Consider the following 72,089-nt stretch of genomic DNA (forward strand, 5'->3'; position numbering starts at 1 on the left):
CTTGTTTTACCTACTCATGTAGCCCCGGCACTTAGAACGCTGCCTAGCATACAACAGGCACTCAATAAATACCATGCCTGTGAAGACTGGCAGAGCTGGACACACACGCAAAAGCTAGTTGTTGAATTGATTAAAAAAAAAAAGCAAAATGTTAGTTGCTGAAACTAAGCAAAAGACATGCAGGTATTTCACTGTAATATACTTTCAATCTTTATGAACGAACATTTTTAAAATAAGTTGTTGTTCAGTCCCTAAGTTGTGTCCAGCTCTTTGCAACCCCATGGACTGCAGCTAGGCTTCCCTGTCCTTCACTATCTCCCAGAGTTTGCTCAAAGTCATGTTCACTGAGTCAGTGATGTCATGCAAACATCTCATCCTGCCACCTCCTTCTCCTCTTGCCCTCAGTCTTTCCCAGCATTAGGGTCTTTTCCAATGAGTTGGATCCTCGCATCAGGTGGCCAAAGTATTAGAGTTTCAATATCAGTCCTTCCAATGAATATTCAGGATTGATTTCCTGTAAGATGACAGGTTTAACCTCCTCGCTGTCCAAGGGGCTCTCAAGAGTTCCCCAGCACCACAGCTCAAAAGCATCAATTTTCCAGCCCTCAGCCTTCTTTATGGTCCAAATCTCACATCTGTACACGACTACTGGAAAAGTAGCAGCTTTGACTATACAAACCTTTGTCGGCAAAGTGATGTCGCTGCTTTTTAATACGTGATATAGGTTTGTCTTAGCTTCCCCCCTCCCCTCCAAGGAGCAAGCATCTTTTAATTTCATGGCTGCAGCCACTGTTCAGTGATTTTGGACCCTAACATAACTCAGCAGTGGAAAAACCACAGCTTTGATTATATGGACCTTGAAATAGTTGGGAAGAGAAAAAGAAAGCAGGGTGTGCTGAGATCTTAGAAGCATCAGTTCTCTGCCGGGACCAAAGTTGCCGAGCTCAAGCTCCTCACTGTTAAAAGGTAAACTGAGGCATGTTAGAATTTGTTTAGAGCTTATGTGAGCAAATAGAGGATGGAATAGTGGTTAGGAGTGCTCTGCCAGCAGGAGCTATATTAGTTTTTATAGACGGAAAAGCAAAGCAAGGGCTTTGACAGGCCACGACTTAAGCCGTCAACTTAATTGGAAAGCCTAGCTGGGGGCTACCAAGGCAGCAGAGCCACCCCCAGCCTAATGCCCTCCTCGTTTAATTACGTTAACACTGGCAACTGGCCCAAACCATCTAGGATGGTCCAAAAATAGGGCCAAATCGGACAACCTGGGTCCTGAGCTTCAGTCTCTTGGCAGAGAGGACCCTACCTCACCGGGATGTGTGGGGCAGATGAGTTCCCTGTGGGAAGCTGACCTCACCTTTCCCGAGTAGAAACCCTGCCCCTGACGCCGGGGCCAGCTATCCACAGAATTACTGCCACATCCTCTCCCACTTCCAGCCTCGGGTCTTTCCCAGACCACCTTTCCTGCCCAAAAGTCGGGGCACCAGCTTGGTCCGGTCGGTCCTCCCAGCCAACGAGCCACCTGGAAGTACTCCTTGGGGGTGACAGCGGGTGCGGAAGGCAGCAGTGACGGCCACCTCTTCCTCCCGCCCCCGCTGGTCCTGCCCTGCCGAAGTGCGCAAACCCCAGCGTAGGGGGACGGGGAGGAGGTCGCCGCCACATACGACGACCACCGCCAGCCAACGCCAGGCCCCGCCTCGGCAGGCGTGACATCTGGAGGCAACACGGCGAGGATTCACCCGACTCGGGGTCGAGCTGTGCCCGCAGGGCCGGAGGTACGAGTTACCCGCAGGAGCTTCCGCGAGGCCGCCGGATGTGCAGCCTGTAGGAGACCCGGACGCGGCGTGGCCTATCTAGGCGCGGTGGAGGCTGCGTCTCTCGGTGGCTCTGGCGCGTGCGTCAGTCAGGAGAAAGGCGCAGGGCGGGGAGGGCGGGGCCCAAGGCGAACTGGGAAGTGTCGCGTCCTAGGAGTGGCGGCCTGGGAGGCGTGGGCGGGGCCCTTGGGGGCGAGGCGCCCTGCGATTGGCGGATGCGCAGACAGGGCGGGGCGCCCCCTTTGTCTGAGTGCTGTGCGGGCGGCCACCCCTGCGGGTGAGGCAACTGCGGGGACGGTGAGTCGGGGTGCGGGCTGCATTCCGCACCCTTTACCCGCGCGCCGGGGTGTGGGGGCCAGGACCCTCCACGCGATCGGGCGCTGCCCGCGAGCGCCCCTTGCCTTTCCCTGCCCACTCCGAGCCCCTACCCCGCTCTCGCCTTCCCCGGGCCCTCCCCACTCCCGCGAACGGCGAGCCCTACGCCGCCGTTAGTCCGCGGCGCCCAGAGCTCCGGCCTCGCGCGGGCCCGGGTGCGGGCCGGGGGCGCGAACACTTATTCCACCGGGATCGCCGTCGGCATCTCCCCGGGGAGAGTGCTTCTTCCCGAGTCCACTCCCGCCTCCATTTTTATCGAGGCTCGTCTCTCGGTTGTTTGTGAAAGCCCGTTTCGTGAGCGCGAGCAGCCATTCCCGGGGTCCGCGGGCGCCTGCCCAGCGCGACGCTTCGGGGCCGGGAAGCCGGACCCTCAGTGTGCGCTGCCTGGCGTTTCGGTCCTGATCAGCTTGGTTCTTTAACGGGTGTATCGAAGACTTTCTTCTCAGACTATCATCTGACTCCGGTTGTGATGTTTTGTTCTAAGATGGAAGATTTCGAGTGTTCAGTGGTCAAATATTTAGCCTCGAGGCTTTTGGCTTTGTGCTGTATCTTAAAGGGCTTTCCCTACTCTAAGTTTAGTTCTAAAATAAACTCGTTTTCTCTGGTACTTGTGAAACGTTGGCTCCATCTGGAATCATTTTGATGTGGGGAAAGTTGGAAGTCCAGCTTCAGTGTTTTCCCTAAACCCTGGTATTTCTGACACTACTGAATAACTCATTTCGCCGTTGATTTGGAAAACCACCTTTGTTCAGTGTTAAATTCTCCCAAATCTTGGGCCCATTTCTGGCATTTGTGTTTTGATGTGAAAAGGTTTTGATTTTCATCCAAATCTGTGGGTCTCTGCTCCCCAGAGTTTATTCAGGTTCTTTTTATCATATAATTTTAAAATTTAGCTCTTTTTCATTCATTAGCTGTGTGCTTTCAGTATATGATATGAAATGATCTCATTTAATTTCTGTTATTTTTTAAAGCTCAGTTACAGCTCAGTTTTATTCAGCAAATAAAGGATAGTACACCCTCGAGGCGTGAGGACAGGCTACTGGGACCCCAGAGGAGAGGCTAATTTCTGCTTTTGCTTAGCTTTCTGGGAGATTGGTTGAGCTTTGTGCAAAGGACTAATTTTAGACCTGTTGTCTGAGTGAGGTTACTGGAACATCTTCCCCAGGATTTTAATGCCTGGCCTATCTTGTTTGTTTATAGATATGGCCCTACTCTGCCCTTTCTAGTCCAGGACTGCTTGGCTGTCTGCACTACGACTTTGTGGATACAGGGGGCAGCATTAACATATTTCTAAGGTTTACTTTAACCTTGTTTCTTGCCGTCTGTGACTAGAACTGTTTTCCCTGAATATTTTCTGACTCCATGTTGCTGCTGTGTAGAAAAGCTACCTGTGCGGATACACGTCTGTGATCATTTTCCTCTGAAGCATGCAGGGTTGTGGTTTGGGCTTACAGGTGGATCAGAACTGCTTCTTTGGAAGGTGCTTCCAGCCCGGCAGGCCAGGCTTTGAGCAGATGAAGAAAGAGGAGCAGGTCTTCCAGCGGGAAAACCTGGGGGTGAGGATGGTGAGGAAGAGTGGGGAGACCCTGGAACTGTCCACCCCAGACCAGGGACTGCGAGTGTGCCTGTCATGCCTGTCACTGTTGGTGGGGTCTTTGGGAGGAAGATCTTCAGCAGTTCCAGCAAGAGCTGCTGCTGCTAAGTCACTTCAGTCGTGTTCGACTCTGTGCGACCCCAGAGACAGCATCCCACCAGGCTCCCCCGTCCCTGAGATTCTCCAGGCAAGAACACTGGAGTGGGTTGCCATTTCCTTCTCCAGTGCATGAAAGTGAAAGTGAAGTCGCTCAGTCATGTCCGACTCTTAGCGACCCCATGGACTGCAGCCCACCAGGCTCCTCTGTCCATGGGACTCTCCAGGCAAGAGTGCTGGAGTAGGGTGCCATTGCCTTCTCCGCCAGCTAGAGTTTACAGAACAAAATAACAATAACGTTGAATCCTAAGCTCTCTCGTCTCTGCGGCCCCGTTTTCAGTTCCTGTCCTGTGGTCACCACCGAGCCAGAACTCACTTGGAAGAGTGTCTCACTGCAGTGTGATCACTGCTGCAGAGAACATTGGCCTGCTCTGCTTTGGTTTGGGTTATTCTCTGGGGCGTGGGTGGATGGGTTGCTGTTGTGGGCACCCCTTGGGCAGGTGCTTTTTGTACTTGTTTCTGTGTTGGGGGTGGCATGGCTTCCCTGGGCAGCTCCTCAGAGCCAGTTTGACCCTCCATGGTGTTAATTCCGACTTCAGGGATCATCTAAACAGGACTTGACCTGCTCACCTGTTCTCCCTTCCTCCCTGAACTCCTGTTGCCTTGAGCTATGGGCCCTGAGTAACAGCCAGCTTCAGTGCCTGGGTGGCTCTGTTGTCATCCCTGTGGTGTCAGTTAGCAGCCTGCAGTGTTTTTTGCTGTCTTTTCATTCCATGCAGACTTGTTCTAGGAGACCCAGACCTTATCTACCAAAGTAAAAGTACACAAAAATGAAAAACTAGTTAGTTCCACATTTACATTTGTTTTCTTTCTCTTTTATCAGAATATAGGGTCTTATTCCATTTGGGCTGCTATAATAGAGCACCAGAGACCGGGCAGCCTGTAAAACAGCAAATGTCATTTCTCACAGTGTAGAGGCCAGACATCTGAGGTTAGGATCAGCAGAATCGGGAGCCCTCATCCTGGCTGCAGACATTGTGTCCTCACGTGGAGGGAGGGGTCTCTTATCAAGGGGACTCCACTCTCAGGACCTGAGCACCGCCCCGCCCCCCCCCCAACATTGAGCCTTAGGTCATTTGGAGGCACAGACATTCAGAGCAGAGCAACAGGCATACTTTATAATATACTGTTTTCCTTCAGTACTTAGAGGTCATCCTGGGCAGAGCTCTTCCGCTTTCTGTTTTCGTGCTTCTCTGGAATTCACTGGGTGGGAATCTTGTCCCCTTCTCTGCCCCTCCGTGCCTCAAACTATTGGCCGGGGGTTTGAGTTAATCTCATCAGATGAGGTGACACTTAGTTACATGCTGTCTTTAACCTGGCTGTCCTCCTGAGGCCCTCAGAGGAGCTGTGTCATCTCAGTCTGGTGTGTCTAGTGCTGTGGACAAGGGCTCACATCCCCTCGTGGTCCTGGGGTCATTGTGCAACAGGAGCATTGTGAACACCTCCATATCCTGTGCTTTTGCTGACCTGTCTGGCCGCCTGGCGCAGCCTGAATCTTGGTCTGCGTGGGTGCGGGACTGGTGTGTGGAAGGGCTGGTGGATTTGGCGGCAGCACCATCCTGGAGTCTGTTCTGAAACCACACAATTCATGTGGGATTCGAACGCAGGAGCTGAGACTCGAACCCACTGTCTCTTAATTGAAACCACACACCTTTGCTCAGGACTTATTGAAGCTCAGGTTCTGTGTGTCTCAGTGCAGAAGGAATTCACAGCAGGATGCAAAGTGATAGGTGAGAAGTGGATTTATTTAGAGAGATACACATTCCTTAGACAGAATGGTGTCTGTCTCAAAAGGCCCTGAAATGTAACTAATTAAATGGTTAGTTTCTATGGGCTGTGTAGTTTCATAGGCTGCTGAATAGGAGGATTAATCCAACTATTTCAGGGAGGGCCAGGGGCTTCCAGGAATTCAGGAATTGGGCCACTGCCCACTTTTCAGCCTTTCTGGTCATCTGGCCTTGGAACTGTGGGGACTGTGGGTGTGTTGTCATTTAGCTGATGTGTCGCATTGAGCATATAATGAGGCTCAGCCTCCACTGGAAGTGGAGCCTTCCGCTATCTTGGGCCTAGTCGGTTCTAACCAGTTTATGTCTCATCTTTAAGGGTTGTGCTCAGTCCCCTTCCCTTCTGGTTTCAAGTCCATCTGAGGAAGGCCTGCATTGCCCAGAGGTATGTCTGCTGCACCTAAATCGGCCAGGTGACTTTCTCACCTGCGAGAGCTAGCAGACACTCCACTTTCCCACTGCTGCTGGAGTAGGTGCTCCTCCGGCACTTGTTGCTGTTCTGAAGGGTGGAGTATGGAGTCATTTCTCCTGTAATTTCATTCACTTGTTCAGCCATGCTTGAGCCACTGGCTGCTCCGCTGGGACTGGCAGGGGGTGTGAGAACGATGAGGCAGAGGCCCCCAAGGTGGGTCGGGAATGGTCTTAATGAGACGGTGACGGTCTCACTGAGAGGGTGACAGCTGAGCGCCAGCTGAGGGGCAGGAGGCACCCGGCTGCGGGGAGGGGCGCTCAGAGCAGGGCTCTCGGCAGCCTCAGGAGCGGAGGCGGGGCTTGGAGCTGAGGCAGGGCCCTGCGTCCCGTGGGGGCGGGGCTTGGAGCTGAGGCAGGGCCCTGCGTCCCGTGGGGGCGGGGCTTGGAGCTGAGGCAGGGCCCTGCGTCCCGTGGGGGCGGGGCAAGACTGTGCTGCCACTGGAGGGCGGGTCCAGTGGGCGTGAGAGGGTGAGCAGGAGGGCGACTTCAGGATCTGGATCGAATGCAGGTGCCAGACCAGGGGCAGACCAGGCCTGGGGAGGAGATGGGTGTCGGGGCTGGATGTTAAGTGTCTGAGGTGCTAGAGGACACCCATGAGGAGATGGCCAGCTGGAGGGGAAGGAGGTTGCCAGCTTAGTGCACCAACAGGAGCCCTGTGCTCCACTGGACGTTCAGGCCTGTGGGGCAGAAGCAGCTCAGGTCACAGACATGGGCTCGGGCAGGAGCCGGCCTGGCTGGAGGCCTCCGGCCGAATGATCCAGCAGCTCCTAGATTAGCTGTGCTGGCTGCCAGCACCAACAGGGAGCCGGCGAACGGGGTTCCTATGGGTGCTCATTGTTAGATCCTGCCCAGGTGTGGTCAGGTCATCTGAAAATGACTGTCTACCTCCTCTGGGTTCCCAGAGGACCAGAGCTGCATGGTTCAGGAGGCAGTATCGTGCTGGTGAGGGTGGACAGGGGCGCCCATGGTGACGGACTTGCTGGAGACTGGGGTTACCCACCGCTGACAGCAGACAAGGATTTGGTCATATGGAGGTCAGAGGAGACCCTGACAGGGGCCACTTGGGATGGAGGGGACAGAGACCACCTGAGGGAGTGGCTGGATTAGACCATAGGGAGGATGACTGTCCATGAGAGATGGCGGGTGTGGGCAGCCCATGAAGGGTTGGGGGAGCAGTACTGCTCTTTTAGGGGGTGTGGGCACTGGAGTAGCCACAGGAGGCAGCTTGTCCCCCACTGTTGGTTCTGAGAGCTGGCGAGGCGGGACCAGCCCTGTTGTTTCCAGTTCTTCATGCCTGGTGGCACCCTCATGCCTGTTTGTCCAACATCAGTGTTTCAGATGAATTCTGAGCTAACTTTATTCACTCCTTTCATTTTTCCCAGGTGATGGGCCTGCTGGGCTTGTGCCCACTTCTGTCTGGCAGGGTGGGTGTAGCACACGCCTTGGCAGTGCTTGTCCCAGTGTTCCCAGAGCCCGCCCAGCCCCACGCCTCCCCATCAGGTCCTCAGACCGAATCTCAGGGTCACTCTGGATGCATCCATCAGAACCGGGCCCCCACTGGAGTCGCTGGGCAGGACCAGGCATGCCTAGGGCATCAGCGGCCCCACAGGAGGGTTGTGGTCCCCACACCACTAGTGCAGCCGCTCCTCATGGGGGATGTCTCTGGAGGCAGTCAGGCCTGGTGTTGCCCCCTTCCCATGATGTGCTCACCCAGCCCTGTGTGTGTACTGCAGGCCATGCCTGGTAAGCTGGGCAGTCCAATGGCCCTTGGGGCGCATGGCATCCCCAGGCTTCTTGGGTGGGACCATCCTGGGCCCCTCATATGCTCCTTCCTTTTCCTCAGCCCTACACGCTTCTCTGATACCGTCTCCCTCAGACGTGCCACGGAGCAGATGATGGCGGCGGCCCGGCTCCTGCCGCCACCAGCGGTGCCTCAGGTGAGTAGCCCCAAGGCCTTTGCGGCGCCCCTGCCATCCTCACATCCTCCCACTCCCAGGGGCCTGGTGGCATCCTGAGCATCACTGCATTTTGAACACTGTGGCCCCTTCCTGTTGCCCCCCAGTCCAGGGGCGCGTCCCCACAACCCACACTGCTTGCACCCTCCTTGTCTGGGACGTGGAGTCTGAGTCCAACCTGCAGCCCCCCTGTTGTTCCAGGCCAAGGTGACCTTCGAGGACGTGGCCGTGTTTCTCTCCCAGGATGAGTGGGACCGTCTGGGCCCTGCCCAGCGTGGCCTCTACCGACACGTGATGATGGAGACCTACGGGAACGTGGTCTCCGTGGGTAAGGCCCCCTGCAGGCCTTGGGTGGGGTGTGGTGAGGGTGCTTGTGGATATTGTACAGACGAAAGGACTTCCCTCCCCACGAGCAGGAATTCCAGGATCCAAGCCTGAGGTGATCTCCCAGCTGGAGCGAGGAGAGGAGCCGTGGGTCCTGGACAAGCAGGGCAACGAGCAGCTCAGGGGCTGGGGCATCAGCCGCTCAGGTGAGCGCGGAGTGGCCTCTGTGCACTAAGGGCTGTGCACCTGCGGGTGCTCCTGGGGTCTGACCTGGCGGGGACTCCTGCGGGTGAGTGGGCAGCAGGCAGAGGCCCAGCGCAGGGAATGGGCAGGGAGGTAAGTGCAGCTGGGTGTGGGTTGGGTGTCTTGAGGCAAGGTGAGCACATGTGGCTGCCGGGCCCCTGACAGGTCCCTGCTCTGAATGGACCTCAGAGGTTGAGGGACATGGGCTGGTTTTGGGAAGAAGGAAGCACCTACGTATGAAAGGGAAGTTTCTTAACCTGACTCTTAGTGCGGCTAGAGCTGTTTGCCGTGAGGCAGAGGAGCCCACCGTCCACAGCTGTCCTGGGGGTTCCGTCTGAAATTTGGCAAGACCAGACACAATAGCACAAGTAAAGCTGTAAGAATTGGAAAGAGGAAAAACATTGCTTGTAGTTCATGATATTGTCTATATGTGAGAAGACTGATCAGGACCTCCTTGGTGGCCCAGTGATTGAGAATCCGCCTGCCGGTGCCGGGGTCACAGGTTTGATCCCTGGTCCGAGAAGATCCCATGTGCTGTGGAGCAGCTAAGCCCATGTGACACAACTACTGAGTCTACGCTTTAGAGTCCGGGAGCCGCTACTACTTGGCCCACGAGCCGCAAGTGCTAGAGCCTGCGTGCCTAGAGCCCGTGCTTTGCAGCAAGGGAAGCCACCACAGCAAGAAGCCTGCACATCACAACTCGAGAGTAACCCCCGCTCACTGCAACTAGAGAAAAGCTGTCACTGCAGTGAAGACCCACTGCAGCCAAAAATAAAATAAATAAAATTATATTAAAAAAAATGCAAACAAGAACATGTTGACCTCCTAGGCACACACTCCTGCAGGTGCTTCAGGCAGAGTCTGTCTTGGAAGTGCCTTTCCTGGTGTAGGGACTGCTTGGTTTTGGAGCCTGCTATTTTTCAGGGGCTCTTGGGGTTTGAGGAAGTCCGTTGCACAGCACCTGTCCTAAGTTCTGAATGAATTCAACAGTGAAACTTACATCTCAGTAATGCTGTTACCACCAAAAAAGGGAAAATTGATGGGACTTGAAAATATCCCTGTTACAGAAAAAGCAAAATCCAGTGAATGTGGCCGGTTGCCATTCAGTATGCTTCCTAATAAGAAACCCCAGAGAGACCCTAACCCCCCACAATCAGGTAGGGAGGGCTTCCCGGTCTTGGCCATGAAGCAGAACGTGGGTCCCCTGGACTGAGAAGGTCCAGCTCTCTCTCATTGGCTAAGTCTCCCCTCAGGTGTGCCCCCCTCAGGTCTTGCTCTGCCCGCTGGGCTTCTTGCTCTAGGACATCCTTCAAGGACCGTTTTAACACTGTCCCCGACCAGGCCTTGTGGGAACTGGAGGAAGCAGCAGAGGCGTTGCTGAGATGAGCCTGGGAGGACTGGCTCTGCCCCGTCCCCGTCCTCTGCTGTCACAGCCCTGCCCGCCTGTCGAGTACCCTGGATGAGTCCTCCTGGGACAGTCCTGTTTCCTGGTGACGTCTTGTCAATTCAGTGGCTGTGTCTTCAAGGTTTAAAAATCTGTCGTCCTCAGCATACCCTGCTCCACCCTCAACCTGCAGTGCCCCTGACCTGAGTGTAGAAACACCCCCGCCTTCTTGGCCATCCTCACTGCCACCTGCAGGCCCCGTCTTGTTCCCCAGGGGGGAGTCTGCAGGATGGGCTCTCAGGAGCTCGCGCTTCGCTCCAGCAGCCCCCTCCCTGCCCTGCACAGTAATAGGTGTAGTCCTGCCTCGGTTCCACCTCTAATGGCCACTGGACCCTCCAGGGCGGGCAGGGCTGCGGCTGTGACCGTGTGCGCTCCTCAGGCTCTCGAATGGGACCTGGCCCTTTTCCAGCCACACTGTTGGGTGGACACCTTTCCTCTTTGTCACCCACTGGTGACTTCTAGCCTTGGGCCCTCGAGGGCCGCCCTGTCCCAGTGAAGCACCTGCAGGGTGGAATGCACTCTGCAGTCTCAGAAGGGGTGAACACGCTCCCTTTGGTTTTGGTTTTGTTTCAGGATGTGAGCACAAGGATCAGGACCAGGACGCAGACTCCAGCTTGAGGCCGCTCACTTCAGAGGAGATATCAATGATTCTGAGGAAAACGCCTGCCGAGTGGAGTGATCCGGGCAGTTACGAACCTGAGCAGAATTTCTGTCTGAGTCCCAGCCCTGCCCGCCCCCGTGAAGGCCAGGCTGTGAGGCCCAGCGCGCCGGTCGCCCAGCGCCCGGCCGTTCCTGGCGGGGAGAGGCCCTACCGGTGCGTGGAGTGCGGGAAGTGCTTTGGGCGGAGCTCCCACCTGCTGCAGCACCAGAGGACGCACACCGGGGAGAGGCCCTATGTGTGCGGTGTGTGTGGCAAGGCCTTCAGCCAGAGCTCGGTGCTCAGCAAGCACAAGAGGATCCACACGGGCGAGAAGCCCTACGCGTGCCACGAGTGTGGAAAGGCCTTTCGAGTGAGTTCGGATCTCGCTCAGCATCACAAGATACACACAGGGGAGAAGCCACACGAGTGTCTCGAGTGCCGCAAGGCCTTCACGCAGCTCTCGCACCTCCTGCAGCACCAGCGCATCCACACTGGCGAGCGGCCGTACGTGTGCGGTGTGTGCGGCAAGGCCTTCAACCACAGCACCGTGCTGCGCAGCCACCGGCGGGTGCACACGGGGGAGAAGCCGCACGAGTGTGCAGAGTGTGGTCGCGCCTTCAGCGTGAAGAGGACACTGCTCCAGCACCAGCGGGTGCACACCGGGGAGAAGCCCTACGCCTGCGGCGAGTGTGGCCGCGCCTTCAGTGACCGCTCTGTCCTCATCCAGCACCACAGCGTGCACACTGGCGAGAAGCCGTACGAGTGTGGTGAGTGTGGCAAAGCCTTCCGGCACCGCTCCACCCTTCTGAACCATGAGCGCATCCACACGGAGGAGAAGCCCTATGGCTGCTACGCCTGCGGCAAGGCCTTCGTGCAGCACTCCCACTTGACCCAGCACCAGCGGGTCCACACCGGGGAGAAGCCCTACGTGTGCAGCGAGTGCGGCCACGCCTTCAGCGCCCGCAGGTCGCTGGTCCAGCACCAGCGGGTCCACACCGGCGAGCGGCCCTTCCGCTGCGCACAATGTGGCAAGGCCTTTAGCTTGAAGGCCACGCTGATTGTGCACCTGAGGACCCACACGGGCGAGAGGCCGTACGAGTGCAGCCGCTGTGGCAAGGCCTTCAGCCAGTACTCTGTACTCGTGCAGCACCAGCGCATCCACACGGGCGAGAGGCCGTACGAGTGTGCGGAGTGCGGCCGCGCCTTCAACCAGCACGGCCACCTCATCCAGCACCAGAAGGTGCACAGGAAGCTGTGACTTTGCCTGCACGTGAAGCCACACTTGGGAACTCGGGCTCCCAGCCCTGGGAAGCCTCCAGTCCGGGCAAAGCCCCTGCCAGTGACACCCAGTGTCACCGAGGAACTCATGGGCGGCGCTGAAGCGTCTCTGCAAGAACTTCAGAGGATGCCTCATTTGCTTCTCTCACCGTCTTGAAGTTACGTCGCAGAGTAGTCTCACAATGGTAATGAGTTTTGGTAAAGACAGCTACTATTCATTATTAACGTTAGTTTGTTAGAAATGAGAAACTAAGGGAAGTTTCAGCATAAGGACCACTGTCCCAGGAAAACTTCCTCACGCTCCAAATAAATGTTTTTTTCTTAGAATATTATATGCCTTTCCTAAATACAATGGTTGTTCTGATTATTGCACTTAAAATTGGGATGTTGGAGTATATTTTCAGCATTCTGTTAAACTGTAAAGTACTATGTAGATAAAATGGTATTAAAAAATATTGTTACCAAGTGTCATCATGTAATATGGCTGAAAATCCTAACTGTGTGGAACTACTTGTTTTCTATGAAAATGCTCTAAAGATTAATTAGTGAGAAATGATATAAATTTAGAAAACCCTTCATCTGGTCCTTTAATTTTATTTAAGATCAGAAGTGATGTCCTAACTTATTAGTGAAAATTCAACTCAAAAATGGATCTTCCCCCCCAAATCTTTGCAGATTCATAGGGTGTCTTGGGCTTCTGGGCCCATGTGGGCTTAGGAGGTGACTTTGTACTCAGAGCCCAGACCTCACAGCTGCTGTACCACCTGGGTGCCTCTTTTTTTACACATTATGATGTTTCCCAGAAATGTTACTAAAAAAGTCTTTGGCACACACTTCTAAAACAAAATTCTCAAATAGCTTTTTGTTTACTATTTCTAATATTTCTATTCCTATGATGAAGGGTTTTCTTCATTTTTTACTTCTAGTTCCAAGAGAGTCTAGTATCTGTTGTCATATACTGTGATAAATCTAGTTTATTTATAAGTTTTGTTTAAAAAAAAAAAAAAAGTTTTGTTTTTTGGCCAAGCAATGCAGCATGTGGGATTTTAGTTCCTTGACCAAGGATCAAGGCTGTGTCCCCTGTACTGGGAACACTGAGTCTTAACCACTGGACCACTAAAAGCCCCTGTTCATTATTTCTAATAATTTTTTTTTCCTTGATATTGAGACCATTATCACCTCAGGAAAAATTAAGCAGTAGAGTGTTGATCCTGAAGTCCATAGCAGTCACTGGTGAAGATGAAAACGTCTCTTAGAGCTAGTCACAGTGTTCATGCTTCTTGCTGATATTTTTAGAATAGGTAAAGAGTATAAATTGTAAGCAGTTCATAAAATTATGATAAGCTGCAGAATAATAAAAGGCAAACATTACTTTTTAAAGTTTAAAATATAAGTTTAAAAGTTTATAATTAAAGGTAAATCAAAATAACTGAAAGGAAATTCTAGAAATATTTAAAATTATCATAAAGGAGCTTTTAAACAAAGTTTAGACAATAATTAGACTAAGAAAAAACCAAAAAGCTTGCAGTTTGTTACAGACTTATAAGTAAATGGTGCAACAAGTAAAATGATACAGTTTGGTTAAAGTTGGTAAATTTGGTGACGAGATGAAGGTTCTAGAGTAATTCTCTGAGAAGGGTGGGCATGGCGTAGCCTTTGTGGATTCAGGAGCTGCAGCCCAGAGTGGTCTGTGGTCCAAGTTCCCAAGCCCGTGTTTGCATGCTTGTGTGTATGTCGCCTGGGGATGGTGTGCAGAGACATTGATGCACTTGGGCTGTCTCCTTTCCTCTGCTGATTGCAGGTATTTGATGTGCAGAGGGAACTCAAAAGAACCTGAGCACCAGGTACAGGCCAGAGATCCCCTGCACTGTGGTGGCCAATGCCCTGCATCTCAGTCCAGTTCAGTCGCTCAGTCATGTCTGACTAACCCCATTGACTGCAGCATGCCAGGCTTCCCTGTCCATCACCAACTCCTGGAGCTTGCTCAAACTCATGCCCATCGAGTCGGTGATGCCATCAGCCATCTCCTCCTCTGTCGTCCCCTTCTCCTCCTGCCTTCACTCTTTCCCAGCATCAGGGTCTTTTCCAATGAGTCAGTTCTTCGTGTCAGGTGGCCAAAATATTGGAGTTTCAGCTTCAGCATCGGTCCCTCCAATGAATATTCAGGACTGATTTCCTTTAGGATGGGCTGGTTTGATCTCCTTGGAGTCCAAGGGACTCAAGAGTCTTTTCCAACACCACAGTTCAAAAGCATCAATTCTTCGGCGCTCAGCTTTCTTTATGGTCCAGCTCACATCCATACATGACTACCGGAAAATCCATAGCTTTGACTAGACAGGCCTTTGTCGGCAAAGTAATATCTGCTTTGACATCTGTGTCTTTGCTTTTTACATCTGGGTGCCAGCAATTCATGGGGGACCCACCATCACACATGTCCTCCTCCTTTCCTGGGTCATCGAACCATCTGTGAGCTGTTCTTCCCAATATAGAAGAAGAACTGGCTGCTTGCCATAACTCCCCATCCAGTAAGATCCACGTGAACCAACCTTCTTCCTTGAGACACAGATCCCAGTTAAATGCGCTCTTTCTATGACATGTCTGCTGATTGTTCCTGGTTGTCCCACTTCCTAGAATGGGGACCTCCATTCCTAGAATGGTGACCTACCCTTCAAAACTCTCTCCTTTTTCCTTGGTAGACAGGCCAATGTCCTACCTTCTCTCTACAGCAGACATGAAGGTGACCCAAAAAAGCTTCAGTTTTGCCAGGAAGTTCTCCCTGCTCCTGTACTTGGTCTCAGCTGCTGACGGTACCAATATTGTGAAGGTGATAGGAGACTGCAGAGACAGTCTAGTGAGGTGGGGAAGGCCTGGTGCTGATGTTTCTGGGGAAGTGGTAGAGAAGTGGCTGACTGTAGGGCTGTTGGTGAGGACGGCATTGCTGGGGGGCCCTGGTGAGTGCGTGGTGACAAGAAGGGATGATTGTGGGTGTCAACGGTAGGGGAGGTGATGGTTTGGGTCAGGTATTGGGAAGAAAAGGCATATTGACCAGCATGGAGTCAGGGGATGGGGAAAAGGTGACGATTTTAGGGTGGAGTATTGTGTGGACAAGTGATGACAATGGGCCAGCAGGTACAGGGCAGGCAAGAGTCCCAGCCACTGGTGCCCATAACCTTATTTTCCTTCCCACCACTCCAGCTCTTCAATGATGCAATTCAACTAGCTGTGTCTTACAAATAGAACTCCTGGGACCTCGTGGACAAGGTTTTGCAGGAGCTTGAGGTGGGTCCAGCACAAATGTCAAGTGGCATAGAGAAAATGGGTTCTCTCCATAGGGGTGCAGGCATAAGCCAGTAGACTGGCTGCAGGCAGAACATGCTCGTTGTGGGCACGGCCCCTAGAGGTGTCAGAGCTACAGCTGGGTAAATGCAAGGCCAGGCTTCACCCGCTGCCTTGTTCCCAGAACGTTGGCTTGGAGCAGAAGGAGGAGGAGACGCCAGACAAAGCAGCGTGGCCACATCCAGAGCCCTTCTCCCTCCCGAGCCACAGGAGGCATCTCCACGGCCCACCTGGTGGTGAGGGGCAGTTCAGAAGACCCCTCCCTCGATAATCCTTCAGCTCTCAGTTGAGACAGGCTTCCAGGCCGCCCCCTGCTATACCTCCTACAAACCCAGCTGTCCCATTTGCACCGCCCCCCGACCCCCTGCCTTCCATGGCCCGTGAAACCTGACCCTTCCACATGGTTCCCTCCCCTGTGGATCGGGGTCAGAACATGCCACAAACAGGTGTAAGGCCCATACCAGACCCTGAAGCCAAATTAGGGATGGGCCCTCCAGGCCTGTGAGACAGTAAAGAGAATCAGAATATTCTAAAAGGATATTTAGATATTTTAGAATATCTTATTTCTCCCCCTCTGGTAACTGATGTCAGGGCCTATTCATTGCATTTCCACCAAGGGGTTGGTTTCTAATTCCTTTTTCCTTTTTAATCTCTCAACTAAGCCATTCATTTTAAGAAAATGATTTTGAGCGGAGAGCTGTTTGTTCCATAAGTTTTTCTAGAGCTCTTCTGGATATGGCCAGTACATTGATGCACAGCGAGGCCAAGATCACAGGCCCAAGTTTGCTAGTGAAAGCAGGTGACTGGTCTGGTCATACACAGTAATATACAGACGTCATTGTGAACATCAGTGTCAGTAAATGCACATCACAAGGCATTTGCATTATAAGAAATTGACTTTAGGAAAACTTCTTTTAAAAACCCATATTTCAACATAGGAGGCTTTTCTTCATTTTTCTGAGGACTAATGTGGACACTGTACCTCCTTGGGTAGCAAGGGCTGCTAAGAACTGTCATGCTGTCTTTTCCATTTATCTGCAGGACTTGTCGCTCACTAGAATGCTTTTATGATCATCTTGTACATCATTTCCATTAATTTTTTTTTTAATTTATAATAAAGGTTGAATTACATAAACATTGAGTTGATGTGCCTGCTTTGTGGGTATGGGTTTTTTAAAGCAAGAAGTCACAAGAGAATGAGTATATCAACAGCTGTGTTAATGGGGGCAGACAGCCGTATTTGTCAAGCAGGGGTGACGAGGTTAACTTCGTTTATTGTCGCAGAGATCATTTCAGTGGAATTTAGGGTTTTAAAAAAATGGGTGTTTGGGAGTCAAGAACAAACATTTTTATCCTTTAAATTATTGATCCTTACAATTTCAACTTAATAAACAACCTGACTAGGGAATTCAGGACTGTGTTACCCTGGTGAGATGGGCCCTTAAAAACAAGAACAACAACAAAAAACCCTTTATTATAAATGAATAATGTATTAAAAAAATAATGGCTTCATTGAGATATGATTCAAATACCATAAAATTCACCATCAGTATTGCACTTACATAACCATTTTGCATCAGTTCCCGTAGAAACAAAGCCTGAGACAACAAATCTTGTTCAGATGAATCACTGGGGCAGTTCTCTGTCTCTGCTAGGGACTAGCTTCAGCCTGCCTCTCCCTAAGGGAGCTCTGGAGGGCAGACTGGCCTGCAGGGTTGATCCCTCCACCAGGGTGGGTTTTGTGCCAGTTAGCAAAGTGTGTGAAGAGGAAGAGGTGGAAGGGATGACTTGTAGTGTCCAGGTTAAAGTGGCTCCTGTTTTTAGCAAGGGCAGGTCTCTGGGGAAAAGGCAGCTATGAATTCAACACTCAAAGCAGGTAGGGGATAAGTGTTCGGGTGGGGTGCCAGCAGCATCCGTGGCCACATAGCCCTACATTGCTCAGATCCACCTGCTTCTTAAATGTCATTTCATTATGACACACAGGAACACCACTTTGGAGCCTCTTTTAATACTTGTTGATGTGAAACTTACATAACAAAGTTATCCATATTAAAGGATACAAAGCAGGGCCATTTAAACAGTTACATTGTTGGGCAACCATCACTTCTCTCTAGTTCTAAAACATTTCAGTCACTCTGAAGTAAAACATCTTCCTCATTAAGTAGTTTCTTTCCAATATTCCCTCCCTTCAGCCCCTTGCAAATACTAATCTACATTCTGTCTCTCTGGATTTTATCTATTCTGGATATTTTATATAAATGGAATAAAACATGATGTGACCTTTTGTATCCATCTTATTCCTTCCCTCCTTTTTATGGTTGAATAACGTTCCACTGTATTATATAACAAAAGTTGTCCATTCATCTGTTGATAGACATTTGTGGTGTCTATCTTTCAGCTATTGTGTATAATGCTGCTATGAACATGCTTATATTCTTAGCATGTACTTATATGCTCATCAGTGCTTATATGAGTAGTTTTCAATTCTTCTGGGTGTCAGAGTCTGTTGAGGCTACTGTAACAAAATACCATTGACTTCGTGGTTTGTAGTTCAGTTGCTCAGCTGTGTCCAGCTCTCTGCGACCCCATGGACTGCAGCATGCTAGGCTTCCCTGTCCTTGTCTCCTGGATTTGCTCAAACTCATATCCATTGAGTTGGTGATGCCATCCGACCATCTCACCCTGTGTCATCTCCTTCTCCCGCCTTCAATCTTTCTCAGCATCAGGGTCTTTTCCAATGGGTCAGTTCTTCACACCAGGTGGCCAAAGTATTGGAGTTTCAGCTTCAGCATCAGTCCTTCCAATGAATATTCAAGGTTAATTTCCTTTAAGATTTACTGGTTTGATCTCCTTGGAGTCCAAGGGACTCTCAAGAGTCTTCTCCAACACCACAGTTCAAAGGCATCAGTTCTTCAGTGCTCAGCCTTTTTTATGGTCCAGCTCTAACATCCATACATGACTACTGGAAAAAACCATAGCTTTGACTATACAGACCTTTGTCGACAAAGTAATGTCTCTGCTTTTTAATATGCTGTTGAGGTTGGTCATAGCTTTTCTTCCAAGGAGAAAGAATTTAAGAGAAAGAATCTCTTAATTTCATGGCTACAGTCACCGTTCACAGTGATTATGGAGCACAAGAAAATAAAGTCCGTTACAGTTTCCATTGTTTCCCCATCTCTTTGCCATGAAGTGATGGGACCGGATGTCATGATCTTAGTTTTCTGAATGTTGAGTTTTAAGCCAGCTTTTTCACTCTCTTTCACTTTCAAGAGATTTTAAAGTTGTTACAAAACGTGGCCACAAGGCGGCAGCATTTCTTCATGCCCAACTCTGGCTCATTCCGCAGGCAGGGCCGTAAGGAAGATCGTGTTCGCAGATGGTCAAGAGTGCGGCGCGCCAGAAGAAACGCTCAAGGGTCTTATCTCATTCCTTCTACCCCTTCCCCTTTATTCCGCAAAGCGCATCCCAGTTCCTGGAACACCACTCTGTGGAGGGTGGGGCGACCGTAAGGAAAGGGGCTGGTGGGGGTTGGGGGGCGGGGGAACCCCAGCCGAGAGGACACGTGGAGCCCAGGGAACATTTCAAAGCTCCTCCAGCCCAGAGGTTCCACCGTTTTTTCGATGCAGTAGGCTTGATTTCTCTGCGGGAAGGCCCACCTGGATCCCGAGATTGGGGACTCAACCTGAAAGCAAGAGGCACTCCAGGCCCATTGTGGGGGCACATTGCCTGCCTCATCCTCCGAGCTTCCTCAGCTCCACAACACTCCACCCTTGGTACCGAAGCCTGCTCTGGCTCCAGGGATATGATACCAGCCCAGGTCACCATGGCCTAAAGGAATAGAGTTAGCATTTCTTGTGTCTTTTCATTTTCTACTTAAAAAAAATTTGAATTGGAGTATATAGATGAAGTGCTCAGTGAAGTGATCAGTGCAAAGAAACAGAGGAAAACAACAGAATGGGAAAGACTAGAGAGCTCTTCAAGAAAATCGGAGATACCAAGGGAACATTTCATGCAAAGATGGGCTCAATAAAGGACAGAAATGATATGGACCTAATAGAAGCAGAAGATATCAAGAAGAGGTGGTAAAAATACACAGAAGAACTGTACAAAAAGATCTTCATGACCCAGATAATCACGATGGAGTGATCACTCACCTAGAGCCAGACATCCTGGAATACAAAGTCAAGTGGGCCTTAGAAAGCATCACTACAAACAAAGCTAGTGGAGGTGATGCAATTCCAGTTGAGGTATTTCAAATCTTAAAAGATGATGCTGTGAAAGTGCTGCACTCAATATGCCAGCAAATTTGGAAAACTCAGCAGTGGCCACAGGACTGGAAAAGGTCAGTTTTCATTCCAATCCCAAAGAAAGGCAATGCCAAAGAATGCTCAAACTACTGCACAATTGCACTAATTTCACAGGCTAGCAAAGTAATGTTCAAAATTCTCCAAGCCAGGCTTCAGTAATACATGAACCGTGAACTTCCCAATGTTCAAGCTGGATTTAGAAAAGGCAGAGGAACCAGAGATCAAATTGCCAACATCCATTGGATCATAGAAAAAGCAAGAGAGTTTCAGAAAAACATCGACTTCTTTATTGATTATGCCAAAGCCTTTGACTGTGTGGATCACAACAAACTGTGGAAAATTCTTCAAGAGATGGGAATACCTGACCACTTTACCTGCCTCCTGAGAAATTTGTATGCAGGTCAAGTAGCAACATTTAGAACTGGGCATGAAACAACAGACTGGTTCAAAATTAGGAAAGGAGTACGTCAAGGCTGTATATTGTCACCTGCTTATTTAACTAAATGCAGAGTACATCATGTGAAATGCTGGGTTGGATGAAGTACAAGCTGGAATCAAGATTGTCGGGAGAAATATCAATAACCTCAGATATGCAGATGACACCACCCTTATGGCAGAAAGTTAAGAAGAACTAAAGAGCCTCTTGATGGAAGTGAAAGAGCTAGCTTAAAACTCAACATTCAGAAAAATAAGATCATGACATCTGGTCCCATCACTTCATGGCAAATAGATGGAGAAACAATGGAAACAGTGACAGACTTTATTTTCTTGGGCTCCAAAAACCACTGCAGATGGTGACTGCAGCCATGAAATTAAAAGACGCTTGCTCCTTGGAAGAAAAGCTATGACCAACCTAGACAGCATATTAAAAAGCGGAGATAGTACTTTGCTGAAAAGGTTGGTCTAATCAAAGCTTTGGTTTTTCCACTGGTCATGTATGGATGTGAGAGTTGGACTATAAAGAAAGCTGAGTGCCAAAGAACTGATGCTTTTGAACTGTGGTGTTGGAGAAAACTCTTGAGAGTCCCTTGGACACCAAGGAGATCAAACCAGTCCATCCTAAAGGAAATCAGTCCTGAATATTCATTGGAAGGACTGATGCTGAAGCTGAAACTCTGATATTTTGGCCACCTGATGTGAATAACTGACTCATTGGAAAAGACCCTGATGCTGAGAAAGATTGAAGGTGGGAGGAGAAGGGGATGACAGAGGATGAGATGGTTGGATGGCATCACCGATTCTTTGGGTATGAGTGTGAGCAAGCTCCGGGAGTTGGTGATGGACAGAGAAGCTTGGCGTGCTGCAGTCCATGGAGCCTCAAAGAGTCGGACATGACTGAGCGACTGAACTGAACTGAACTGAATTCTCATGTTGAAGAAGTGTATTTTGGGGTTGCATTTGCTCCCCCTCACTTTGGATGTATCCCAGTTTGCTTACACAGTCATCTATGGAAGACATCGTGATATTTTAAAGTTTGTAGGTATTACAAGTAGAGCTGCTGTGCATTATTGCATCATAGTTTTTATTTGGACACCTTTTCAAAGCTGTTTTCTAAATACTAGATGTGCAATGTTTGATCTTCAGGTGAGCTTTGTTTAGCTTTGGGAAAAAAAACAGCTAAGTTGCTCCGTGGCACATGGTATCTTCCCAGATAAGGGATCATATTTGAATCTCTTGCATTGTCAGGTGGAGGCTTTACCACTGAGCTACCAGGGAAGCCCCTGTTTTTTTTTTTTTTTTTTGAGTTTACTAGTTCTAATAGATGTGTGGTTTTAATTTGTAATTTTCTAATGATATATGATTTTTGAGTATTTTTGATATGTTTATTTAGTATCTGTATGTTTTCTTTGGCCAGGTGTTCAGATTTATATATCTTTAATGAGGCTGTTTGTTCCAGATTTTTTGCTATTATTTGAGTATACAATCTTTTATCAGATATGTATTTTGTAGATATATTTCTCTGTGGCTTGTGTTTAGGTTTTCTGAATAAGGTCTTTTATGAGTTTATTTTTAATTTTTTAAAGGTCATGTTTTAAATTTTGTATATTTTTTGGGATAGAGTTCAGGTTTTTTTTCCTGTTAATTTTCATAAGCAAAACTGAAGTACTGTAGATACAGCTTTGCATTTTATCTGTTGAGAAATTTAAGTGAATTTGGTATAAGTCATAAAATTTCTTTCTACTTTCATTTGATTGCATATGGATTCCAGTTATTTATACAACAGGTTTTGGAGATGTCTTGGGAAGTCAGTTTCCCCAGGTGAAACCGCATCCATGAAACATCAGCTCTTTTCAGCTCCTCTTCTGTCATTGAATTTAACTTGCTTTGAGATGATTCCACTGTCTCATACTAGCAGAATCACAGAATGTTTGTCCTTTTTTGTTTTGGTTTGTTTCACTTAGCATAATGACTATAAGGTTCATCCACGTTGTAGCAATGCCAAAGAATGCTTGAACTACCCCATAATTGCACTCATCTCACACGCTAGTAAAGTAATGCTCAAAATTCTCCAAGCCAGGCTTCAGCAATACGTGAACCATGAACTTCCAGATGTTCAAGCTGGTTTTAGAAAAGGCAGAGGAACCAGAGATCAAATTGCGAACATTCGCTGGATCATAGAAAAAGCAAGAGAGTTCCAGAAAAACATCTATTTCTGCTTTATTGACTATGCCAACGCCTCTGACTCTGTGGATCACAATAAATTGTGGAAAATTCTGAAAGAGATGGGAATACCAGACCATCTGATCTGCCTCTTGAGAAACCTTTATGCAGGTCAGGAAGCAACAGTTAGAACTGGACACGGAACAACAGACTGGTTCCAGGTAGGAAAAGGAGTACATTGAGGCTGTATATTGTCACTCTGCTTATTTAACTTATATGCAGAGTACATCATGAGAAATGCTGGGCTGGAAGAAGCACAAGCTGGAATCAAGATTGCCAGGAGAGATATCAATAACCTCAGATATGCAGACGACACCACCCTTATGGCAGAAAGTGAAGAGGAACTAAAGAGCCTCTTGATGAAAGTGAAGGAGGAGAGTGAAAAAGTTGGCTTAAAGCTCAACATTCAGAAAACTAAGATTATGGCATCTGGTCCCATCACTTCATGGGGACTAGATGGGGAAACAGTGCAAACAGTGTCAGACTTTATTTTTTTGGGCTCCAAAATCATTGCAGATGGTGATTACAACCATGAAATTAAAAGACGCTTACTCCTTGGAAGGAAAGTTATGACCAACAACCTAGACAGCATATTAAAAAGCAGAGACATTACTTTGCCAACAAAGGTCCGTCTAGTCAAGGCTATGGTTTTTCCGGTGGTCATGTATGGATGTGAGAGTTGGACTGTGAAGAAAGCTGAGCGCCGAAGAGTTGATGCTTTTGAACTGTGGTGTTGGAGAAGACTCTTGAGAGCCCCTTGGACTGCAAGAAGATCCAGCCAGTCCATCCTAAAGGAGATCAGTCCTGGGTGTTCTTTGGAAGGACTGATACTGAAGCTGAAACCCAGTACTTTGGCCACCTCATGCGAAGAGTTGACTCACTGGAAAAGACTGTGATGCTGGGAGGGATTGGGGGCAGGAGGAGAAGGGGATGACAGAGGATGAGATGGCTGGATGGCATCACTGACTCGATGGACGTGAGTCTGAGTGAACTCCAGGAGTTGGTGATGGACAGGGAGGCCTGGCGTGCTGCGATTCATGGGGTCGCAAAGAGTCGGACGCGACTGAGCGACTGAACTGAACTGAATGAGAGGAGGGGGCGGGGAGGACGTGGCGCATAGGGCGCGGGCGGGGCTCCCCCTTCCCATCCCAGTTCCCCGCGGCCCCGAGTGGCGGCGGCGCGCGCGCTCAAATGCGCGGCCGGGCCTTATAAAGAGCGCTCGGCTAGGCGCGCGTTCCACTGTGCAGAAGGGCACGCGGCCGGCCGTGCCGTGCGCCTGCGCAGTGCGGGCCGCTCCCCGCCCCTCCCCTGCCCCACCGTCCTCTCAGCCGGCCGGCCGGCCCAGCCTCGCCTCCGCGTCCTCGCTCGGCTCTCAGCCGCCCCTTTACCCTGCAGCAGCCAGCCCGGTGTCCAGCAGCATGTTCAGCTGGGTCAGCAAGGATGCCCGCCGCAAGAAGGAGCCGGAGCTCTTCCAGACGGTGTCCTAGGGGCTGTGGCAGCTGTACGCACAGAAGCTGCTGCCCCCTGGAGGAGCATTACCGCTTCCATGAGTTCCACTCGCCAGCGCTGGAGGACGCCGACTTCGACAAGCCCATGGTGCTCCTCGTGGGCCAGTACAGCACTGGCAAGACCACCTTCATCCGGCACCTGATTGAGCAGGACTTCCAGGGGATGCGCCTCGGGCCGAGCCCACCACCGACTCTTTCATCGCGGTCATGCACGGCCCCACCGAGGGCGTGGTGCCGGGCAACGCGCTCGTCGTCTACCCGCGGCGGCCCTTCCGCAAGCTCAACGCCTTCGGCAACGCCTTCCTCAACAGGTAGCCACCCCTCGATCCGGGGTGGGGGAAAGGGGCCACCGGGGTCCCGACCGTCCAGTGACTACTGCCCCCGCGAGACCCCTCAGCGACCACTCCCCGGAACTTGGTCCCCTGCCACTTTCCAAAGAAAACCCTTAGCAAGGGGTCTGCGAGTAGGTGTCGCCGGCTCCCGCGGCTCTGTCTCCCCCCGCCCCCCCTCCTCCCCGAATTTCCCAGGTTATCGGTTTAACTCCCAACTCCCCACCCTGGCAGATCCCAGACTCCTCACATCCCTCAGGTAGTGTTGGTTTCCACCTCCTTCCCTAAGGCTGGGCGCACCTAATTCATTCAGACCAACCCCTCTCACCCACTCCCTTCAAGGGTCTGTTTCTTAAGTGTCCTGGAAAAATATAGTGAAACTTTTAGCCATTCACTTTGCTGGTGTGGCGTGCTTCCCTGGAGACCGGTGGTTTGTGGAGGAAGGACCGGGGAGATCTGGATGGAAACCTGTTGCTTGAGTTGTTTCAGTCCGGTTTCTTTAGTGATGAGTGAGAGATGGAGTTTTCCTGCCAAATCAGTAAACAAGGCTGTTACAGCCATCAGCAATTCCAGCCCTCCAAATGTGGATTTCTGAACTCCGAGGGCACCCGGGAAGAACAATGCCTGCAATAAGGCAGCCATGAGGTCGCACCATTCCCTACGGTGAGCACTGAGGAAACTCAGGATGTGAAAAAACGTAGGATACTGATCCCAGGTAGCTGAGATGCATGTGAGAGAAATGATTTTAGTGGGCCCAGACTCTTGCCTCTTCCCACATGTAGAAAAGTGCTAAATTCCTGGAGATATCTGGTTTTCTTTAATTCACAAAAATAACGTTTGATGTTCAGACTACTTGTGCTTTGTTGCAAACCTATATAACCTGACCACCTCCCCCCCCCCCGCCCCGCCCCAGGGTTACTTGAGATTACTTTATTTAGGCTTGAAGTCCTAAAAATTCCCACCAAAAAACCGTTAAGTCTCAACTTTTAGGTTGTGACTATTTTTTAAGTTGACATTAGCAAGATTGGGTCTGTTAAGTGTTTACTTATTTGATGAAGAAAAGCAAGATCATGCCTATCGGAATCAGCTGGTCTTCCTGGGTATCCTGAGGCCATTGCTCTGGCAGGTGTGGAACCCTGCAGACAGCAGCAGGGGTGCTTTGTGCCGACCTTCTGGTCTGTTCTTGGACTAACATGTGAGCAAGGAGCCGTCACACTAATACCCACTCACTTCAACACTGGGATCTCAGACATTTTGGAAATGAAACAAAAGGGTTTATGTGAAGTCTTTTCTGGAATTTCTATCTTTGGTAGAGAATCAAATACTGATAAAACCAGTCGGTTCTGTGACCGGTAATAACATTTCGGTAATGACAAGTGTCCCGGGACCTGCACCCTTGGGTCTGTTCTGCCTGCCTCGCTGCTGGCTGCAGTGTGCTCTCGCCTCTTACTTCAGACAGAGAAATGTAGGTTACTCATTTGTTTTTGGAAACGTGTCTGCACCCACATCTTTTCTCCACAGTGGCGTCTGGGGAGGAGGTGACCCACCCACCTCCGTTTACTGGGGCTGGTCCCGGTCCAGTGCTTCAGAAATTGTGTACCGGCTGCCTGTGGGACAAAAGGGAATTGCAGCTTCACATTCCACACTTTTGTTGCTCAGGTGGGAGGGAGGCTGAGACTCCTTGGGAAGTCAATGACAGAGCCTCCGAAGTAAGTTGAAGTGATTTTGTCTGATCAAACTAGCTATATATGCCTTAGCATTTATAAACCTGCAGCAGGATAATGTATTGAAATTCAATATGTATTTCCTCTGTTTTTTCCATTCTAAGATGGTACCAGATCTTGGTGTTCCCTTTCCTCCAGGATTTTTTTTTTAATTGGAATCAAAGGATGGAGTTGTGTTTTTTTTTTTTTTTTTTAATTTGGCTCCACTGAGTTTTAGTTGCAGCATGGGGGCTCTTTAGAAAGATCAAAAAGATTGTCTTTAGAAAGACAATCCTAACATCGTCCATCAGGTGAATGACTGGACCCACTGTGGCAACCCTCCCCTGGAACACTGCCCTCTGTGAAAGGACAACCATCCATGCAGCCGCACCGATGCTGAAAGAAAGAGTCAGTTCAGAAAGGCCACGTGCTGTAAGGATCCATTTATATGACATTCTGGAAAAGGCAAGACTGTGGGATCAGCAAACATGGGCAGTGTTAGGAGTGTTTGAGGTCAGGATGTGTTTTGGTGATGGAACTCTTGTGTGTTCTCCTTGTGACAGTTATACAAATCTGTACATGTTAAAACTCTTGGAACCATATATATGCATGCACACATGGGTCAATTTTTGTGTAAGCAGTTTTTTTTTTTGTTTTTTTTTTTTTAAAGGGAGAGAGAGGTCATTTTTTAAAAACTTCTGCCTTTGGGGGACTTCCTGGGTAGACCAGCATTTAAGACTCCGAACTCCCAATGCTGGAGAAGGAAATGGCAACCCACTCCAATATTATTGCCTGGAGAATCCCAGGGACAGAGCAGCCTGGTGGGCTGCCATCAGTGGGGTCGCACAGAGTTGGACATGACTGAAGCGACTTAGCAGCAGCAGCAGCAACAACAACTCCCAATGCAGGGGGCCAGGGTTTGATCTCTGGTCAGGGAACTAAATCCTGCATGCTGCAATTAATTTTTTTTAAATGAAAATAAAATGCGTTTTTTGTAGACTACAAATAGTTGGGTCATATTTTTTTAATCCATTCTCACAGACTCTTTTGATTGGTGTATTTAGACCATTCACATTGAAGGTGATTATTGATATAGTTGGATTAATATCTACTCTTTTTGTAAAGGAACCTTCCATTCATTGCACTTATTCTTTGTTACCTTTTAAAAATATACTCCACTCTTTTTTATTGTCTTCTCTGACTTTAATGAGTATTTTATATGATTTCATTTTCTCTCTTCTCTTAGCATATCAATTCTTCTTTTGAAAAAAAAATTATGGTTGGCTTGGAGTTTGCAATATACATTTGCAACTAATCTATGTCCACTTTCAAATAACTCTGTTTCACTTTATAGATAGTGCAGGTACTCTTAACAGAGTATTCCCAATTCCTCCTTCCTGTTCCTTATAACCTTGCAGTTGTTCATTTCACTCATTCATAAGCTATGATCACCAGCACATTGTTGCTATTTTTATTTTGAACAGTTATATATTGAATCAGTCAATAATAAAAAACATGAGGGAATTCGCCAGTGGACTGGGGGTTAGGGCTCTGTGCTCTCACTGCCGAGGGTGTGGATTCAATCCCTGGTCTGGGAGCGAGGATCCCACAAGCCATGAGGCGTCGCCAAAAACAAAAAAAGAAAAAAGAACGAAATGCTTTATTTTATCTTCATTTTTTCTTTCTCTAATGCTTTCCCTTTTTAAACGTTGATCTGAATCTCTGACCTATTAGTATATATTATTTTCCTTTTCTCTGAAGAACAACAGTTTTTGCAAGGCAGGTCTCCTGGCAATGCATTCCTTCAGTTTTTGTCTGAGAAAGTCTTTATTTCTTCCTCACTTATGAAGGATAATTTCTTTGGATATACAACCATAGGTGGGTGGTTTATTCATGCAAAGACAAGACATGTGATTCTTTACTTTGTTCCTCTATAGGTGAGGTGGTTTTCCCCCCTCAGGCTTTCCTTAGCATTTGTCTTTGGTTTTCTGCAGTTTGAATGTGATGTGCCTAGGTGTAGTCCTTTGGTGATATATCCTGATTGGTGGTTCTCTGAAATTCCTGGATGTGTCCTCTGGGATCTGCCATTAATTTTGGAAAATCCTCAGCCATTGTTACTTCAGATGTTTCTTCTGTTAATTTCTTTGTTTCATCATCTCATATTTCAATTATGCATATATTACACCTTTTGTGATTGTCTCACAATTCTTGGATATTCTATTCCTTTTTCTCCCCCTCCCCATTAGTTTTTCTCTTTGTTTTTTAGTTTGAGACGTTTCTAGTGATATAAATTAATGCTTACTGAATTCTTTGCTCAGCCATGTCCAGTCTAGTGATGAATGTAGCAAAGGTATTCTTTATTTCTGTTACTGTATTTTTGATTTCTGGCATTTATTTTTGCTTCTTTATTAGAGTTCCCATATCTCTGCTTATATTGCATGCATGCTCAGTTGCTTCAGTCATGTCTGACTCTGCAACCCCATAGACTATATAGCCTGCCAGGCTCCTCTGTCCATGGGATTTTCCCAGACCAAACCTGTATCTTCTGCATTGCAGGTGGATTCTTTACCACTGAGCTTCCCAGGAAGCCCCTGATTATATTACCCATCGGTTTTTTGTAGGCTGTCCACTTTTTTCCCTTTACAGCCCCTAGCATGTTAATCATAGTTAAACTCTCAGTCTAATAATTGCAAAATCTTTGCCATATCTGAGCCAAGTTCTCATGCCTGCTTTTTCTCAGGCCTCCTCAAGCTCTGCTTTTTCCTGCCCTTAGTCTGACTTGTAACTTTGTGTTGAAAGCTGGATTTATGGTAGATGTCAGAGGCTTCAGATGCTTCAGATGTCTTCTGTTGTCTCCCTGTTGTCTCTGGGTTTTCCCAGAAACTCTGTCTGAAACGGAGTCTGTGTCTGGCAGCGCCCTTGGTATAATGCATGGCTTTTCTACCAGAGCCCTGTGCATGTGGTGGAGAGGTGCTGGGTGAGGGGGGCATTCCTATGAGTCAGACTGTTTTTGTGGTCATGAGGTCCTGGACTGTGCCCTTCAGAAGTTTCTTAGCTCCCACCCATCCTTTTTTTTTTTTTCATCCCATTTGTAAGACAGGAAGGCTAGAAGAGGTTCCAGTTGTCAAGTTGCTCTTTGCCCTTCCCCCATGTCTGATAAGGCTCTGTCTGATAAAATAGTTTATTCTGAGGGAAGAAACGCCCTTTGGTATGGATGTTTTTGAAAATGGTTACTTTTCTCTGGGTACATTTCTAAACTGTTAGTTTTCTTCTCTTCCCTGTCTAAATAGTGAAAGTCTAATTCTTTTTTTTCTCAAGTCTTTATCTGAAGACCCCATGGGGCTCCTGGAAGTAAAACTCATATAAGTGTGTCATCCCCTCTCCCTCCCCCTAGCTCAGGAGTTTTAAGTTTCATCTCGCCACCTCTAGCCTCCAGCATTTGTCAACTACTGTTTATGTGGTTCTACCAGTTACTGGCTTTTGGAGGATTCTGCCCCAGGAAAGCTGTGAAACTGAAAAAGCAGTTGTTCTGTCCATTTTTGCTTCGTGTTTTTTGTTGGACTATTTTTAGGTATATCTCAGTTCAATTCAGTCGCTCAGTCGTATCCAGCTCTTTGTGACTCTGTGGACTGTAGCACGCCAGGCTTCCTTGTCCAACACCAACTCCTGGAGGCTTCTCAAACTCATGTCCATCGGGTCAGTGATGCCATCCAACCATCTCATCCACTGTTGTCCCCTTCTTTTCTTGCCTTCCATCTTTCCCAGCATCAGGGTCTTTTCTGATGAGTCAGTTCCTTGCATCAGGTGGCCAAAGTACTGGAGTTTCAGCTTCAACATCAGTCCTTCCAATGAACACTCAGGACTGAGCTCCTTTAGGATGGACTTGTTGGATCTCCTTGCAGTTCAAGGGACTCTCAAGAGTCTTCTCCAACACCACAGTATATCAATTATCAACATCAACACCACAGAGTATCAATTCTTTGGCACTCAGCCTTCTTTATGCTCCAACTCTCACATCCATACATGACCACTGGAAAAATCATAGCTTTGACTAGACAGACCTTTGTTGGTAAAGTAATGTCTCTGCTTTTTAATATGCTATCTAGGTTGGTCATAGCTTTTCTTCCAAGGAGCAAGCGTCTTTTAACTTCATGGCTGCAGTCACCATCTGCAGGGATTTTGGAGCCCAAGAAAATAAAGTCTCTCACTGTTTCCATGGTTACCCCATCTATTTGTCATGAAGTGATGGGACTGGATGCCATGATCTTAGTGTTTTGAATGTTGAGTTTTAATCCAACTTTTTCACTCTCCTCTTTCACTTTCATCAAGAGGCTCTTTAGTTCTTCTTGGCTTTCTGCCATAAGGGTGGTTTCATGTGCATATCTGAGGTTATTTATATTTCTCCTGGTAATCTTGATTCCAGCTTGTACTTCATCTAGCCTGGCATTTTGCATAATGTACTCTGCATATAAGTGAAATAAGCAGAGTGACAATATACAGCCTTGACATACTCCTTAGGTATATCTACATTTAGGCTTATTATATCTTCTTGGTGAGTGGACATTTTGAAATCACTTAATGCCCCTCTTTATCTCTGGTAATTTCCTTCCTCCAGAGTCTACTTCTTCTGGTGTTAATATAGTTACTCTACATAAAGACATATTGTTTGTATGGCTTGTTTCACCCATCCGTCTACTAAAACATGAAGTGGATTTCCTGAAGAGAGCATGTATTTGGGTCTGATAGTCCCTCTCTTTTAGTCTGTGCATTTAGACCATTTACATTTAATGTGACCATTAATATATTTGGGTATAAGTCTGTTATTTTATTATTTGTTATCTGTTTGTCCCCTGTGTGTGTTTATGGAGGTATAGCTCACATATAACTATCCTCAATATTTTTATTTCTATTTTTTTTCCTTTCCTGGATTACTTGAATGTTGCTCAGTGTTCCTTTTTTTTTTCTATGTCATTTTTTTCTTCCAGTTTTATTGAGATATAATTGACATACAACACTGCATAAGTTTAAGGTCTACAGAATGATTTGACTTACATCTTGAAATGGTTACCACAGTAGGTTTAGTGAACACTTATCATTTCATATAGATGCAAAATGAAGAAAAAGAAAAATAGTATTTTTCCTTATTAGAACTGTTGAGATTTACTGTCTTCAGTTCAGTTCAGTTCAGTCGCTCAGTCGTTTCCGACTCTTTGCGACCCCATGAATTGAAGCACGCCAGGCCTCCCTGTCCATCACCAACTCCTGGAGTTCACTCAAACTTACATCCATCGAGTCAGTGATGCCATGCCACCATCTCATCCTCTGTCGTCCCTTTTTCCTCCTGCCCCCAATCCCTCCCAGCATCAGAGTCTTTTGCAATGAGTCAGCTCTTCACATGAGGTGGCCAAAGTACTGGAGTTTCAGCCTTAGTGTCATTCCTTCCAAAGAATACCCAGGGCTGATCTCCTTCAGAATGGACTGGTTGAATCTCCTTGCAGTCCAAGGGACTCTCAAGAGTCTTCTCCAACACCACAGTTCAAAAGCATCAATTCTTCAGTGCTCAGCTTTCTTCACAGTCCAACCCTCACATCCATACATGACCACTGGAAAAGCCATAGCCTCGTCTAGACGGACCTTTGTTGGCAAAGTAATGTGTCTGCTTTTCAATATGCTATCTAGGTTGGTCATAACTTTCCTTCCAAGGAGTAAGTGTGTTTTAATTTCATGGCTGCAATCACCATCTGCAGTGATTTTGGAGCCCCAAAAAATAAAGTCTGACACTGTTTGCACTGTTTCCCCATCTGTTTCCCATAAAGTGATGGGACCGGATGCCATGATCTTCGTTTTCTGAATGTTGAGCTTTAAGTCAACCTTTTCACTCTCCTCTTTAACAATTTTCATATATAACATAGAACAGTGTTTATTAATTGTATTTATTGTGTTGTAGATGCAATGGCACCCCACTCCAGTACTCTTGCCTGGAGAATCCCATGGACGGAGGAGCCTGGTGGGCTGCAGTCCATGGGGTCGCTAAGAGTCGGACACAACTGAGCGATTTCACTTTCACTTTTTACTTTCATGCTATGGGGAAGGAAATGGCAACCCACTCCAGTGTTCTTGCCTGGAGAATCCCAGGGACGAGGGAGCCTGGTGGGCTGCTGTCTATGGGGTCGCACAGAGTCGGACACGACTGAAGCAACTTAGCAGCAGCAGCAGATTATATCCCTAGTACTTATTTATCTTACAACTGGAAGTTGTACTTTTTTTTTAAAAAATGTATTCATAGATAAGGTTTATTCTAATGTTTACATAAAAATGAGTTGATGTAGAACAGGAAAAGGTTTTTCCAAAGGGTTAAAATGTATCAAAGAACAAAACTTGGTCCTTCCATTTAGTTTGAACTCAGTTGGCTGACTGCATGATGATTAATATCCACCCTCACTAATCATATTCATCACACACAATATCAAAAGTCTTCTGGTGGCACTTCCTATTTCCCTGGAAGTCTCTTAAGCTGTTTTCAGTTACAAAAGAAGGGCAAGGATTTTATCAGCTCACACTCGACTCCATTGGAGACAAAAATACATCCCTCAATTCTCTTGTTTAAATTGTGACTCTTGGAAAACAGTGTCCAAGGGAAGAAATTAGCACTAATACACAAAGAACACAGTATAATCTCTGTGTAACAGTACCTTTGCTTCAAATTTTTTTCATTAAGAATTATGTTTATTATCTCTCCACAAGGAAGTTATAAAAATACCTGTAAAAACATTGAAAAGGCTCTTTAAAATCCTGGAATGGAGAATTCTGAAGTATGAATTATGATACATCTATGATTTGCAAATAAAAAAATGAAATAAATTCTACAAGTTGGAATTTCTGAATGACTTTGGTAGGAGTTTACCAGAAGGAGCTAAAACATCAGACCTTAACAATTTTCTGTTTTCATCTCAATTGAATTTTTGATCTGTTGACAGGCACAGTGCACACAGGAACTTGCTTCTGCCACTAATGATGAAGTCAGTCTGAGGGACAGATATTTGTATCCTGGATGCACCAGGCTCTTCCATGCAACTGACTGGAGTGGTCGTCCTTTATTTGTTCCATCGTGTTTTAAATAAAAGTAAGTATACATATGGTAAAACATTTAAATGGTACAAGAGGATTTAAAATAATCAGTAAATACCCTTTTCTCCTATAATCTAGAAAATCTGATGTTTTCCAAATCATCAAACAGTCATATGAATAATTTGCCAAGTGAAGTCAACCTTAGAGTATCTTCATCTGAAAATTATTCTCAGGATTTCTGGAATACCTTGATTCTCTCATATTTTACTTCTGTTACAGAGGAAAGCCATGCAGTCTTCTCCTTCTCAAAAAAACTAACTAGGAAAGCAACTCACACACTGTTCAAAGACAGCGAGTGCAGGCAACACCTTGTACCCCGTGGATCTGGTCCTAGCCACAGGCAGGGGCTCTGGTATCCACCAGAGACACGGGCTGGTGCCCGGGGCCCAGCCATGCCCTTTGTGAAGGCCTCCGATCTTTCCGGCCAGCTGAGCATCCTTTGAGGAGAGGGTGACGCGGCCGGCGTGTAAGGAGAGGAGACAGGCATCCTCGAAGAGAGGAACTAGAAACGCTTCTGCCGCCTCTTGCAGAGCCAACAGGACCTGGGTTTGCCAACTGAAGTCCACACCACAAGTGAATTTAACACGTATTTCTCTTGCCGGTGAAGGAGCAGGGATGGGAGAAGGAGTGGAGAGGAAAAGGAGACTCAGGAGAAGATAGACTCTCCGCGAGTCTCCGTGAATCTTCACCTCTGTTCTTCTTTCTTGGTGCTTACTCTTGGGACCTAACTGGTGGCTGATGTCAGCTCCAGGGAGCTTAGAGAGGGCGGGCACGGCTCGGCTCTCCTGGTCTCAGCCGTGGGAGAGGAGGAGACAGTCTCTCAGGGCAGAGGAAGGGACGGGAGGCTGGTTGGATGAGAGAGTTGCAGGCGGCAGAAGGAGGTCTTGCTTAGCAGCAGGCGCATGCCCTTCTGGAGCGCTCGGATCGCCTGCAGGAGCGCATGTCTCCGGTGAGCCTGTGGATGGGAGGACGCGCCTGGACACGGGCCGGAGGGCAGGCGGCGGGAGCCGGGCTCGCTGGGGGCCCCTCGGTGTTTCGGGCTCGCTTGCGGCTCCAGTGGGCTGGTGGTGGACGCACAGAGGGTGTTTGGGCCCCAGGGCTCCTCCTAGATCTGGGTCCGGGGACAGAGGCCGGGAGGGCCGGGTCTCCCCAGCCGGCCGCTTGACCCGGCTGGGTGGTGCTCTGGAAGTTTGTACCCTTTGACCAGATTCTTCCAATTCCTCTCCCAGCACCCCTCTGTGTACCTCCAGTAAGGACAAATCCGATCTCTTTTTCTATGAACTTGTTTATTTTTGAAGTATAATTGACTACAGCACTCTGTTAGTTCCCCGGTGCACAGCATAGTGATTAGACATTTCTATACATTTCAAAGGCCTCTTGATGAAGGTGAAAGTGGAGAGTGAAAAAGTTGGCTTAAAGCTCAACGTTCAGAAAATGAAGATCATGGCATCCGGTCCCATCACTTTATGGGAAATAGATGGGGAAACAGTGCAAACAGTGTCAGACTTTATTTTTTTGGGCTCCAAAATCACTGCAGATGGTGACTGCAGCCATGAAATTAAAAGACGCTTACTCCTTGGAAGGAAAGTTATGACCAACCTAGATAGCATATTCAAAAGCAGAGACATTACTTTGCCAACAAAGGTCCGTCTAGACGAGGCTATGGCTTTTCCAGTGGTCATGTATGGATGTGAGAGTTGGACTGTGAAGAAGGCTGAGCGCCGAAGAAGTGATGCTTTTGAACTGTGGTGTTGGAGAAGACTCGTGAGAGTCCCTTGGAGTGCAAGGAGATCCAACCAGTCCATTCTGAAGGAGATCAGCCCTGGGATTTCTTTGGAAGGAATGATGCTAAAGCTGAAACTCCAGTACTTTGGCCACCTCATGCGAAGAGTTGACTCATTGGAAAAGACTCTGATGCTGGGAGGTATTGGGGGCAAGAGGAGAAGGGGACGACAGAGGATGAGATGGCTGGATGGCATCACTGACTTGATGGACATGAGTCTGAGTGAACTCTGGGAGTTGGTGATGGACAGGGAGGCCTGGCGTGCTGCGGTTCATGGGGTCGCAAAGAGTTGGACGCAACTGAGTGACTGATCTGATCTGATCTGATCTGATACATTTCAAAATGATTGCCGTAAATCTAGTTACCATCTGTCACCATGAAAGGTATTACTTTATTACTGACTATATACCCCTACATTATTGTCGACTGTATTGTTGATTATATTCTTAGTGTTCCATTTTAATCATTTTTGTTGCTGTTTTTCCCCATGTATCTCTGTATTTTAGTGGTTGCTCTGGAGATTATAGTATTCATATTTAGCTTTTCTCTGTCTGCTTGGAAATAAGATTGTGCCACGTCAAGGGGAACATAGAAGCCACACCACCACTTAGTGCTACATCTTCGTGCATCAAAAACTGCTTCAGACAGTGTTAGAAATTTTGCCTTCTGCTGTCATACATATATACATCATATATACATACAGAATAGTCTTGGGACTTCCCTGGTGGTCCAGTGGCTAGGACTCTGTGCTCCCAGTGCACGGGGCCTGGGTTTGATCCCTGGTCGGGGAACTAGATCCCACCTGCTGCAGTGAAGATGGAAGGTCCCAAGTGCCACAACTAAGACCTGGCACAGCTACATAAATACATAAAAATACATATTTCTTAAATAAGAAGTATAAAAAGCTGACTGCTTTGGCCACTTGTTTAAAATTAGGGCCTTCCTGGCAGTCCAGTGATTAAGACTAGGAGCTCCCACTGCAGTGGGCAAGGGTTCCACCCCTGATCGGGGAACTAAGATCCCACACGTTGGATGGCACAGACCCAAAAACCATAAGTCTCATATTTACATAGTTATGTGCCATTTCTATTGCTCTTCCTGTATTCTTGAAATTTGTTTGCCACTGGTATTATTCTCTTTGAATCTGGAGAATTTCCTTTAGCCTTTCTTTCAGAGTGGGCCTGCTAGAGAGCTCCCCTCTCACTTTAGTGCAGGTGGTACAGAAGGTGAGGATTCAGCGTAGCACTGCTGATCAGTGAGTGTCCAGGGTGCCCGGTCACTGCTAAATTGCCTTGTATGAACGTCATGGTTAGTGTACTGGAATTGCCTGGTTTCAGTCACACGACATGCGCACCACGCGGCAGATAGCTGCCCTGTCCTGGGCCAAACAGGCAGAGGCAGCTGAGCTGGGATGAGTGCCGTCCGATAGCTGCCTTTGTTCCTTCTGACTCAGTGACCCACCTGTCTTCTTGAAATGTGTGCTCCCCTTCCCTTGTGATGGAGCAAAGTCCAGACATCAACCATATGCTTCCACGGTCACCTGGTAACATGGGAGCCCTGTGCGCCAGCTTTTCCAAAACCATCAGATATTTCTCTTTGATAATACAGAATTAAATAGGAATTTAATAGAATTAAATGGAATTAAATAGGTTTCTTTCCCCCTCATTAAAGAAATTGCAGGCTTTAAAAGAAGGCAGGGGAATACTCAGGGTTTAGGGACCACTTGAAATCATTTGAGGCCAGGCTGGCTTTTCAAAAATATTTAGTATTTATTTATCTATTTGGTTATGTCGGGTCCTGGTTTCCACACGTGGCATCTTCGTTGTGGACTCTCTAGTTGCGGCTTGTTGGCTTAGTTGCTCCATGGCATGTGGGATCTTAGTTCCCCAACCAGGAATCGAACCTTTGTTCTCTGCATTGCAAGGCAGATCTTAACCACTGACCCACCAGGGAAGCACCAGGCATATGTATGCAGACCAAGATACACGACCTTCAGACATGCAGAAAGGTCTCCTTCTCAGGAAGGCCTTCCCCGTCTGCCCCATTTAAGGCTGTGAGTTGACGATAGCCCGCCTCCTCCTGCTCTGTTTCTCTCATGTTACTTATCACCGTTTGAGACAGGGTTTGCTTATTTGCCAGGTTTGTCTGTTTCGTTAGTTGCAGTGTCCTAAGTGCCTAGACTGGTGCATGCTCAGTAAATACATATTTTTACCTTGCTGCATGGCTTGTGGGATCTTACTTCCCTGACCAGAGATTGAACCCAGGCCCTCAGCAGTGAAAGCATGGAGTCCTAACTGCTGGACTGCCAGGGAATTCCCTCAGTAAATATTTCCTGGATGAAAGAACAGTTTTGCAACTTTCTTTTCTTCCTTTTAAAAAAGTTGTCATCCCTGACATCCTCCCATGGTGTACATAACCACACCGGACACCTCCTCTCTTTTCATGTTCCGCCTGCTATCCTTGGGCTTCCCAGGTGGCGCTGGTGGTAGAGAACCTGCTTGCCAAGGCAGGAAACATAAGAGCCCCAGCTTTGATCCCTGGGTCAGGAAGATCCCCTGGAGGAGGGAGTGGCAACCTAGTCCAGTATTCTTGTCTGGAGAATCCCATGGACAGAGGAGCCTGGCAGGCTATAGTCCCTGGGGTCACAAAGAGTTGGACACAACTGAAGTGACTTAGCACACATGCAGACTGCCATCCTAGCTTGGTCCTAAAGCTACAGAGTGTGCTGTTACCACCTGCAAGTGATTTGAGGGAAATGACGTGCTGTGGGACCCTTGAGCTTTAGGATGGAGAAGCATGGGCCCCTGATGTGGCCTCTTCTGTGTGAAGGAAGGCCATGTGATGTGCTGACGCCCCGACACAGGCCTGTCCTTTCAGGTCTTATGTGGGTCATTATATGATAGTCCCTGGTGCCTCACACAGTAAAGAATCTGCCTTCAGTGCAGGAGACCTGGGTTTGATCCTTGGGTTGGGAAAATCCCCTGGAGGAAGGTATGGCCACCCACTCCAGTATTCTTGCCTGGAGAATCCCCATGGACAGAGGAGCCTGGCGGGCTACGGTCCATGGGGTCGCAAAGAGTCGGACACAACTGAGTGACGAAGCACAATCTGTTGAAGGAGGTTGTACAGGTCTCATGAGTCAGAAGCTGGCAGGTAACTGCTGAAAAGCAACCGTGCTATGGAACCTAAGACCCCGGAGAGCATCACAAGGCGTTGGCAGTGAAATCACCTCCTGGGAAAAACAGGAGGCTCCAGCTTGTGCCTCGCCTTTGCTGCTTGCTGATAGGAAATGAACAAGTGCCTGCCAGGTGCCACTGCTGTGTGATGACACGGGGGTGCAGACCAGGTCCGTTTCCTTTGCTGTGCTGTTTGCAGCACTCCAAACCCACCCGCCTGGATGCTGTCTATCTCTGGCTGATGGCTTGTGATTGGCCACCAGCACATTTCTGCAGGGGAGCAGGGCTTCTTGTCAAAACCATCTGGGTTCCAGGGAGTAGAGAATTAAAACATCTAAGAGGAAAGAATACAGGGATTGTGTCTTGGGGAAAATGGGATGGTTTTGAATAAGTCTTCGTGTTTGGAAAGGGTGTTAAGAAGGAACAAGGCATCTGTGCAAATTACTTTGGTCACCTCCTTTAAGAAGACTGCCTTGATGGTTCATCTAGTGGTTAAGAATCTGCCTATGACACAGGTTCTATCCCTGGTCCAGGAATATTCCATATGCTGCAGGGCAATGAAGCCCATGGACCACAACCTCTGAGCCTGTGCTCTAGAGCCTGCAGGCCGCAGCGTCTGAAGCCCATGCATCCTAGATCCAGTGCTGCACAGCCAGGGAAGCCCCCGCACCGAGAAGCCTGCACACTGCAACCAGAGAGCGGCCCCCACTTGCCGCAGCCAGAGAAGGCTCATGTGCGGCCACGAAGACCTGGCACGGCCCAGAGTAAATACATAAATAATAAGAGTAAAGAAGGTAATAGTAAATCTTAAAGAAAGATTTCAGACCACTGAAAGATCCTTAGAGGTTCCAAGGAGACAAAAAATTACGAAGTGGATGCTTAACCACTGCTTGTTATACTCAACGTATTTTAAAATTAATTTTTATTGGAGTAGAGTTGCTTTGCAGTCTTACTTTAGCTTCTGCTGTACAGCAAAGTGGATCAGTTATATGTATACATATACCCCCTCTTTTTTAGATTTCTTTTCCTACTTAAGTCACCACAGAGCATTGGATAGAGTTCCCTGAGCTATACATATGTTCTCATTAGTTATCTCTTTTATACATCAGTAGTGTACATGTGTCAATCCTCAACATTTTAGACAAGGTGGTTGATGGTATTGTGTACATTATTTATATCCCCGCCCCCCCCCCCATACTTTGAATCTACTTCTATTACCTGTTAAGAAACTGGTGTTTAAAATTTCCATCTGTTTCTAGCTTTGGTTCCTTCAGTTCTTGCTTTGTTTGTTTTGAGGCTCTGTTAGGTGTGTGGATATTTATGACATACCTTCCTGCTGAATTATCACTATGAGAAGTCTATCTTCTATCTCTAGAAGTCTAGAGACTTCTTCAGTATTCTTCAGCATTCTGATGTTTAGTATGCATGCTGTGGGTTCTAACCAGTTACTTTTTAAAAATTGCAGCTTCACTTAAGAAAATGACAATTTTATTGAGATACAATTCACATACCATCAATTCACCCATTTAATATGTATAATTCAGTGGTTTTTAGTATATTCACAGGGTTGTGCAACCATGGCCACAACAACTTTCAGAACATTTTCATCATCTCAAAAGAATCCCACATTAGCAATCATTCCCCGTTTCATTCAGACACACCACCCCCATTAGCCCACGTCAACCACTAATTTATTTTCTGTCTCTATAGATTTGCCTCTTCTAGACATTTCATATACACGAAATCATACTATATGTGGTTTTTATGACTGGCTTCTTTCACTTGGTATAATGTTCTCAAGGGTCCTAAGTGTTATAGCATGTTTCAGTATTTTATCCAACCATTATTTCTGTTTTCTTAAAAAAAAAATAATAGACTTTATTTTTTAGAGCACTTTTAGGTTCACAGCAAAATTGAATAGACAGTGCAGAGAGTTCCCATATATTGGGTTAGCCAACAAGTGCGTTCATGTTTTTCTGTAATATCTTATGGAAAAACCTAAACAAACTTTTTAGCCAACCCAATACTTCTCCCACCCCATAGCTTTTTAGCTCCATCTTGTATTCCATTAATTTTTTTTTCAAACATATTCTCCTTAGAATTCTTGACTACCAGTCCTTGTTCCCAATGAAATATTAGGAATATTTCTTTATCAATTCCTCTTTCTCTAGTAATACTTGACAGCATTCAGGTAGTGATAGATGACCATGTGTGGCTAATTGAATGACTTTTTTTATAGTGGCAAAATTAAACTCTTTATTACAGTATTATTTATAAACAGTTTTAAAGTAATATAAATCACTATTATTAGGGATATAAAATGAACAAAAGGCTCTGTTTTAAATATATGTTTTATATATAATTTGTGTTGATATTTTCATAAAACTTGAATAGTGTAGATATATAATTTATGTATTAATAAAAACATAAAGCACAGGCTTTGTTCATAGTGTATCCTTAACAATACTGATATATTACTGATTTATTGTATATAAATTCTAAATATATATGTTTTTCCACATACCTCATTATACTTATGCTTTTCTTTTTTTTTTTAAGTTTGTACTTCACTAGGCATGTCTCACTTTTTCCTTTCTTTTACCTCCCCTACCTTTTGTCATTTTTAATATTTACTGTTAATCTAACTTTTCCTTGCAGAATACATTGCTTCAGTGTCTGTTCTTTGAGTCCATCTCTCTCTGCCTCTATTGTTAGCATGTTTGCTTATGGCTTTCTGTTTAGTGTTGTGGTTTTCATTCATGATCATTGCCCTACATGTTTACTTTTGTTGTTTTCACTCTTTCTTAGAATGAGCTGAATTTAAAAAATCATTTGTCTTTAGCTCTTTGACAAACAGAATAGAAATAACTTTTCCTGTTTGCAGTTATAACCCATCTAAATAAGGTTCTGCTAAAAACTAAACTTTCATATTTCCCTTCGCAAGTGATAATTCATACATATAGAAATCATGCAAGCAAATTTCAAAACATAGCAACTAATTTAAATAGCTTAGTTTTTCAGACATAGTACTCTAAAGTATTGGGGATAAATTTTTATTCTAGAACATTTTGGTAGAGAAAGTAATCTAGTGAGTGTCATGGTATTTGTATAGCACTATATTAGGGCTAAGGCGGGGAACATCCGGGGCTTCCTATGTCATCTGTCATAATCCTTACCCCATGAGAAGGTTAGTCAGTGGCAGAACTGGGATTTGAATCCACATCTGAATGACTCCAGAGCCTGTGCTCTTTGTGTTAGATCATAGAGTAATGGGGGATGTTATAATTATTTTATTAAATTTGACTCTTATTATTCTTAAAGTTCTTATTTTCTTCTCCAGAATGTCCTGAAACCAAACTTAATGAAGCTAATGAATGCTTCTCAGCAATCCAAGAGAAACAGTAAGTTATCTAAGACTGTCCTCCTGGTGACAATTATTCACTGATTTGAAATTCAATTCAATTATTCACTGATTTGAAATTACAGATGTTCTCATGTACTCTCCCTTGTTTTCACTGTAGTAGAAGCAAAATGTGGCATTGTGAGACCAGAGAGTACAACGTTCTCTGAGGACAATAATTCTGATAGGGAAATTGAAGATGTGCTTGAAACCATTCCCGAACCATCACCTGGAGTGCAGGGCTTCTCTCATCCTGCCTTCCCATCGCCTGAGCCTCTTCCACAACCTCTCAAGTCTCTCGCAGGCCTTGGTCTCACAAAGGCAAGTTGTTTTGTTTGTAACTCTTTTTCCCCTGTACTTTTTCACATGCCATTTTCATGTCATGTCCCCTTATATGACAGAAAGGATCCTGCCACAGAAATGGAACCCTTCAAAGTCATGATACAAAATGGTGTGATAATAAGAGCAATATATGTGCATGACTCAGATTTATAAATGTTGGCATACTAAGTATGCCATTATGAAAGAAAAAAATTACAAATCAATTAGGAAGAAGAGCTAGATGAATATGAAGATGGGGAGGGGGATGAAGGGGAAGAATTCATTTAAGAAGGACAAGATGAATATGAAATGGAATGAGGGTCAGGATGAGACAGATTATTATATAAACACAACAGAAATAGTGGGGTTATGTCAGACGAGGAACTCTATATTATAAATATGAGAAGAATTATTTCAAATTCAACTTGAGACAGTGAGATTGTGAAAGAACAATGCTCATACTGTTTTGAATGACATATAGCTGATTTTTATGAAGAACTGAAAGAAAATTTGTTCCTTACCTTTTTTGGTGGTTGTTTTTGAAGTTGGTGGTGGTTCTTTTTTTTTTTTTTAATTGCAGTATAATCAATTTACAATATTGTGTTAGTTTCAGGTGTACAGCAAAGTGTCTTGGTTATGCTTATATATGTATCTATGGCTTCCCTGGTGGCTCAGTTGGTAAAGGGTCTGCCTGCAATATGGGAGACCTGGGTTCAATCCCTGGGTCGGGAAGATCCTTTGGAGAAAGAAATGGCAACCCACTCCAGTATTCTTGCCTGCAGAATGCCATGGAGAGAGGAGCCTGGTGGATTACAGTCCACGGGGTCACAAAGAGTCGGACACAACAGACGAACTAACACACACACACATGTATGTATATATCTATATTGAATATAGTTCCCTCTGGAAGTTCATCTCAATTTGAAGTGATTTGTCTTTTTAAACAAATTCTCACTTTGAAAATAATGAAGCGATGTCTTCTATTTAATATAGCAAAACTTTAGTTCATAGACAATTCAAGGTGAGTTCTTTTTCAATTCAAGGTGAGTTCATTTATTAGGATTTAAGAATTTTTGCCTTTCTGTTTCTTGTGGTTTCTAACTTACTGTTTGATAAATACTTAATGTACTTAACTAATTTATCTTACTGTTTGGTATAATCTTTGTGGGTGTTTTAGGTCTTTTTGAAAATAAAGAGGAAATAAGCATTTTATCTAGTCTTTTTTACTAAAGTTATAATTTAGAATCATATAAATGAGATTCTTTCTCTCCATTAAATGAGACAATTTTCAGCTGCAATAGTCTTAAAGAAAAAATGTAGAACTTTTTTTTGCTGAAGAGATCTGATTTGTTTTTTCCTAATATACACATGTAATGGCAATTACAGTAAATGAATGAAATCACAATTTGTAATTTTTTTTTCTTATACAGACTACTTGTTATTATAAAATCATAAGGAAAGAAAAATTACCAACAGGGTATAAAAATTATCTCTGGAAGATAATTTTTTACTTTTTAAAATATCTCTAGCCATATGTATACTCCATGTTATTCTTAAGAAACTTTATATTAACTTCAGTATTTATAGGTGTTAAACTAGCCTGTCAATTCTTTGTTATACATATGAAACTAATGTATAAATTCTTTTGTATCCAAAACTCAGAAATTGTGGTTACTTGATTTTTTTTAGTTCGTTTGTTCTTTCCTGATATGAAGTTTGAGCCCTGCTTGATAATCATAGATGTATTTGAAAACCTTTATATCTCCAGCTAGGATAATCATAATTTTACTACTATTTTTAATATCTAGATCATTCCTTCAATCTTTACCTACTATTCCAGAAGGCACAGATAGGAAATTAGAGTTGTTAGTGTGCTGTTTACAGGGAAATGAGAAGAAAACCTTGTGAATTTTCAAATAGGGTTTTATATTTCTTTCTTACTTCATAGTAGTGCTTTAAAATGACTCATAATTCCAGCCCCAAGCATCCAGTATCGTGCATCGAACCTGGACTGGCAACTCATTTCATACATGATATTTTACATGTGCACTGGGACGACCCAGAGGGATGGAATGGGGAGGGAGGAGGGAGGAGGGTTCAGGATGGGGAACACATGTAAACCTGTGGCGGATTCATTTTGATATTTGGCAAATCTAATACAGTTATGTAAAGTTTAAAAATAAAATAAAATTAAAAAAAAAAAAAAAAAAAAAGAAAAAAAAAAAATAATAAAATGACTCATAATTCCATACTCACATAAGCATTTCTCATCTACAATTTAAAACTTGTCTTTTAAGATCAATTTTATTTATTTTTTTTTTAATTTTTTTAAGATCAATTTTAAAAAGGAATCTTCTTGTAGCATCTTGAATTGGTGTTTTACTATTAAACCTTTTCATTACACTCAAAAATGCTTATTATTATAATATCTCAGAAATGAATATTTGCACATATTTATAAAAGTATATTTTTATGTCCTTGAAACAGATGTTAAAATATATAACTGAAAATTTTAATGTCATAGTTTTCTTCCCCTGGTATTGTTTTATTTTTGTAAGTTCAGAATTCTGCATAGGTTTGCATTAATTATACCAGGTTAGCATATTTTACAAATAGTTATCTTAACAGCTATGCTTTTCCTGAATAAGGCTATCTATTTCTAATCCAAAGGTATTTATCCACGTCCTTTCTTCTGAGTCCCTTGTGTGCCTCAAATTAATTCATTACTCCTCAAACTGAAGGCCTTGTTCCTGATGCTTCCCTCGTCCCTGACTCTTTGTAAGCTACACTGTCGTCTGTTTTCCCCATCCTAGTAGACAGCATCACTGAAATGCCGCAGCAGGAAAGATCCCGGACGCCAAACTTCCTTGAAATTACTGCATCCAGTCACTCAGCAAGTTCAGTATTTTCTACCTGCTTATCATTTTTAATGTCTTATTATCATTATCCACTTTCTCACCTATAATCTTGAAATATTCTTTTCAAGTTTTGCTTCCCTGATGTTTATCTTTATGTTGCTGCCAGAGTAATCTTCCTAAAATATGTTTGTCAATCTTTTCATTCCTCTTGGCTTTGAAGTTTGTTTCAGAATGATTTTTACTGTTTTTATTTGGCTGTTTTTAAAGCCAAATTCAACTTTTTAATTACACTTTCATGGAAACTGTGCAGTGCTTAGTTTGCTTCCTGTCCACTCTGGAGCATTGCTTGTAGTGTTTTTTTTTTTTTTTTTTTTAACAATGCTGTCCTGTAAAATGATGTCATATTTGCTACTCCCTGGTGCAGTGTAGTCTTTCCTCTTTCATTTGAAAAAAAGCATGGCACCAAATAAAATAAAATATATTTGTGATAATGTAACCCTTTACTTCTGTAGTAGATTCCTGTCTTGTGAAGAAAAAAGATGACACTTGCTTCTTGCCATTTGATCCTGGTCCTTCCGTCTTGTCTCTCTGTAGGGTTCCCAGTAACTGGGCTCTAGTTTTCCACATGACTTATTCACACTGTTTCACACCTCGTCCTTTTCTTGGGCTGCCCTTCCCAGAATCCCCCTCACACCCTGGCTCTGTACTCTGTCTTCTGAGACACAGCCCTTTGTCACAGCGTGCCTTGAGCTTCAAAGGCTCACCTGCGTCCTCTCTCCTTTGTGCCCTTCCTGTGCTCTGTCCACTTCAGTTGCAGAGCTGTTGAAAAGCTCAAACTCTTCTGCCCTCTTGTTTGTTTTCACGTGGCTCTGCCTTGCCTAGAATACAGAACAGAATTGCTCTTTTCTTTACATTTCTAACTTTTCTGAGGACAGTGTCTATGATTTCTTAGACAGCAGTGAATGTTTATCATCTTACTGATTGACTGAATGACCAAATAGATGAATATGTTTTCTGAAGTTGGGTTTTTGTTTTATTTTGTCTTGTTTTTATAGGAAGGAGCCACAAAGCCAGAGATTGTAGACAAAGAAAGTGATACAGATATTAGTGAAAGGGCTCCACAAGAGCAAATAAATTATGACCATTTGAGTTCTGTTTTTGGAACACACAAAAATAATAGAAGTGGTAAGTTAGTGAATGTCTGTGGATTTTTTTCTATGCTTAAAAGCTCAAATAAAAACCTTTAAAGTGCATAGATGCAAATATGGCATCCATTTCTTTGTAAGTGTGTTTCTTTTGCTCTTTTTCTTCAGAAGTGTCCCAAGTACTACCAGCTTTTTTTTTCCTGAAAATGCTTCAACCCTCTGAAATTCTTTTCCACTAGTTTATTTTATTGAACTATTTGTGGATAGAGATAGACATATATGTATTAAAATTCATAGTAGTAAATGTTCTCATTAATGTATCTGTGACTCCATTTTACAGATATGACGTCAGCCTTAGGATTGGGAGAAGAGGAAGATATAGAATCACCTTGGGATTCTGAGGTACTGTCTTCTGTTATTATTTTGAAATATAAAGAACCGAGTGATGTAAAAACATAAAATCATAAGATGCTGTGATTTTCTCACCTTTGCATTTGCCCATCAAAATTTTTTTTATTTTTAATCTGATTTTAATTTTTATTTTTAATTATTGATTTTTAATCAATAAGATAATTCTGTGCTAAATACTACCACATAGTATACTTTAGCTAATTTTCAAGGTTTACCTAATGAAATCAGTGAAGTATGGAAATCAAGGCTTAGAAGTCATAAGGAATCTCTTTGTGTTCTGAAGTTACATTTATCTAAAAACAGAAGCATTGTTGCAGGTGAGTCTATGATCAAATGTTCCTTTCTTTCTTTCTTCCTCTCTTCCTTTCTTCCTTCGATTTTTGTTGGAGTACAGTTGATTTACAGTACTAGGTTAGGTTCAGTGTGCAGCAAAGTGAATCAGTTATGTATCTCTCTCTATATATCACCTCTTTTTTAGATTATTTTCCTATATGGGCCATTACAGAATATTGAGTGGAGTTCCCTATGCTATACAGTAGGTCCTTACTAGTTGTCTGTTTTATACACTGTAGTGTGTTTGTGTCATCCCCAATCTCCCAAGCAAATGTGTGTTTCTTTGGTACATGTGCACGTGTAAAACTGCTAGAGAGGGCCAGAGAGAAACGGGTTGAATTGTGGGTTTTTACCACGTCAACACTGAAAAGATAGTGCTTGAAACCTGAAAGTATTATTACGTTTGGATTGTCAAGTTAATCTGCAAGGAACATTTCTTTTTTATTTTATTTTATTTTATTTTTAAACTTTACATAATTGTATTAGTTTTGCCAAATATCAAAATGAATCCGCCACAGGTATACATGTGTTCCCCATCCCGGACCCCCCTCCCTCCTCCCTCCCCATTCCATCCCTCTGGGTCATCCCAGTGCACCAACCCCAAGCATCCAGTATCGTGCATTGAACCTAGACTGGCAACTCGTTTCATACATGATATTTTACATGTTTCAATGCCATTCTCCCAAATCTTCCCACCCTCTCCCTCTCTCACAGAGTCCATAAGACTGTTCTATACATCAGTGTCTCTTTTGCTGTCTCGTACACAGGGTTATTGTTACCATCTTTCTAAATTCCATATATATGCGTTAGTATACTGTATTGGTGTTTTTCTTTCAAGAGAAGCAAAGGCATAGGGAATAGTAAGAAATATGTGGTATAATAACAGCAGTTAGCTTTGCTTTGTGATGTTTTAGTAAGTACACACCATTTTGGATAGTTAAACCAGCACGCGCAGAGAACCCTTATGGCAGCCGTACTTGAAGTAACATGAAGTAGCTGTGCTCTGTTTGAAGGCGGCAGCTATGGAAGGAGATGAGAAGGGCCTGATCTCTAAGGTGCAGGTAGCCACTGCCTGGTGATACAGCACCGTATTTGAAGTCAGCATCCTGAATCTGTCACTTAGCAGCTGTGGATCTTGGCAAACCTGTCTTAACTGGGTTAAATGTAGGCAGTTTTTAAAAGTAGGAAATTTTCTTCAAAAGGAATTAGGAAATCATCATGCAACTCAATATTAATTTTAACAGAATATCTCTGAGAGCCTTCCACGAAAGTATGTGGATCTTTTATCTGGAGCTGCTGGTCAAAGAGGAAAAAATATGGACAAGTGGAAGGTAAGAACTATATTTTATAGAAAAGTCATTTGACAGAATGTTGATTTAAAATGGAAATGCTGATATATTCTAATAGGCAAAGAAAATCACCTGTCAGCTGCATAGTGAGATAAAAGACGAGAAAAAAAGGGAAATAGTGTATCTTATCAGGTGTCAGCCACAGATTATATTGAGAATCCAGTTTAAGGAGCTAAATTATTTAGCTCCTGGACTTCCTTGGCAGTCCAGTGGTTAGGACTCTGTGCAGTTAAGAGTCTCCAATGCAGGGGGTGCTGATTCGATCCCTACTCAGGGAACTAAGATTCCATTTGACACATGGGCCCCCCAAAAAAAAAAAAATTCTGTTTCAAGATACTCTATGACCTAAGGAAGGTTGAGAAACAAGAGGAAGGAGGGAATGAAGGATTAGAGAGGCAGAGGGTATAGGGAGGAAATGAAGGAAAAGGAAGCACAGGTCTGTGGGGAAGGTGGCAATAAGTAAGATAACGCTTTAGAAAAAGGGAGAGTATTTGATATGGGCGATGCATTTGAAGTGAGCTTCCAGCACCAAAACGTGTCAGAGACGAACAGCAAAGCTTTCCCCTCTTCCTGCCTTCCTCACTGTTGGGAAGGCATTCAGGATTGCGGTCCTGGGCGTGCAGAGCGGTGTGTCATCCTCTGTGGGGGAGTGTGGGCATAGGTGCTCAGCTGTAACGTGTGGAAATTGGTGTCATACGAGATGTTGCTGCTTTGTAGGATGGTGTCACATAGGCCAACAAAGGAGAACTAGAAAGAAGGAGTGAGCAGGGGGCATGATAGGGAGATCAAGTAACCTACAGCTTCATAGAGAGTCCACTGGAAAGTTTCCAACTTGTAATGCAGTTGCACTTTGACGGGAGTGTTAGAGTGAGGAAGTTGAGGCTAAGATTTCAGGAGAATAAATTAAGTTGAAGTAATGTAGAAGCAGACTCAGTATAGACCAGAGTTTCTCAGATTTTAACTAGTAGCCTGGGGACCTTGTGTGAAGTACACATACTGAGCAGGAAGTCTGAGAATCTGTGTTGGGAGTTGAGGAAACTTGAAGGAACTCCTTCTAGATGGCTTCAGTGTATTTGCAATGAGAAGAGATCAGATCATTGTTGCTCCAGAGAATACTGGAGATGGGAGGGGGTGCTAGAAGTGGGGGAAACTCCAGCCACTCCAAATACCTATCAGGCATCAAAGATATATGTTGTATCGGTATTTGTTATTCAAATTAGATTAATGTGAATATGGGGGTATTGACTTTTTTTGAAAGTTGTTTCACAGAAATCCTTTGAAGCAGTAATATGGTGTACCAAACCAAACTGAGTTTTGAAACAAAACAGATTAATAGGGTTCCTTCCCTAAATGCTAGAATTGTTATTTTTGATAAGTACTACACTGATTTTGAAACATGCAAGGTTTTTAATAATTGTGTGACAGTTAAATTTATTATTTCCTTTTTGGTAATTGTATTTCAATACTGAGAACTTATTCTACATTATTTTCTAGATGTGTCTTATATACCTTCTTGCATGATTGGATTGAGAAACTTTAAGATGGCTAAACTAGAGGAGCCAAGACATGTAGGCATACCAGTAGCCCACATGGGTATGAAAAAAAGTGAATATTTTTATGAACCATTATTCTACAAGTGTGTATCCCAGCTAATCAGTTCATTACTCTTTCTCTGATGAGAAATGAATTATGCATTCAGTTGAACTGTCATCCTAGCTGTGTACTTCTTAAATGACTGGACAGACTGAAGAACATGATAAATACTTATAGTATAATGGTGTAAATGATACTGCTGTATTGCATTCAAGATAATGCTGTTGCATTTTACCATCTACTTTCACATTTATGTCTTTGGGGTCATGATTTGTTCCTCTGATGAAGATCGCTTTTCTCCTCATCAGTTGGCATGTTCACATTGGTCTGTGTGCACCTTAATATTTTATAAAGTCATTGAAAACGTAATGTTACTTTTGAAATCTTAACTGCGTGTTTTGTTAAACCTTTATTTCTATTTTTTCGTCACTATCTGTAGTGGATTCATAGTCTGTCTTGCTGGTGTCCTAACATCACCCTGAAAACAAGACACTAAAACCAAATGTATTCACTGCCAAGGCTGAGCACAAGGATTTCTGCTCAGTACTAACTCTGCATGAATGTAGAGCTGGCTTTCATATTTACATGTAATTAACTCTATGTCCCTTTTGCCTTTTAGATTCTCCTGAGAAATATCCTAATGCGAAGGTAAAATTGTTTATGTTTTTATCTTGAATTATGAACTGTGGATAGTATCAAAGGTACATTATTTATTAACCAACTTGTTTCCAAACCCATTCAGCCTGCAGTCTTAGTGAAAGATTTTGTTCCTAGTAAAATAGTTGGAATGAAGGATTTACAAACATCCACTTCAGGTAAATTTTGCAATACACACGTAACTCTGAACAGAGGGACACTGAAGTATTTGAAATGCTCAGTCTTCATACTGCTAACTTTTTTTTTGCAAATTTAATTGAATCATTTGACATACATAAGGCAAATGTTATTATTGGTATCCATGTTTTGGAAAAAGAGATAGATACAAGCATAAGAACAAGAAATTTTTAAAATGTAAGCTTGAACTCAATATGTTTTTGTATATGTTTTGATACCCTGAAGTTCTCAGTTTGCAATCTGTATACTTCTTAGGGATTCTCAGAATTTAATTATTAGATCCTAAGATTTTTCCAGTGTCCAAAAATGCTTATTTGAACTTTGACCTTAACCTAGAGTAAAGCTTCTCTTGCTAATATATCAGTTGTATTTCAGCTTATAATTATTTCATTTTAGTGTTGTTACACAGATGAATGTAGGCCAACCAGATGTTTTGTTTAGCAGACTTTGTGTGTGTGTTGTTTTTGTGGTATCTTTGATTTTTAGAAGTAGGGCAAGTACTCATACTTTAATGACTTTCTGATAGACATAATCTTTTAAAACAGTGATTCTGAAAGTTTTGGCTTTAGGATCCTTTTGTACTTCTAAAAATCATTGAGAATGCCACGGAACTTTTGTTTAAGTAGGTTGTATTTATTGATGTTCACTATATTGTAAAACAAAGCTGAAAAACTTAAAATACAAGAACACAGAATCACAATGGCTAATTCCATTTGTCATTAGAGTTATCATATCACATATCATGTCTCTGAAGAACTCCACTGTACACTCAGAAGAGAATGAGAATGGAAGTAACATTTAGTGTTGTTGTGAAAATAATTCTGACCTCTTTGGAACCCCTGACCCGATGGTCTCTGAACTTCAGGGATTCTCAGGGCACACTTGAGAACCACAGTTTTAAACTGATGAAGTGGTTAGATGTGAAATGATAAAGGGGGCCTTGAGTTGAAATGGGGTTTAAAGTTTCACTTATACATTTCTTGCTTGTTCCTTTGACTTCTCTTAAGAAATTTAGACCTGACAGCTTTTTTTTTTTTTGAAGCAAATATTTTTGTGTTGTATTCATTCTTGTCTCATGGTGCTCTGTGCTCTTTGGATCCAGTGTTGTCCTCGACTTATCCTATTTTCACATGGAAACTATTAGTCACACACAAGCCTATCATTTCTTATATGCTTATGATGTGGGTTCTGAAGATACTGATACATTGAAAAAAGGCTGTCTCTTTGTAATTAAAGTAGTTGTTGTTGGTGATGTTCAGTCGCTAAATCGTGTCCAGCTCTTTGTGACCCTATGGTCTTGAGCATGCCAGGCTTCCCTGTCCCTCACCATCTCTCCAAGTTCGCCTAGTCATGTCCACTGAATCAGTGATGCTATCCAACCATCTCACCCTCTGCTGTCCCCTTCTCCTGCCCTCAATCTTTTCCAGCATCAGGGTCTTTTCCAGTGAGTTGGCTCTTCACATCAGATGCCCAAAGTATTGGAGCTCCAGTTTCAGCATCAGTCCTTCCAGTGTGTATTCAGGGTTCATTTCCCTTAGGATTGACTGGTTTAATCTCTGCTCTCCAGGGACTCTCAAGAGTCTTCTGTAGCACCACAGTTTGAAAGCATCATTTCTTTGGCACTCAGCCTTCTTTACGGTCTAACTCTCACATCCCTCTGTAACTACTGCAAAAACCATAGCTTTGACTGTATAGACCTTTGTCGGCAAAGTGATGTCTTTGCTTTTTAATACATTGTCTTGGTTTGTACCATTAATTAAGGTAGTACCATTCATTAAAAGTGTTTTTAAAACTGTGGTCTCTAGAACACACAATACTGTCATGCATAATTAAATGTAAAATAAATGCCATACATTTTGTTAATAAAATATTTGTATGTTGAAGAAAAATAATTATTAATAAAGTTCTTATTGAATACAGAATATGTAATAGGGATTGAGTGAATCAAAGTAAGTAATACTAGAAAATTAGCAAGTAGAAAAAATGAGACACTAGTTAACATCTCTTCACGAATGGCAGTGGAGTGTGAGATATAATAAGCTCTGAAGGACTAGTGAGTGAGGGGAGAGGAGGACATGGAACTGATTCTCTGAAGAAAGACTGTACAAGTTAGTTAGAGCAGTATTCTTACTTACATTCTAATAAATGGAAACTGTTTTCAGATTTTTCAGATTCTGATTCTCCTAGTTTGAGCCTCAATAATGAGACTTATCAAAGAGCGGGGCATTTGAAAGTTGATCAGTGTCCACTGGTGTCACAATCAATGACCAAAAATCAGTCATCATCCACAGAATTTGGACAGATGACTGTAATAGATAAAATATGACTATTGGAGCGGTGTTTCTGGGGAATTACATGCTCCATAGCTGTGCCAGTTTCAGCTGCCAGAAAACAGAAAAAGCAAACAAGGTAATGCAGAAGCCCAGGGCACTCAGCTGTGGGCCACCTGGGCACGGCCTAACCATTATTCTGACGGTTCCAAATTAGATTTTGTGGCAAAACCTACCTTGTGCTGCCTCCTTTTATGCAACCTACAGCCAAGCAATACCTCTTAGCAAGGTGTTTGCATTCTCCCTCTGACCATAGTAATACAATAAATACAGCGAGAGTTAGGAGAAAGTAAGTTTGTTTAGCCTAGTATTTAGCATACGCCTGAGAGTGGGTAGCAGGATTATATTTAGAACTCTGGGACTAGTTGGGAGACCTCAGTAGCCATCTAGAGAGTGCCTTCTCAAAATGTAACTTCATAGCAATATTGAAGGAGTGCTGTATCATTTAAAAGCAGTATATAGAAAGTCAATTCTGAATCTACTAGGATGCCCACTCTATTGAGTAACCATGTCTAATATGTGTTGTCCATAAATACCAATTAATTTAGCACCTTTAATCAGTCATATGGTCAGAGCTATAGTAAGAAATCATATACTGTTTATTTTTTTCACTCCTAGTTTTTTCTTTTCTATCCTCACCTATAGGGTTAACTTTGCATTTACAAAAGATTCTCAGTTATTTCCTAGAATACTGACTACAAGCTATAAACTCAAAGTGGTTTTTTTTTTTTTAATCTATAGAAGTGACTTGTTTGCCCTTGTTTGTCCATTAGCTTGGTATGTCCACGAAACACAAATTCAGATAAAACCTATCCAGTCCCTTCAACAGAGGAAGATGGGAAATAGGAAAACTACAAAATAAATAGAAGCGATTTCAGACCGTTCATGTAGATCGTTTCTCAAATCAGTCGATACCTTTTAGAAAGTAACCAGAAGAGTCTACTCCTTCAGGGCCCCCAGATTTGTACATTTATTCATTTCATAATGATTTATTCTATACTGAACTCAGAAAATTTTATATCCTAAATATTTCTGGAAACGCTCCCCCAGTCCAGGCCTGCATCACCTTTGTTTCCTTCCATTAATAATGCCTTCAGATTCATCTCCCTCCATGTATTTGTATGCCCTTCAAATTCATTCCTCTTGTAGCATTTAGAGTCACCTCTCTCAAAAGCAAGTGTGACTGTGAACCACTCTTCAAATCACATTAGTGTCCAGGCATCATAAAGTGAGGTCACTTTCATAATCTGACTTCTGCCTGACTCTTCATCTCTCCCCCTTTCTGTCGTTTGCTATGGAATTCTGAATTGCTGGTGATGCCCTCCTGACCTGTCTCTGTACTTTAAACAGACATTTACCCTGTTGTGTGTGTGCTTCTCTCCCTGTCTTGTTACAGCCTTGCATGCCTTCCCTCTCCTTCCCTTGGACTGTGTAAGTCTCCGCTCAGGCATTATCTCTAGAAAAGCATTCCCTGACATCTTTTATCTCTTTAAACGCCGTGTCTAGTAAAGAGCAGAAAGCTGATAAATAATTATTGAATAAAATAAATAAGGACTATTTATACAAAAGTGATTTTTTAATATTTTATTTTATTTTTTAACTTTACAATATTGTATTGGTTTTGCTGTATATCAACATGAATCTGCCACAGGTATACACGTGTTCCCCATCCTGAACCCTCCTCCCTCCTTCCTCCCCGTACCATCCCTCTTGGTCATCCCAGTGCACCAGCCCCAAGCATCCAGTATCGTGCATCGAACCTGGACTGGTGACTCGTTTCATATATGATATTATACATGTTTCAATGCCATTCTCCCAAATCATCCCACCCTCTCCCTCTCCCAAAAGACTGTTCTATACATCAGTGTCTCTTTTGCTGTCTTGTATACAGGGTTATTGTTACCATCTTTCTAAATTCCATATATATGCATTAGTATACTGTATTGGTGTTTTTCTTTCTGGCTTACTTCACTCTTTTTAAGAGCTTGTCCTGTGCAGTTTAGGAGCCAAGAAGATAGGCATGTGAAAAAACAATTTACAATTCAGGTGATGAAGATACACTAGAAAAATCTATAATGTACTAAGGTAGCTACAAGGAAAGGGATACCTGTTTATCTGAGGAAAGATAGCTATAATCAAGGACAACTTCACAAAGCAGGCTGAGTCTTAAAAGATGAAAAGTTATTTGTCAGGAAGAGTACAGGGTAGCATTTCAGATTAAGAAATTGATAAAAGCATACAAAGTAAGAGGAATTTTCTAAACCATGAATAATGTTGCAGTTGAAGCTTGGCATGTTGTTAAAAAGGTACTGTTATGAAGTAGAGAAGAGAATGTATTGTGACTTTATATGTCTGTCCTGTATTTAGAAATTTTGTTTGGTTTCTGATTGTTTTGTTCATTGATGTTTGGATGATTTTGTGAATGATTTTTTGAGCTGTTTGTGTGCCTGTATCCTGGTGACATCTGGTATTTTCCAAATTGTTTGTTGAAATTTTAGATCATTGGAAGTATTTCTTAAAGAAGTAAATATTCAGCTGAAGATTAAGATTGATTTAAGATGTCATTTGATACAGTGTTTTAAATCTATGTTTTAAATAAAGATTATGACTTTTATCTAAATATTCTAAGTAATTTTAACTAAACATACAGATTTGTCAGCAGAACTAGACTTAGAAATGATATCAGAGGAAGAAAAAGAAAAACCTGTTGGAGATGAAAATAACCATTCCCAGGTATGTAAAAATGTAAATTTAAATTTCTGGTTTAATACTCTTTCCTATGCCTCAACAGCATAATACAGTGTGTAACAAAGGTCATGACAAATAAAATCACCTTTCAAAATTTAATCAATAGATAATAATTTAACAGTTTTTATAGCACCTTAATTATAAAACTTCAAATATTGTTAGAATCTGTTATATTTATAGTTTGTTCTTGGAATTAAGGGAAAAAAATTCCTGACTATTGTTTACTTCTTCCATTTTTATAACTTCATTACATGATTATGAAGGTGATATCAAATACTGAATTGTAAGAGTAAACAGTTGAAATTATGAACAATATGACAATGATGATCCTGGACCTAGATACATGGAGAGAGAAATCATTCCCAGTGGTTCAAGGTTTTCTAATGAAATTACCAGTCAGTGATGTCAAGATGAAAGATTCATTCTGTCTGTGATCTCGGCGTAATTGATTAGGGATGGACATTCAGGGAGAGAGTGGGGTCATAGAATCAACCCAGTTACCTATTAAGAGAATCAAAGCTTCCAGATTGGACCTTTGTTGTTAGGGCACAAATAATAACTTTCTAATTTATCTCATTTTGGGGTGAGAAATCAGTAAATATTACTAAAAATGCATTATCCACTTTCATTGGTAGATATTAGAATATAATATAACTGAATGTATGGGGTTCCTTGGTAGCTCAGCTGGTAAAGAATCCACTTGCAATGCAGGAGACCCCAGTTCATTTCCTGGGTCAGGAAATTCCCCTGGAGAAGGGTTCGGCTACCCATTTTAGTATTGTTGGGCTTCCCTGGTGGCTCAGATGGTAAAGAATCCACCTGTAATGTGCGAGACCTAGGTTTAATCCCTGGGTTGGGAAGATCCCCTGGAGGAGGGCGTGGCAACCTACTCCAGGATTCTTGCCTGGAGAATCCCCATGGACAGAGGAGCCTGGTGGGCTACACTCCTTAGGGATGGAAAGAATCAGACATGACTGAGCACACACATAAGTGAATGTAAGCAGGTAATATGTGTTGATGAATAACACTATCATAATATATAATTTGCATTAAAATTTAAGGATTTGTTCCTCTTTCTGATTGTTGTTAATTTGATTTTGGCTCCTAGTAATATAAAGTTTGTCTGTTTCGCACTTATTAGTCCTTAAAAAAAAATCTTACAAATGTGCTATAGGGACTCCCTATTTAAGATATAGTGAGGTGAAATATTTTTAAATGAGGAAGCCTTTATAACATTAAAAATCATCTAATTAATTTTTGGTAGATTTAACATATATGAATTAATTCAAACAGTGATAAAATTGGGTTTGTGAGTTCATGTTTTCCCCCTATTTTAGGCTAAGACAAGTTATTTTTCACTTCTTCCTTGTGATCCAGTGATTTGTGAGTAGCTAAGCATAGATTAAGAAGTTTAAGAGTTAAATTTTAATACATTTTAGACTTCCAACATGGACACTTCAGGATATTTTTAATGACAAATACATGCACTCCCTTCCTTTTATGTATTTCATAACAAATTTAATAACAATAAAAATAAAAAAATAGAATAAACAATACAAAACAAATTAAAAAAATAAAAAAAATTAATAACAAATACATGTACTCCCCTCCCAATACATGTATAAGGCTTCCCTTGTGTCTCAGCTGGTAAAGAATTTGCCTGCAATGCAGGAGACCTAGGCTCGGTTCCTGGGTTGGGAAGATCCCCTAGAGAAAGAAAAGACTATCCACTCCAATATTCTGGCCTGGGGAACTCCATGGTCTGTATAGTCCATAGAGTTGCAAAGAGTTGGACACACCTGAGTGGCTTTCACTTTAACTTACACATGTACTCCCACATATTCTTTAATCATCACTTGAGATGTTTCTTTTGAGACAAACTTTTCCATTATGTTGTTTACTAAAATGTAGTAAGTTTTGACACATGTGATTTTGTCACATAAGTAGTATAAACTCCCACCCCCCAAAAATGAAGTGTTTATCTCCAAAGGAGAAAACTGAGTTTTGAGATGCTGTGAGATTTTTCTTCCTTCCGGTAATAGATTTTTAAATTTCTTTGTTTGCTTGTTTGCTCTTTTGTGTAAGACGTGCCTTGACTGAATTTTAACAATGGACAAAAATCTGTAGGTATTCTCCTTTAAAAGAAAAAGGAGATCAGCCCTATCCCCAGCTAAGGCATTAAATTACTTGGATAAAGTCACGCTTTTAACTTATCTGCTGCTGCTACTGCTGCTAAGTCACTTCAGTCGTGTCTGACTCTGTGTGATCCCATAGACGGCAGCCCACCAGGCTCCCCCATCCCTGGGATTCTCCAGGCAAGAACACTGGAGTGGGTTGCCATTTCCTTCTCCAATGCATGAAAGTGAAAAGTGAAAGAGAAGTCGCTCTGTTGTGTCCAACTCTTCACGACCTCATGGACTGCAGCCTACCAGGCTCCTCCGTCCATGGGATTTTCCAGGCAAGAGTACTGGAATGGGGTGCCATCGCCTTCTCCATTTAACTTATCTATTCATTTGATAAATTCATTTGGTAATTTATCAGATTCAAGGTTACAGAATTTTATCATCTCTTTTGGTGCCATAAAATGTTAGGGAATGCCACTTTAGGGGCTTTGAAGAAATCATTTAGTTTATCTTTGTGTATGATGTTAAGAAGGGTTCTCATTTCATTCTTTTACATGTAGCTGTCCAGTTTTCCCAGCACCATTTATTGAAGAAGCTGTCTTTGCCCCATTGTATATTCTTGCCTCCTTTGTCAAAAATAAGGTACCCATAGGTGCTTGGGTTTATTTCTGGGTTTTCAGTCTTGTTCCATTGGTCTGTCTTTCTGTTTTTGTGCCAGTATCATACTTTCTTTATGACTGTAGCTTTGTCGTATAATCTGAAGTCAAGAAGGTTGATTTCTCCAGCTCGATTGGATTAAAATGGATTAAAGACCTAAATGTAAGACTAGAAACTATAAGACTCTTAGAGGAAAACATAGGCAGAACACTCGATGACATAAATCAAAGCAAGATCATCTGTGACCCACCTCCTAGAGTAATGGAAATAAAAAAAAAAGTAAAGAAGTGGGACCTGTTTAAACTTAAAAGCTTTTGCACAGCAAAGGAAACGATAAGCAAGGTGAAAAGACAGCACTCAGAATGGGAGAAAATAATAGCAAATGAAACAACTGACAAAGGATTAATTTCCAAAATATACAAGAAGCTCATATAATTTAATACCAGAAAAACAATCCAATCAAAAAGTGGGAAAAAGACCTAGACATTTCTCCAAAGACGACATACAGATGGCTAACAAACACATGAAAAGATGCTCAACATTGCTCATTATTAGAGAAATACAAATAAAAACTACCATGAGATATAACCTCACACCAGTCAGAATGGCCATCATCAAAAAGTCTACAAGCAATAAATGCTGGAGAGGGTGTGGAGAAAAGGGAATGCTCTTGCACTGTTGGTGGGAATGTAAATTGATCCAGTCACTATGGAAAACTGTATGGAGATTCCGTAAAAAACTAGGAATAAAACTACCATAAGACCCAGCAATCCCACTCCTAGGCATATACCCTGAGGAAACCAAAATTGAAAAAGACACATGTATCCCATCATTCATTGCAGCACTGTTGCAATAGTTAGAACATGGAAGCAACCTAGATGTCCATCAACAGATGAATGGATAAAGAAGTTGTGGTTCACATACACAATGGAATATTACTCAGCCATAAAAAGGTATGTACTTGAGTCAGTTCTAATGAGCTGGGTGAACCTAGAACCTATTACACAGAGTGAAGTAAGTCAGAAAGATAAATATGTTATAACACATATGTGGAATCTAGGAAAATGTCCCTGAAGAATTTATTTACAGGGCAGCAGTGGAGAATCAGACATAGAGAATAGACTTATGGACTTTGAGTGAGGGGAAGAGAGGGTGAGATGTAACATGGAAACTTACATTACCGTATGTAAAAGATAGCCAACCGGAATTTGCTGTATGGCTCAGAAAACTCAAACAGGGGCTCTGTATCAACCTAGAGGGGTGGGATGGGGGAGATGGGAGGGAGGTTCAAAAGGCAGGGGATATATGTATAACTTTGGCTGATTTATGTTGAGGTTTGACAGAAAAGAACAAAATTCGGTAAAGCAATTTCATTCAATTAAAAAATTAATTTAAAAAAAAGAAAAAGAAAAGAGAAAAAAAATCATTTAACTTTTCTTGGTTTTACTCCTATTTCTGGTAAATAGTGGGGCTACAATAGGTAATTATTTCTGTTTCCTCTAGCTATAAAGTTTGATGGTTATTGAATGTGAAATTGGGAAGCATTATTTATATTCCAGAATTCCACACTAACAGCTCATCAGTTTCACTCTGCTCCTTGTGTTTTGGTAAACTTTGGTTCATATATTTTAGTGAACACCATCACTTTTTTGTTATATATATCCTAGATCCAAATGAACAAAGAAATGTAAAAGGCCGTGGGGAAAGAATAGCTTTAGTGTTTTTGAGGCACTAAGGTGTCACATCCTCTAAATCTGTCTGTTTAGTGGAAAATCCAGGTGGTAAAGACTGAAGAGGAGCGATTTTGTGTGTTTTGTCTTTTAATTTCTCTATCTCTGCCAGTTAGATGGGGAAGACTGGGGATGAATAATTGCATCATCTTAAGAAAGAATGAAGGGATGGAGCCAAAGCAAAAAGAATACCCAGCTGTGGATGTGACTGGTAGAAGCAAGGTCCGATGCTGTAAAGAGCAATATTGCATAGGAACCTGGAATGTCAGGTCCATGAATCAAGGCAAATTGGAAATGGTCAAACAAGAGATGGCAAGAGTAAATGTCGACATTCTAGGAATCAGAGAACTAAAATGGATTGGAATGGGTGAATTTAACTCAGATGACCATCATATCTACTACTGCAGGCAGGAATCCCTCAGAAGAAATGGAATAGGCATCATGGTCAACAAAAGAGTCCGAACTGCAATACTTGGATGCAATCTCAAAAACAACAGAATGATCTCTGTTCGTTTCCAAGGCAAACCATTCAATATCATGGTAATCCAAGTCTGTGCCCCAACCAGTAATGCTGAAGAAGCTGAAGTTGAACGGTTCTATGAAGACCTACAAGACCTTTTAGAACTAACACCCAAAAAAGATGTGCTTTTCATTATAGGAGACTGGAATGCAAAAGTAGGAAGTCAAGAAAGTAACTGGAGTTGATTTTTGATCTACTTGTTTTGATCAACTGGTTGTTGATTTTTGCTATGGTCTCTTTTGTTTCTTTTGCATTTATTTCTCTTCTAATTTTTAAGATTTCTTTCCTTCTACTAACCCTGGGGTTCTTCATTTCTTCCTTTTCTAGTTGCTTTAGGTGTAGAGTTAGGTTATTCATTTGATTTTTTCTAGTTTCTTTCTTTGCCTGGAGTAACAGGCAAATTTGGCCTTGGAAAATGGAATGAAGCAGGGCAAAGACTAATAGAGTTTTGCCAAGAAAATGCACTGGTCATAACAAACACCCTCTTCCAACAACACAATAGAAGACTCTACACATGAACATTACCAGATGGTCAACACCGAAATCATATTGATTATATTCTTTGCAGCCAAAAGATGGAGAAGCTCTATACAGTCAGCAAAAACAAGACCAGGAGCTGACTGTGGCTCAGATCATGAACTCCGTATTGCCAAATTCAGACTTAAATTGAAGAAAGTAGGGAAAACCACTAGACCATTCAGGTATGACCTAAATCAAATCCCCTATGATTATACAGTGGAAGTGAGAAATAGATTTAAGGGCCTAGATCTGATAGATAGAGTGCCTGATGAACTATGGAATGAGGTTCGTGACATTGGACAGGAGACAGGGATCAAGACCATCCCCATGGAAAAGAAATGCAAAAAAGCAAAATGGCTGTCTGGGGAGGCCTTACAAATAGCTGTGAAAAGAAGCGAAGCAAAAAGCAAAGGACAAAAGGAAAGAAAAGCATCTGAATGCAGAGTTCCAAAGAATAGCAAGAAGAGATAAGAAAGCCTTCCTCAGCGATCAATGCAAAGAAAAGAGGAAAACAACAGAATGGGAAAGACTAGAGATCTCTTCAAGAAAATTAGAGTATAGGAATGCAAGGGATTTCTGGGTGTTGATTTTATATCCTGCAACTTTACTATAGTCATTGATTAGTTCTAGTAATTTACTGGTGGAGTCTTTAGGGTTTTCTATGTAGAGGATCATGTCATCTGCAAATAGTGAGAGTTTTACTTCTTCTTTTCCAATTTGGATTCCTTTTATTTCTTTTTCTGCTCTGATTGCTGTGGCCAAAACTTCCAAAACTATGTTGAATAGTAATGGTGAAAGTGGGCACCCTTGTCTTGTTCCTGACTTTAGAGGAAATGCTTTCAATTTTTCACCATTGAGGATAATGTTTGCTGTGGGTTTGTCATATATAGCTTTTATTATGTTGAGGTATGTTCCTTCTATTCCTGCTTTCTGGAGAGTTTTTATCATAAATGGATGTTGAATTTTGTCAAAGGCTTTCTCTGCATCTATTGAGATAATCATATGGTTTTTATTTTTCCATTTGTTAATGTGGTGTATTACATTGATTGATTTGCGGATATTGAAGAATCCTTGCATCTCTGGGATAAAGCCCACTTGATCATGGTGTATGATCTTTTTAATGTGTTGTTGGATTCTGATTGCTAGAATTTTGTTAAGGATTTTTGCATCTGTGTTCATCAGTGATATTGGCCTGTAGTGTTCTTTTTTTGTGGGATCTTTGTCAGGTTTTGGTATTAGGGTGATGGTGGCCTCATAGAATGAGTTTGGAAGTTTACCTTCCTCTGCAATTTTCTGGAAGAGTTTGAGCAGGATAGGTGTTAACTCGTCTCTAAATTTTTGGTAGATTTCAGCTGTGAAGCCATCTGGACCTGGGCTTTTGTTTGCTGGAAGATTTTTTATTACAGTTTCAATTTCCGTGCTTGTGATGGGTCTGTTAAGATTTTCTATTTCTTCCTGGTCGAGTTTTGGAAAGTTGTACTTTTCTAAGAATTTGTCCATTTCTTCCACGTTGTCCATTTTATTGGCATATAATTGTTGATAGTAGTCTCTTATGATCCTTTGTATTTCTGTGTTGTCTGTTGTGATCTCTCCATTTTCATTTCTAATTTTATTGATTTGATTTTTCTCCCTTTGTTTCTTGATGTTCTGGCTAATGGTTTGTCAATTTTATTTATCCTTTCAAAGAACCAGCTTTTGGCTTTGTTGATTTTTGCTATGGTCTCTTTTGTTTCTTTTGCATTTATTTCTCTTCTAATTTTTAAGATTTCTTTCCTTCTACTAACCCTGGGGTTCTTCATTTCTTCCTTTTCTAGTTGCTTTAGGTGTAGAGTTAGGTTATTCATTTGATTTTTTCTAGTTTCTTGAGGTGTGCCTGTATTGCTATGAACTTTTCCCTTAGGACTGCTTTTACCGTGTCCCACAGGTTTTGGGTTGTTGTGTTTTCATTTTCATTCGTTTCTATGCAAATTTTGATTTCTTTTTTGATTTCTTCTGTGATTTGTTGGTTATTCAGCAGCATGTTGTTCAGCCTCCATATGTTGGATTTTTTTAATAGTTTTTCTCCTGTAATTGAGATCTAATCTTACTGCATTGTGGTCAGTAAAGATGCTTGGAATGATTTCTATTTTTTTGAATTTACCAATGCTAGCTTTACAGAAAGAGAAATTAAGGAAACAATTCCATTCACCATTGCAACAGAAAGAATAAAATACTTAGGAATATATCTACCTAAAGAAACTAAAGTCCTATATATAGAAAAGTATAAAACACTGGTGAAAGAAATCAAAGAGGACACTAATAGATGGAGAAATATACCATGTTCATGGATTGGAAGAATCAATATAGTGAAAATGAGTATATTACCGAAAGCAATTTATAGATTCAATGCAATCCCTATCAAGCTACCAACAGTATTCGTCACAGAGCTAGAACAAATAATTTCACAATTTGTATGGAAATACAAAAAACCTCGAATAGCCAAAGCGATCTTGAGAAGGAAGAATGGAACTGGAGGAATCAACCTACCTGACTTCAGGCTCTACTACAAAGCCACAGTTATCAAGACAGTATGGTACTGGCACAAAGACAGAAATATAGATCAATGGAACAAAATAGAAAGCCCAGAGATAAATCCACGCACATATGGACACCTTATCTTTGACAAAGGAGGCAAGAATATACAATGGATTAAAGACAATCTCTTTAACAAGTGGTGCTGGGATCTGGTCAATCTGGTCAACCACTTGTAAAAGAATGAAACTAGAACACTTTCTAACACCATACACAAAAATAAACTCAAAATGGATTAAAGATCTAAATGTAAGACCAGAAACTATAAAACTCCTAGAGGAGAACATAGGCAAAACACTCTCTGACATACATCACAGCAGGATCCTCTATGACCCACCTCCCAGAATATTGGAAATAAAAGCAAAAATAAACAAATGGGACCTAATTAACCTTAAAAGCTTCTGCACATCAAAGGAAACTATTAGCAAGGTGAAAAGACAGCCTTCAGAATGGGAGAAAATAATAGCAAATGAAGCAACTGACAAACAACTAATCTCAAAAATATACAAGCAACTCCTACAGCTCAACTCCAGAAAAATAAATGACCCAATCAAAAAATGGGCCAAAGAACTAAATAGACATTTCTCCAAAGAAGACATACAGATGGCTAACAAACACATGAAAAGATGCTCAACATCACTCATTATCAGAGAAATGCAAATCAAAACCACTATGAGGTACCATTTCACACCAGTCAGAATGGCTGCGATCCAAAAGTCTACAAGTAATAAATGCTGGAGAGGGCGTGGAGAAAAGGGAACCCTCTTGCACTGTTGGTGGGAATGCAAACTAGTACAGCCACTATGGAGAACAGTGTGGAGATTCCTTAAAAAACTGGAAATAGAACCACCTTATGATCCAGCAATCCCACTGCTGGGCATACACACTGAGGAAACCAGAAGGGAAAGAGACATGTGTACCCCAATGTTCATTGCAGCACTGTTTATAATAGCCAGGACATGGAAGCAACCGAGATGTCCATGAATGGATAAGAAAGCTGTGGTACATATACACAATGGAGTATTACTCAGCCATTAAAAAGAATACATTTGAATCAGTTCTAATGAGGTGGCTGAAACTGGAGCAGAGTGAAGTAAGCCAGAAAGAAAAACACCAATACAGTATACTAACACATATATATGGAATTTGGGAAGATGGTAACAATAACCCTGTGTACGAGACAGCAAAAGAGACACTGATGTTTAGAACAGTCTTATGGACTCTGTGGGAGAGGGAGAGGGTGGGAAGATTTGGGAGAATGGCATTGAAACATGTAAAATATCATGTATGAAACGAGTTGCCAGTCCAGGTTCGATGCATGATACTGGATGCTTGGGGCTAGTGCACTGGGACGACCCAGAGGGATGGTATGGGGAGGGAGGAGGGAGGAGGGTTCAGGATGGGGAACACATGTATACCTGTGGCGGATTCATTTTGATATTTGGCAAAACTAATACGATTATGTAAAGTTTAAAAATAAAATTAAAAAAATAAATTAAAAAAAAAAGAAAAGAAAATTAGAGATACCAAGGGAACATTTCATGCAAAGATGGGCTCGATAAAGGACAGAAATGGTATGGACCTAACAGAAGCAGGAGATATTAAGAAGAGATGGCAAGAATACACAGAAGAACTGTACAAAAAAGATCTTCACGACCCAGATAATCACGACGGTGTGATCACTGACCTAGAGCCAGACATCCTGGAATGTGAAGTCAAGTGGGCCTTAGAAAGCATCACTACGAACAAAGCTAGTGGAGGTGATGGAATTTCAGTTGAGCTATTTCAAATCTTAAAAGATGATGCTGTGGAAGTGCTGCACTCAATATGCCAGCAAATTTGGAAAACTCAGCAGTGGCCACAGGACTGGAAAAGGTCAGTTTTCATTCCAATCCCAAAGAAAGGCAATGCCAAAGAATGCTCAAACTACCACACAATTGCACTCATCTCACACGCTAGTAAAGTAATGTTCAAAATTCTCCAAGCCAGGCTTCAGCAATATATGAACCGTGAACTTCCTGATGTTCAAGCTGGTTTTAGAAAAGGCAGAGGAACCAGAGATCAAATTGCCAACATCTGCTGGATCATGGAAAAAGCAAGAGAGTTCCAGAAAAACATCTATTTCTGCTTTATTGACTATGCCAAAGCCTTTGACTGTGTGGATCACAGTAAACTGTGGAAAATTCTGAAAGACATGGGAATACCAGACCACCTGACCTGCCTCTTGAGAAATTTGTATGCAGGTCAGGAAGCAACAGTTAGAACTGGACATGGAACAACAGACTGGTACCAAAGAGGAAAAGGAGTACGTCAAGGCTGTATATTGTCACCCTGCTTATTTAACTTCTATGCAGAGTACATCATGAGAAATGCTGGGCTGGAAGAAGCACAAGCTGGAATCAAGATTGCCGGGAGAAATATCAATAACCTCAGATATGCAGATGACACCACCCTTATGGCAGAAAGTGTAGAGGAACACAAAAGCCTCTTGATGAAAGTGAAAGTGGAGAGTGAAAAAGTTGGCTTAAAGCTCAACATTCAGAAAACGAAGATCATGGCATCCAGTCCCATCACTTCATGGGAAATAGGTGGGGAAACAGTGGAAACAGTGTCAGACTATTTTTTTGGGCTCCAAAATCACTGCAGATGGTGACTGCGGCCATGAAATTAAAAGATGCTTACTCCTTGGAAGGAAAATTATGACCCACCTGGATAGCATATTCAAAAGCAGAGACATTACTTTGCCAACAAAGGTTCGTCTAGTCAAGGCTATGGTTTTGCTGTGGTTATGTGGATATGAGAGTTGGACTGTGAAGAAGGCTGAGTGCCGAAGAATTGATGCTTTAGAACTGTGGTGTTGGAGAAGACTCTTGAGAGTCCCTTGGACTGCAAGGAGATCCAACCAGTCCATTCTGAAGGAGATCAGCCCTGGGATTTCTTTGGAAGGAATGATGCTAAAGCTGAAACTCCAGTACTTTGGCCACCTCATTAGAAGAGCTGACTCATTGGAAAAGACTGTGATGCTGGGAGGGATTGGGGGCAGGAGGAGAAGGGGACGCCAGAGGATGAGATGGCTGCATGGCATCACTGACTCGATGGACGTGAGTCTGGGTGAACTCGGGAGTTGGTGATGGACAGGGAGGCCTAGCGTGCTGTGATTCATGGGGTCGCAAGGAGTCGGACATGACTGAGCGACTGAATTGAACTGAACTGAAGAAAGCCTTTTTTGAAATTTTGGGAATTTTGTTTCTTTTCATCAAACAAGAAGAAGTATGATTTACAAATATTTCAGTGACTTGTTAGTGATAAAATTAAAGTAAGCACAAAAAGATTTTTTTATCACTTAAAATCAGGCCAAACCCTGAGTCAAATAATAAAATTAATGAAAACAACAAAAACAGATGTTTATAATTAAGTAACAGAATTTCTTATTATCAAACTTTCATTAAAGGTTGAAGAAGAAAAGAAGAAGCACAAAATTATTGAAGTGGAAGTATCAGACAATGTATGTGATACTGCTGATGAGAGTGGATTGATTCAGCAGAGAAAGAGTGGAGGAAACAGGAATCAGGAGTTTGTTGCTATGGAGGATGAAGGTTCTGATAGGTAAGCCTATTTAACAGCAGGTGATTTGTTATTTTTCTGTGAAATAAGTTTGGATGTGAGAGTTGGACTATAAAGAAAGCTGAGTGCTTAAGAATTGATCCTTTTGAACTGTGGTGTTGGAGAAGACTCTTGAGAGTCCCTAGGGCTGCAAGGAGATCCAACAAGTCCATCCTAAAGGAGATCTGTCCTGGGTGTTCTTTGGAAGGACTGATGTTGAAGCTGAAACTCCAATACTTTGGCCACCTGATGAGAAGAGCTGACGCATTTGAAAAGACCCTGATGCCGGGAAAGATTGAGGGCGGAGGAGAAGGGGATGACAGAGGAGGAAATGGTTGGATAGCATCACTGACTCAATGGACATGAGTTTGGGTAAACTCCGGGAGTTGGTGATGGACAGGGAGGCCTGACGAGCTGTAGTACATGGGGTCGCAAAAAGTCGGATATGACTGCGTGACTAAACTGAGCTGAACTGAACTAAATTGAGCTATTGGTTGTGATGATCACATTTTACATTTTCCTGCTGCTGCTGTTAAGTCGCTTCCGTTGTGTCCGACTCTGTGTGACCCCATAGACGGCAGCCACCAGGCTCCCCCGTCCCTGGGATTCTCCAGGCAAGAACACTGGAGTGGGGTGCCATTTCATTCTCCAATGCATGAAAGTGAAAAGTGAAAGTGAAGTCGCTCAGTCGTGTCCGACTCCTAGTGACCCCATGGGCTGCAGCCTACCAGGCTCCTCTGTCCATGGGATTTGGCAGGCAAGAGTACATTTTGCCAGGGATATAGTTATTTTTATTTTTTTGTCCTTTAGCCATAATACTAATTTCTTAAAATACCACCGTATTACAGTATTAGAGTATTCTGAATTTAACTGCCTACTTGCCTTTACCAGTGTGTGGTATATTTAAATATATTTTATGTCACTACTTAACATCTTTTAATTTCAGTTTGAGGACTTCTTTCAGCATTTTTTATGAGACAGGTCTAGTGGTGAGGAACTCCCTCAGCTCTAGTTTTTCTGGGAAAGTTTTTATTTCTCCTTCATTTCTGAAGCATAACTTTTCTGGATAGAATATTCTTATTTGGCAGGGTTTTTTTCTCATATCATTTTTAGTATGTCCATGGATGGAAGCCAAATTGTTGTTGGTGGCGGGGGAACTGATGAGGTACTGGTCTTTGATCCATAATGCTGAAATCACCCCATCATGTGGGTGGTTTAAAAGTAAACTGCCTCACCGCCCCCCCTCCCCACCACCAAATATTTCCTTGATTTTTTCTTTCATGGTATATGTGCCACATGTAATTTAAAAAGTCACCCAAATTAAGCGTTACTTTTTTTTTTTTTTAGGTTTTTTTTTTTTCCTTTTTGGCTGTGCTGGTTCTTTGCAGCTGCAGTGCTTGGGCTTCTCATTGCAGCGGCTTCTCTTGGTGCCGAGCACGGGCTCCAGTGCTGGCTTCAGTAGCTGTGCAGCACAGGTTTAGTTGCCCTGTGGCATGTGGGGGCTTCCTGGACCAGGGATCGAACCACTGCCCCTCATTGGCAGGCAGACTCCTAAGTACTGGACCATCAGGGAAATCCCTAAATGAAGCATTATTGTATTTAAAAGCGAAACAGAAAATATAGTGTAAATCTAATTAGGACTCCCATGGGTAAGAGTCATTGTGTTTAGGCAGTGAACTCTAGGTTTCCAGTGTAGCCCTTGAGGTTCTTCCCAGTGTCTTTCCAAAGATGCACCTCTCTGCTTTCTTTCCTGTGTTTCATACTTTTCCTTCCAGGTTCCTAGGAAACAGCCTAGATGCCACGTGCCTAATCTTTGTGCTCTGTATTCTAATCTCCAAGTAGAATGATTTTCTCCCTTTTTTTTTTTTCTTTGTAACCTTCTCTCTTCACTTCTTCTGTAAAGCCTTCCTTATTTCACTGATAACTTTCATATATCAACTCTTACATATCACATCATATCATAATTGTATATCTGTCTTTGAGGCAAGAATTTGTGTTTTCTTGCCTATGGTTGGTACTTAATAACTATTTAGTGAATTAATCCATGATTTAAGATGGGTAAGAGTAGGAATTTTACAAGAATTGCTTTTTTATTCAGTTGAATTATTAGAAAACATTGGCTTTTTTGTGGATTTTTTTAAAGTCGCAATCCTGGCGTGCATAGGAAGGAAGTAAAGAAAAAGGACAATAGCAAATGGACACCGGAAGAATGTGTGATTGCACCGATATTTGAAAAGACCGATTCACTGACTGGTGGTCTGCTGCGTGTTAATGATGACGGCATTTTAAGTGAAGTGGATCAGGATGATGACAGGTAATATCTACAAATTTTTTATTTCTAGAGGAAGAAATAAGCACTGAATACTTTTGGAAATGGAGCAGCATAATATAGTGTACAGGCCAAGACAAGAGATTCCTCAACTATAGTGGAAAACACTGCTGCAAGATTAAAGTGAGGACCAGTGCCTTTGGCCAGAAATCGTTTCAGTAAATAGTCTCCTTGAAAGCTGGTCTGTAGTGAATACATGTAAACAGCCCTGGAGGGAATATTTGCTGGGACAGGCAATAGAGAACTAGATGGTAACTGAAGAGGAATGTGGAGTTCAAAGGAGTTTCTTGTTTTATGTTAAGATGGGAGCTTTTAGAGGATGTATGCTGTTAGAAATGAGCCAGAAGAGGACATGTTTATTGAGTTAATCTTGTTTGCATTTCCAATATTAGAAAGCTTATTGATTGTATTACATTATCTTTAAACTATTACAGTAAACTAATTGTACATAATACTTCTGTTATATATAGTTTTATGGTAAGGGCTTGTTTGTTGGTTCTGAAGTGTAATATTCCTATGTAATTGTATGTGTAGATGATTAGTTCAGTTAATTCTATCCTACATAGATTTTAAAAAATTATATAATCATGAACTTACAAACACTTAGGCTATGCTGAATAGGATTTGATCATTCCTTGATGATTCTAGTTGATCGTAACATCGTGAGTAGCTATGATTTTGTAAGGTACTCTGAAACATTACATCATATCAACATCATAGTTGTTTATAGATTCTAAGGAAAAGGGAAAAATTTTGTTTATATTCAACAGAAAAAAAAACTATTAACAATCTTTCACAAATTATTAATTTTGGTTTATAAAGTTCTAAATTAGAAAAACTATGCTTCCCATAGTAAGAGTGTTATTAACACATATTGTGTATTCAATAAGTGTATATCAGATTCACGAATAAACAGCAGAATGGTTGAATGAATGCCTACTGATAAATTTCTTTACAAAAGCAAGTGTTTAGTGAAAGTAGGTTTCCAATATTGCCTACCTCTAAAGTCTTTTTATTTTTTGAGAAACGTGTTAAGATTCAGAAAGTATTATTTATAGTTATAACTGGACATGGAATAATAATATAGATTCATTTGCTATCATATTCCTTAAGACTTATTTAAATATTACTTTCTCAGCATATTTTCGAACCGCAGTGTTGAAGCTAGATTTCCTGAGTTTGAACTCTGGATCTGTTGGTGACCTGCTCTGTGGGCTTGGGCAACTTACTCAGCCTTTCTGTGCTCTGTTTCTTCCTATGGAGAGGACCTAATGTATTACCTACCTCCCAGAATGTTTGTGAGGATTAAAATGCCGTTAAGACATATAAAGTGCTTATAATAATGCATAGCAGTTGCATAGGAAGTCCTCAGAAGGCTAATATCATGGTTATTAAAAATGGGCTTCTTTCTTATAAGGACTTAAGGAATACGTCCCAGATAGGTTTTATTGCTGCAAAACATAGTTCTTATTGAAAATAACAACTGCAAGAAATCCTGGTATACTGGTTCACTTCACATAATGGAAGTAATGTTGTGTTTTTCCTTTTCTTTGATCTAAATTAAATGTTTTATTAGTGTTATAAATGTATTTTGTTTGTCCTTGAATGTTACTCTTCTTTATTGTTTTAATCCTTTTATAAAAAAATACTTACCAATGCAAATGCAAAGATTTTATATAAAAAACAAAGTTTAGGTATTTGTATTTTTAAGTATTTAATATTAGCCTGAAAAGAATCATTTGTTTTTTCAGGCCTGCAAAGAAAACATCTAATGAAAATAACAAAGTATAGTCAAAAAGTTAACTATAAAAATATTTTCCTAGTAAAAAATACTTTGTAAAAGGAATAGTAGCAAAATATAAAATCTTCCTTTGTTGTAGAGACATATACTTTGGCAACTTAGTTTAGAAACACTATTGATAAAGTTATCCTTTTGATAAAAAAATCTGTCCTTTTAAAAACTGTCTGTTTTTGCTTTAATAAAGATACATTTATCACCTTTGTACAATTAGTATGTTCTATAAATATTTTAAGGACATTATGAAATAGTATTATTTATGTGTAGGTCAAAGAACAAATTAATTCTGTGGATGACCGTGATGACTTAACTCAGTCATCTGAAACAGCTTCCGAGGATGGCGAGTTGCTTTACTGTAAGAATTCCATGTTGCTAATTGAACAACTTAACACAGGGTGTAAAGGTAGGACTGCAGTGTAAATATAAATACAAAGCCTGTTTGTGTATGGTGTAGTAGTAATATATGTCTAGTACTGCTCTAGAGCCAGGGATATGTTACAGTGCTGTGCATCTCAGAAGTAGGTTCTGTATTAAAAGAACATGAACGTGAGTGTATACTCTGCACCACAGGCCTATGATCATTCTCACTCACTGTACCTTCTGTTGACTCTTCTTTCCTGTGCCTTCATCCAAGGTCAGGTTAGCATCACTTTCCTCCTGGAATAACTGAAATAATCTCAGAACTTCTTTCCCTGCCATTCTACCTCCCGGAACCTCAGTCCACACAGCAACTATAATGATTATCTATTTTTAAAAATTCAGATCTCAGATCCAAGGGTTATTTAGATCCGTGTGATTTAGTTTCCAAATATTGAGAGTTTTCCAGAGATCCTTCTGTGCTCTTGCTTCTTGTGATTTGATAGGTGCATCCAGAGGGACCCTGGGGCTAGGGCTGATTATTTCCTGCCTCG

General features: G+C 42.9%; 1 protein-coding gene across 2 annotated transcripts; it reads left to right on the forward strand.

Moving 5' to 3' along the window:
* The first annotated feature begins 2,042 nt into the window (after positions 1-2,042).
* ZNF250 (zinc finger protein 250) lies at positions 2,043-13,572 on the forward strand. Of its 2 annotated transcripts, XM_044928427.2 has the most exons (6): positions 2,059-2,108; positions 7,574-7,934; positions 8,035-8,128; positions 8,348-8,474; positions 8,563-8,676; positions 10,731-13,572. In XM_044928427.2, the coding sequence occupies exons 2-6, from the start codon at positions 7,723-7,725 to the stop codon at positions 12,053-12,055; spliced, it is 1,872 nt and encodes a 623-aa protein (XP_044784362.2). In that variant the 5' UTR covers positions 2,059-2,108; positions 7,574-7,722; the 3' UTR covers positions 12,056-13,572. The 2 variants fall into 2 exon arrangements, with proteins under 2 accessions (XP_044784361.2, XP_044784362.2); XM_044928426.2 differs by lacking the exon at positions 7,574-7,934 and having other exon boundaries at positions 2,043-2,108.
* Positions 13,573-72,089: the final 58,517 nt, after the last annotated feature.

The sequence above is a fragment of the Bubalus bubalis genome, chromosome 15 (assembly GCF_019923935.1).
Source record: "Bubalus bubalis isolate 160015118507 breed Murrah chromosome 15, NDDB_SH_1, whole genome shotgun sequence".
NCBI classification, from domain to species: Eukaryota; Metazoa; Chordata; class Mammalia; order Artiodactyla; family Bovidae; genus Bubalus; species Bubalus bubalis.

Excerpts from the sequence above, each read along its gene's own strand:
- ZNF250 (XM_044928427.2), top strand. The coding sequence starts at position 7,723 with ATGCATCCATCAGAACCGGGCCCCCACTGGAGTCGCTGGGCAGGACCA. Across the intron at positions 7,935-8,034 it reads TGTACTGCAGGCCATGCCTG|CCCTACACGCTTCTCTGATA; the intron begins GTAAGCTGGGCA and ends CCTTTTCCTCAG. Across the intron at positions 8,129-8,347 it reads CGCCACCAGCGGTGCCTCAG|GCCAAGGTGACCTTCGAGGA; the intron begins GTGAGTAGCCCC and ends CTGTTGTTCCAG.